We start from the raw sequence: 71,376 nt of genomic DNA on the forward strand, positions 1-71,376 counted from the left end.
ATATGGATATGGACGGACGCACGGTGGTCTAGTGGTTAGCACGTTGGCCAACACAGTAACAGCTTGGAGATCGGGAAGATTCTCCCCTGGGCATTTCTGTGTGGAGTTTGCATGTTCTCCCCGTCTGCGCGTGGGTTTTCTCCGGGTACTCCGGCTTCCTCCCACATACCAAAAACATGCAGGTGAGGTTAATTGGCGACTCTAAATTGCCCATAGGTATGAATGTGAGTGTGAATGGTTGTTTGTCTATATGTGCCCTGCCATTGGCTGGCGACCAGTCCAGGGTGTACCCCGCCTGTCGCCCGAAGTCAGCTGGGATAGGCTCCAGCATGCCCCCACGACCCTAATGAGGAAGAAGCGGTATAGAAAATGGATGGATGGATACGGATATGAGTTAATAGATATGAGTTAATACATGGATATGAGGCAGGAGAGAATCAATATCAACAAAACACAAACACAGAATATCCACCTAATCCATCGATCAATATCAATAGTTGATCAACACTCTGAATGAAGCAGGTGACAACATAAAGCAATACCACCATCAATATGTATCGTCGTTTACTTCAAATCTTCTGTACATAAATAAAGCGTCTGTCGTGGGGAAAAAAAGTCTTTTTCTTTGGTGGGGGGTAGACAAGAGCAGAGAGGTATGTAATTACAGTGGCACAAGCTCTTTAAAGCAAGTGTTCCACTTGAGTGTGTGTAGTGTACCTTAAGGCCAGTGTTGCTTCCTCTTAGCGTATGACGTGAAGCCTTGTATTTAATGTGAAACAACATGACAACAGTCAAGGTCTCTGTGGAGGGAAAGACAAAGCTGGCAGCGCGGGCTCCTAAGTGGAGGTGACATGCCATGATCACAGACTCTGGACTTCCAAGCTCACACAGGAGCGCACACACACAAAAAAGCCCCAAACAGTGCCACCAGGCATGATGTTCAGCTGCCGCTCTGATCTGTGAACTTTCCAATGCTTCAACTGAGAAAGACAAGCAAAAATAAAGACTTGTCAACAATAACATAATGTCATTTGCAATTGAAATGCAAATCTGCAGATCTGACATCCAAACATTAGCAACAGATTTTGTGTGGGAAATAACAGGCGGCAAAAATGCGACGTGCCAAAATATTTTCCCTCTTCCATTCTTCCACTCCCTTCCACTTGCCCCCGCTACCCCACAGCATATCACTGAATGAAATGCAGCGTGCAATTAGCCATTATCCAATCAACTACAAGCCACACTTAAGCATTTAGAAGGCTGTGTGCTCAGCCAATTATCTGTGCGGCTTCTCAGTGGACTCTCATGAGACAAAGCGCATTGTGTTGTGTTCATGCACTGACTTGAGCCATAGAGGAGGGCTGAAGGACAGTGGTGGGGCTGTGTGGGGTCTCTGTGGGATGTGGTTTGGTCTGAGAGAGCAGAGACTCCGCCTCCGGCACCCCGACCCCCCCGTGATGAGCTCGTCATTTGGAAGGGCTCCAGATCGTGCTCTTCAAAACGTTTTTTTGATCATTTGCTACATTGCATCTTCTTTCCTTTTCACCCTCCCACAACCTAATTCTGTCACCCATTTGCCTCCTTAAATCCTGCCTTGACCTCACAGCACTTGGTCCTTATCGTGCTCCCTCGCCAAAGCAGCACCCTGCCGCCCAGCCCCTATCAGTCCAGACTGGTCCAGTCAGTCATGGCCAGAGGCTAGTTGACCCGAAGGGGCCTGCAGCATTGGGGCCCCAGCTGAGGAGCTGGGGCAGCTGCCAAGCACCAGCCACTTCAACCCGGGCTGTCCGGATGATTGCATTTGTCAAGCCGCCACTACGCGTCAGCCCGTCACAAGCCTGATCACCGCCAATTAGCGGTTAAAGCAAGAGAAGGGGGCATTCTGCTTCTGGACTGATGAGGTACAACATGATAGGAGTCGAGTGCTTATTAATCGAATTTGGCAGTAAAGAAACACTTAGCATGTTTTTTGCATCTGGTGGCAAATTGGCAGGATGTTCTTCTCATTTCACCCCCGTCACTGACCCGGCACAAGCACTGGCATACACATGCACCGTGTCATAATCGGGTTCTTCAGTGCCCAACTTCCATATTCTTCCTTACAAATACTGCTTATTTCCAATTATTTATCTTTTTATAAACTGAAAAACATTTGTGGTCTTACCTTTTTATTTGTATATGAAGTACATTTACCCTCTCCAGGAAAAGTTCATTGTTGTAAAAGTCTGATCAGTCTGATCAGCGTCTGATGCGCTTGGATATGCTGTATAATCCTCCATCTTGACAGTCAAATTAATTCATTTATGCAGCAGAAATGTACTTAATGCATGCGACTTGCTGCTCTCCAGCTGGTGCTGCTGACTTTCTCACTCTATGGAAGGGCGGCAGTGACAAGCACTCATCAGCTCAGGGACACCCCCGCTCCTTCAGGATGAGGCGAGTACTGCAACGCCTCCACGTACGACATTTCTTCTTATTATGTTCAGAGGCCATTCTAGAGTCGTTTGGGGCCCTAGGCACAAATTCACAGAACAGAACCCGCGTTCATCAGCATTATGGTAATCATGTCAGCCCTCACAGGGCAGTTGCCTGCCTTGCCCGGTGGTAAGCAGCGCCCATGGAGGCAGGTGAGGCAGGGCCTCATAAAGATTTTTTTTTTTAAACAATAATAACATAAAATAAATATAAATATTTGTCAATTTGCCCAACTGTGTTAGAAATGTATTTTCTGGATGGTTCCAATTGTTTTAACATTTTCTTAAGTAAAAATCACAGAATTTGCACTTTTCCTAATCAAACACAGAGCAGAAAGCTGAGATCTCTCTTTTTATATTTAAGTGTGCGAGCTTGAGGCTACCATCTGAGTGCACTGGATGGCGGATGGCGCGTTGCTAATCATCATGCCACCAATAATATAATGTTGCAGAAACATTGATTATACAGCATGACCGTTTAATGTCTTCAATGAGGATAATCAGACAGTCAAATACAGAAAAATGACAAATGCTGCAATAACAACTGAAGACAAATGAAGGGGTGGTGGCGTGGCTTCTGTCCTTCCATAGAGAGGCTGGAGGCAACACCAGCTAGAGCTAGATTTGGGAACAAGTCAAATGCATTACAGATATTTTTAGGAATGAATGAATATGATTGCTAAGATGGAAAATTCCATGAAAATGGAAAAAATAAATGACAACTATTTGAAAAAACTTTTTTTTTACAAATTGAATTATTGTCTTGTTTTTCTGCTTTTCTTGTTTTCCTCTTAATGAGAACCCTGTATTATTTTGAAAAATTCCAGAGGCACCAGTGTCTCACCAGCCATGAACCTCACCGCACGTCACGGGTCAACCAATGGCTACTGACATTGACATTGTATTGACATGCAAAATGGTAGCAATACAAAAAATATACTGAATAATATGCTGTAGTAAGATGATGAAGTAAAACATTAATACTGTACAACGAGACAAAAGCCATGACAGTAATACAGTAAACTAAGATAAGCATGACCAGGTTATAGGATTTTTTTTATTTCACAACCAAGTGCTTCAGTGTCAATGCAGCACTTGTTAATGTAAATAAGTAATAATCTCAGATAGTAAGACAATTCTGTCTTGTAGTCATACGTTTCCTGTCTTTTGACTTCATTTTTGAGTTACTGTCTCCCTCTAGTGGTTTAATACACCCCTACATATGTAGCAGCACTGTTAGGGGGACAATGTCAGAGATCATATTTCCTCTATAAAATACATCACATCATAATTATTATTATTATTGTTATTATTATTGATTTTACAGATCATTGGGGTCAGGACCAGCTGGTCTCTGGCACAAACCAGTGGTCATTGCCACTAGGGGCGCTCAAGACACTGTGGTGTTTCCTGTCATGTTCAAGCACGCACAAGCTACTAGTGTGTGCTCACACGACTTTATTCTTACTGTGTGGTTCCAATCATCTCAAAGAGCCAGACTGTTATGGATTTGAGAAACAAAAAATGATGATCGTTGATATTATCCAGCTAACAGTGCTGTCGAAATGTCTATTGTTACATCCGGGCTGGGGGAAAACACCCGACTCTTGAGTCCCAAACGCCACGAGAGATCAATGAAAACCAGCAGGATTTAACCTAAAGAGTCCATCAGTCCAAAAATCCAGCATGTCCAATAAATACGAAGTGTGGCCCTGTGGGAGGGAAGAGTGATGGGAGCTGCTCTTCAACCTACTTGTGACGTTCACGAACGAACCGATTCTTTTGAACGGCTCGTTAGGGTGAACGATAGAAACTGAGTCGCAGCTGGGAATCGTTATTTTTTTTCTTTTTTTCCCCCCACTGCCTTCACGTGAGTGCGCCAATTTAAATAAAACAACAACATATGAAGACGTGAATGGCGCGTGCCTCGGAGAGCGGCAGCAGCAGCGAGCAGTAAATGAAGAGGAGAGTCAGTCCGTCGACGATAAAATGAGCCAATTAAGGAAATGAAGCAGCATTTAGATGCACTTTTCTCTCGTGGCAGACATTAAAAGGCTAAAACGTTCTGTATTACAAATAAATGTTCTTGTTCTTGTCCTGGCACCGTTAGATTGTAGCGTTCTTGTATCCTTGTTAAAACATATTCCTCCTTGTCACCCTCCATGAACCAAAGATGAATAAATTTACGGTATTCCAGGAGTCCTACAGCCGCGTAACTTCATTCAGCATGTATGATCACAGGAAACAGGCAGTCCTGCATGAAGGAGATTGATTGACAATGGTTTACAGTCAATCAGAACGCAGAACACAATGGGCGGGTTGTCCCTTAGCCAATCAGGACTGTTGTGGCTCTAAATTTACTGAGACAACTGGACACATCTGGACACGTCTTCAACTCTGACATGAGTATACAGCACCCTCTTCTGGTAGCAGTAGTAAATACAATAACAGACACTAATACACAAGGACACAAAACACAATGCACGTTCATACGCTGTTAAAAAAAAATCTGCAAAATTGTACTTTAAAAAATCCGCAAAAGAGCGACTCCGCGAAAGCTGAACCGCAATGTAGCGAGGAAACACTGTATACGAGTTCAAGTCATGGTTTACACACATACACGGAATTTGTACAAAGGGTAATTCAAAATAGTGACGTCACTGTCAAAGCAGAGTGATATGGCGCCACCTTGTGGTATACTTACAATGAATCCATATCAGACTTTAAAATGTAATCCACAGATGTCAAACAAGGTTATAATGAATATTTCAGATTAATTCAAATACATGTTGGTGGGTGTTAGAAAGACAATAATTTACCATGTTTTGTGTTGTTTATGCTTCACTGGTAATGTTTAGATTTGGGCGTTTTTATGTCCCACTGTGTTCGGCCGTCAGTGAACGCACCGCAGTAGTGTGACGTTGCGTCAGTAGAAACGTCTTTTTTATTACTTCTCCGACGCTGTACAGGCACCACATCCTAGTTTTCCTAAGTTAATGCTGTGCGTGAATGCATAAAGGTGAGGTTTTAATTCTGTTGTTAGATCTGTGTGAGCTCTATTGTACACTTTTGTTCAGTGTAACTCTTGTGTTCATTAATGCTAACATTAGCATTCAAGCTAACTGTATAGTGATTTATTATATTAATAAGCATCATATTGTCTTAATTTTCTTATTGAATTCTGTATTTGATGTGCCTTTGGCTAATCATTATGTTTATGTGTAATATTGGTTACATTAATTTACTGTTTATTTATTCAGTCACATTTTTGTATTCTTTGTATATTGTTACAGTACCACAGCACAATAGCCTTATAAAGACCACAGTTTACCAGTGCTTGCTGCCGCTTATTGACCAAAGCCACCAAACAGAGGACAACCTGCCGTGTTCTTTGACTTGAACACACATCTATACCTTTGACCGCTCCAAACCAGTGCATCCTTGGAGACATCTCAACTCCCTAAGAACCCTCTCCGTTTCAGTGGGATATCTAAATTCATTCCTCCCAGTGATTAGTTAGGCTGGGTTGGCTTATTAAAACTTAACAAATATAAAAATGAGCCAAATGAGACGGCTCACCAAGATCCGACTCCCCTCAAAGAGCCATAAATCCCATCTCTACTTCAATTTCCAGGTGTCTCCAGCCAAGCCAGGAAGTCAGAGTCCTCCAAAACAGGAAAAAAAACACACAACATTTGCACTCAAGAAAAAAACAAACAAAACATTACGACAACAGTTGAAACTCCGGAAAAGGAAGAAAATACTAAAACCGCTTCGCCCACAAGCTGGTCATGACCACCGTGCCACCGGTCAGTTTTTAGCGCCCCTAGCGGTAGAAACCACTGGTTAGTGCCTTGGATAGACCACTGTATCGGCTACAACCCCATTCACGACGGTTCATGGATTGTGGCCATGACAATGTCATTTTTCTACCCATTTGTTAAAGTGTTGGGGATGCATTCATTTCCTACCTTTTGTCATAGTCAGGCTGACAAGAGGACAAGACAAACACAAGCCAAACATGTAGTGCAGTATTAGAAATTCATTTACAGACCCTTCAAAAAACCCAGTGTTCCTGAAAGCACCAATGACGTAACAAAATTAGACTGCAGAGACGTGAGCGTGGCCACGCTAACAGAAGCCCGCCCTCGTCCACTCAAAATGACTGCTGCTGCTGCTGCTGATGATGATGGTGATGATGGCGGTTGATTCGCTGTCTTCCCGGGCGCTTCGATGAAAGAGCTTGTTATCGTTGGAGAAATACTCGCATTGAAACGACTGGCTTTCGACTTTATTTGACTTTTTGTCTATGTTTTACTTGGAGGACAATACACTGAAGGGACGTTTACGTTCATTCATTAGTTACAACAACAATGGCAGCTCACGACTTTAATTTCTTGCTAGCAACGGATTCCTACAAGGTAAGTGTAAAGGAGTTACTTTGCTATCCTTCTGGATTATGTTACGTTGCAGTACAAGTTTAATAAGTGGATGGGTGTGTTTTGCGCTACAGCAGTGTTAATGATTCAATGGAAAAGTGTACTTGTAACAACAACGTATGTTTTGACTTTGATCAAACCGGGACAATTGTGTGTGGTTTTCAAAGGATTAAATCGATTTGTTTAGTTACCTGATTCAACCCCTTAGTATTAGCAAGCTAAAAGGCCTAAATAGCCAAAATAAATGTATATTTCGCACAAGACCTTTAATTTCATACCTTTTAGTGTGATCTTATGCTGTTGTTCCCTATCTTACAATTGACTCAAGAGTGCACATGCCATCAAGGAATGTTGAAAAAGCAATACAAAAATAAAGGTATTCACTTAATGAAAGTTTTTTGTCATACCGCTTTCATTTGCTTGTAAACAATAATAAAATACAAGTGAAACGAAGTTGTGATTGTCAAACACCCCCTAGCGAGTTTCAGAACCGCCGCCATCTTGCCTGTGACGTCACGCTGAGAACACTTTTTGGCAACCAGACTCATCAAAACACTGCCATGGACGCACAGCGAAAAAGAGAAGTATTCACAACAATAACACAATACACTGTTCCCTCGTTCTATCGCGGTTCACGTTGCGCGGATTTGCTGTTTCGTAGATTTTTTAGTACTTTTTAAAAAAAAATATAGCAATGAACGCAGTTACAAGCCGAACCTAATGCGCAGGCTACGGGATCGCTGCAGGGACACAAGGGATGGCCACGGACTTAAGTATAGCATGCTAGTGAGCTAACTAGTTAGCCTCCATTTTGTGTATTCTAAACTTAAGAAAGGGTTTCAAATAGAGTGGGGAAGATGAACACAAAGAAGCCAAAAACCTTACCACTTCCACACAGAATGGGAGGAGAACTTCTTCATGCAATGTTAAGGTAATGTAATGGCAGGCCTCATGAATGTTTTGTGTCATTACTGACCCCTAGTGACCAGAATAATACATTTGACTTGTCTTTGAATATTTTTTTACTAATAATTTGCCAAGAAACAGTGAACATTTATTAATTAGTTAATGTTTGAAAAACTGCGATAGAGTTAAGGAGCGATATTCGAACCGTGGTGTAGTGAGGGATGACTATACATACATTTAACACATTCATTTTTCAACATTTTTACCGAAACACTGTTGGCTGGCGCTGTATCAGTTTCAGAAGCCAGAGCTGCTGCCGCTTGTTCTTTGAGCATGTGATACAACACGCAAAAAAAAAAAAAACAACCACAACAAGTATGTTGTTCAACCGGCAGTGATTGACACTGACAGATCCATGCAGAGACTGCAAAATACAAGACGAGTGAGCAGTGGTCCCTGTTTAGCTAGCTTTGAAATTTGGTGTGAAAACCGATGTTATTATTCTAAGATTTGTAGAAAATACAGTATCTGGCAGAAAAATGTAGACTTACTTGCTTACTGACACTGACAGATTGACTGCAAGAGCCAAGACAAGTGACCAGCGATCACTGTTTAGCTAGCTTTGACATTTGGCATGAAAACCCGTATTATTATTTAAGATTCGCATAATATACCGCAGGGCCGCACGAGTGTTTGGCATCTTGGCCACACAGTCAGGAAATCGGGAAGACCTTGGTTGTGTGGAGTTTGCATGTTCTGCCCATGCATGCGTGTGTTTTTTCCGGGTACTCCAGTTTCCTCCCACATTCCAAAAACATGCATGTTAGGTTAATTGGCGACCATAGGTATGAATGTGAGCGTGACTGATTGTTTGTCTATATGTGCCCTGCCATTGGCTGGTGACCAGTCCAGGGTGTACCCTGCCTCTGGCCCGAAGTCAGCTGGGATAGGCTCCAGCATATCCCTGTGACCCTAGTGGACATTTTGATTTCGCAGAAGTGTGATTGACTTGTTACATTGTGTTGTTTAAGTGTTCCCTTTATTTTGTTGAGCAGCGTATAGCAAGTAGAAACAAATGTGGATTTACTTAGGCCCTGTTCACACGGAAACGTTCCTGAGATTTTTATTTTTTTCTTGGCGGGTTGAAAAAGACTTTCATTTGCACTGTGTCGATTTTATTAAATAGTCGCATCCAAACGAGAACGGACCGGTGAAAACAATGTAATACATAAGGTACACTTACCCGTGGCGCTGTAAACAAGACACACACACAGAACGTGGCGCCAAAACTATAGAAGAAGAAAGAATGCGTGCGCATAAAGTCCGTCGTCTTCCGCTTGGCCGGCTTGTCTAGACTTGCGACGAGGTGGAAATACTTCTGCGACTCATTTTGCTCACACAAAATACAGTATCAGGAGAACTTTGACAAGTGTGGGTCATGTCAGTGGAAATATCCAGTTATTATGTTTGGTTTGGTGGCAATACTCACTTCTGGTCACGTGACAGCGACAGGGTGGCGAAGGGACAGTGATGTCATCGTTTTCATAAAGTGGTTGTTTGCTCGTCTACACGGAAATGACACGGCAAAATTGACAGATTTTTCCCCTTTGGAAGCTGAAAAAAATACTGTTTCAGGGCATCCAGAAGGCCGTTTCCATGTGGATGATAAAATACTTTGGCGTTTCTACCTGGAAACGTTTCCATGTGGACAGCCCCTTAGTGCACGCTTTCCCCACACTCGGAAACGTTTTCCAGCTTTTTGACGTCTACTTCTATTTGTGTCAGTGGTTGTGTTTCGTCTGGTCTGGGTCAACGAACGGATAAGTCAGGACAGCTGATATTAGAAGCACCCTCTCATAATACACATTCAGCCCCAAACTTACGTTTTATCTGGGGCACATTATCAAAACTGTACTTGAAATGTGCCGAGCATAATATCAAAGAATCTGACTCAGCAAATTCCATCTTTTGGAAATGTGAACAGGCTTACTCTGTCTCCTCAAGTGTTCGAGGAAAATCCTGGCACATAACGAGCGGGCCTAAGATAAGAAAACAAAAAATGCACCACAACAATATGAAAACACTGTACAATCGCCCCTCACTACATTGCGGTTCGAATGTCGCTCCCTCAATCTATCACGATTTTTCAAAAATGTATTAATAAAAAATGAGCACTGTTTTTTGGTTGAATATTAGTAGTCAAAACATATGCACGTATAAGCAAATTGTACGTATTTTTGGCCCAAATTAGGCATTTCTAATGACAAAAATGTGTAAACTAACGAAAATACGGCAATAAGGCATTTAGAAGATGTTATGTGTACTGTAATATCTGTAATGTTGTGTACGTTTTTAAGAGGCGGGGCCTCAGATGGGACGTGTGTGACGGCAGCTAGCTACTGTAGAGTTGTTGAGTCTTAGCTTGGTTAGCAGCGTGGAGAGTGCCAGTAACCGGCGTTGTGGCTGACAGCAGCTCCTGTGTGAATGTTCACTGCGCCATTGGAGTAGTATTCTACTACATTGGCCACTAGGTGTCTGGAACATTACATTGATGAGACAAAAGCCACCAAGTATGCTGTCAATGCTAACACATGAGTCTATGTATTGTATTATGTCAACTATATTGGGTAATACAAGTGCAAAAGTGACTATAGGAGTGTTATTTCATGTATAGAGGGCTCTAATAATGCTAAAAACACATTTAGAGGGTCTTAAACAGGTTTTCTGTGCTCCAAGTATCAAATATTCCATTTATAAATAAGGAATCCTACTTTTTTGTTTGAACAGGATGAATTTTTCCTTTACTTTTTGACCACTCTGCGAGTGCTATGATGCACTGTAGGTCTGCATGTAAATGTGGGGGGGGAGTACTCATAGAATTTCTTCAAGCTTGAGTGGTCTGTAATATGATTACAAAGTGATGAATGAACACTGTGTGCAACTGTATTGCAGCATTTTAAAATGTGTCTTAAGACAATGCTCACCATGGTATGTGTTTGCTTTTTGCTCAGGTCACCCACTACAAACAGTACCCCCCCAACATCAGCAAAATCTACTCCTACTTCGAATGTCGTCATAAGAAAGGCTCCCAGTTTAATGAAGTGGTGTTTTTTGGTCTCCAGTATCTGCTGAAGAAGTATCTCACCGGTATGTTTACATCCAAAAACACGCTGTCTTAAGTTTGTACGATTGACGTGTCAAGCATGTGCAGTGAAGATCGTCCATTGTGGACGTCAACATGTTCTCATCTGACTTGGCTTCCGGTAATTGGTTGCTTTTCTACAGGCCAAGTGATCACAGAGGAGAAGATTCAGGAAGCAAAGCTGTTTTACCAGTTACACTTTAAACAAGCTGTGTTTGATGAAGAAGGTTGGAGAAAAGTTCTTGAGGTATTTACAAAAAGTTATGTTTTTGCGGGACAAAATAAAACATGAAAAGCTTCATGTACTGGATCATATTTATTTTTCTTATCAAATAAGGTCTTTTTCTTACACTCTATTAAAGCGTGCAATTCAAACTTTTTTCTGATTTGGGGAAGGTTCATGTTAAATGAGCTACTATCTCTGTGTCAGAAACACAATGGCCGACTTCCTATCCGGATAAAAGCCGTGCCTGAAGGCAAGATCATACCCAGAGGCAACGTCCTCTTCACTGTGGAAAATACAGACCCAAGCTTCTACTGGCTCACTAACTACATTGAGGTAAATGACGGTTCTGAACAAGGAATGTTGACCACAAACCTGATCCACAGCATCAGAATCATCTAAAAAAAAAAAAAATTAATAAATAAATTAAAAAAGACTTTTTGAAGAACAAAACACTTATGGTCACATTAAACTAGCATCAATTGTATTTGCATCCATTAAGGGGTTTAATTGCCTAGCCTCGTCTGCTTGAAATTGTCCTGCAGCTGTTCTGTTTATGACCACACACTCTTTTTGTTGGCTCTAGACCATGTTGGTTCAGATGTGGTACCCCATCACAGTATCTACAGTATCCAGAGAGTTTAAGAAGATCCTGGCCAAGCACCTAAAGGCGACTTCCGGGAGCCTCGAAGGTCTGGACCTGAAGCTTCATGACTTTGGCTATAGAGGCGTCTCCTCACAGGAGGTCAGAAAGTCTTTCTGTAGTCAACCATTTGTAAGAGAAAGGTGTTTATATATAAAGACTTGCAACACTTAAGTCAAGTTTTTATTGATGGAGGGTACGAACATCTTCTAGCACATCTGTGCTCTTTGTAGCACAGGTGACAGGGTCACATTCCGCCCAATTGTGCACACGCCGAAAGGAATGCTATTTGCTTGTGCATGCATTAACGTTAAGATCACATACGGTATTAGTGGAAGCTATCAATGAATGTAAACTGGTGCTATGTTAGTCATGAAAGATTCTGGTGTAAGTAGAGGCTGCAAGGGAGGATCATGGGAAATGGAGTCCCGTCACTAGGCAGCACAGTTGTCCATTGTTGAACACTGTCGTATCACTGCCAGATGTTTTTGGTTGGTTCTATAACTCTGTTGGGTTTCTGGCTTCCTTTCACTGTGCAAGAACCGGTATGTTAGGGTAAGTGAAGATTTAAGATGGAAGTTGTAGTGGCCTGGTCCTCTTGTTGTCTAGCAGTGGGGCACTCAACTGTGGTCGCACCTTCTCTATTGCAAATGTGCTGGCACCGTAATTACATTAACACAAACACACCACCACACGCATCCACACACCACAAAGGCTGTAAGGGACCGGGGAGACAGTGGGGGGTTGGGCTGCTTCGTATGTTCTCCTTCTGTCCTCCACCCTCCTGGGGTGTGGCCTCTGTGCTCCGCTGCAGGCTTCTGTGTGGGCTGTCTTTGAGGCAGGTAGTACTGTGTCCAATCTGGTTTTAGGGGCTGAATTTAGGTCTATGTCTGGATCTGCTTAATCCATGGGTGCATACAGGTGGTGGTGTTGTGTCGCCTCAATGATAACTACGAACCACGTTCAGCCCACTGTTCATTTGAGACAGGTTCAAAATGTACTGTGCACCACAACCCTGGGACTGTGAACAACAAAAGAGGTATAGGAATGTCAAGAATAGCGCTCAAATATAAGAAACAGCCATTATCCACCACAGCCACCATTATTCCTAAAACCCTATCTTATTTTTGTTCTAAAGTATTACTATTCTAACTTCTTCCTCTGTCCAGTCTGCGGCTCTAGGTGGAGCGGCTCATCTCGTGAATTTCTGCAGCACTGACACAGTAGCAGGCCTTCTCATGGCTCAGCGATACTATGGATGCCCAATGGCCGGTTTTTCCATTCCAGCTGCTGAGCATAGGTACAAAACACAGCCGCTGGATGATTCTACACTCTAATGTTGGTAGCTCATCATAATATGGACACCCGCTGCTAGATGTGTGGTGACAACCCAGTTTGTTTGTTTTATCAGGTTAACATTTTGCTATGTACAGTGCATTAAGTAAATATCCACACCCCCAATATTTTCTCCACGATCATCACAGCTGGAAGAGGTGGGCCTGGGCACGGTGGAGGTGTCATATTAGCAATAGGTTTGTTTCTTCGCTCCAGTTCAAATCATATCGGGCACCTTGCATAATAACTCTTGATCATCTTGGAGTTTGGAGTGTAGGCCTACATACAGTATGTTGAATTCAGTCGGTGTAGAAAAGCGTGCGTCTGTGTTTATAAGGCCTCAGGGCTGACAAAGCATATCACAGCAAAAACAAAGCCATGGGGAAAGGAACTGCCTGACTGGTGAGAGAGAGGCTGCAAAGTTGTTAATGTGAACAAATTGAAAAGGTTCTGAAAACTGTACACATCTATGTTTTTAAATAATTCCACCTTGCTTTCTTCTCATGCCAACTTTAAATGTTGTCACTGAGCTGGGAAAAATGGTTTCATATTGGATAAAATGTGACCTGTTCTTTCTTCTCTGTCTTCAGTACTATCATCTCCTGGGGCAAAAGTAGGGAGAAAGAAGCATTTGAGCGCGTGTTGGATGAGTTCTCTTCTGGGCCAGTCTCTGTGGTCAGCGACAGCTATGACATCTTCAATGCATGCAAACATATCTGGGGACACAAGCTGAAGGAGCGCGTCATGGAGCGTGGACAGGACTCCTGTCTCGTTATCCGCCCTGATTCTGGAGACCCTGCAGAGACTCTTATTGAGGTGAAGTATGGTATCGACATCTACAACCACACTGAATGACGAGTATTTATTCGTTTTTTAAAAAAAAAAATTGGTAACATGTCTGATGCACTGGCAGTGGAATACAGCAGTCCCTCGTTTATTGCGGTTCCAGACCCAACCGCAGTAAGGGAATTTCCGCAACATGAGAGATTCAGTTTAATTTCAGCTGGAGTACGGCCGCAACAGCAGACCATGTTATTATTATGACGATGATGATCATTATTATAATGTCATTGTTGTGCCTATTGTGTGATAAATAATTATAAAATAATAAAAGCCAGTCATTGGCACCCAGTCTGGTGCGTGTTGCTAGTGACACCTAGTGGCCAGTGTAGACTACACTTCATAAATGTCTTGTATTGCCTTGATGGGATAGTTACATTAAGTTGTATGACATCTCCATCAGCAGTGTAGCGTTCTAAATATTGAAAAACTGCTAGCAAGAGGCAGCTAACAATGCAGGTAATGGGATTCACTTATTCCGCCTACAAAGCTCTCTTATTAAAATACCTCCAAAACCTCCCAACAATGTTTCATCCTTTTGTATGCAAGCTGTGACCATGTAGTAACAGACACATTCATGATAACATGTAATACTTACTGTATTTTTGCCGTATTTTGGTCATTGAAGGCATTATCGGAGCTTCCTTCCTGGGCACATTGATTTCACAGCAGCAGCGTAGAGAAAGCATTTGCTATCACTAATCATGGCAGAGGGAGCCGCCAACTACTACTACTTTTTACTTCTGCCCCCCCTCCCAACCCCACTAGTTCCTACTACGCTACTTCTCGATAGTGGTGCTGTGAGCGAGGTGCTGTGTCACTACGCCAGAAAATTACTTCTTCCATGCAAGGTCGCCGTAATATGCAGGTTATGTTTTTAAATGGAACGTTGATGGTGTTTTTTTTTGGGGGGGGGAGCTTTGTAGTGGAAATAGGTGAAATACATGAATCCCATTACATGTATTGTTCGCTGCCTTGTGCCAGCTGTTTTTCTCTCTTTAGAACGCACAGAAAAGGGAAAGATGTGTGTTAAACACTCTCAAAGTTCAAATTTCGTTTGAATTTTAATGATCAACCTACTCAGTTGGACATAAGAAATTATCAAGTGACTCGTGTATTTCACACCTCTGACTGCATCTTTATCCTGGCTACAACTGTTCCACTGTACCGTTTTTGTATCCTTGCTCCACATATTGCTCCTGTTTGTGTATTTTCCTCCTCGTCCTACATGAACCGAAGAGTCATATATCCTGAAATGGCGCCTAAAGCCGCAACTTGTATCTTCCTTCAGCATGTCCAGAAGGCAACTTTTTGTGCAATGGCTGGCTTCCGCGAAAACTTGCAAACAAACCGCAAGCAGCTCACACGGTTAGCTTAGTTTGCTCGTGATGACCACAACAAGAGACTGCTTGTGGAGATTGACAATGTTCTATGCTAACTTTTGGTTCTGATTTTAGAAAACATTCAGAAATCAGCATTGCAGAATGCATATGAATGATATTAAACAGGAAATTGTGTGTCTTCTAGGTCATCAAGATCTTGGAGGAGTGTTTTGGAAGTTCTCTGAACTCTGTGGGATACAAGGTGCTGCCTTCATGTCTACGAATAATCCAGGGGGATGGCATTGACCTCAGTTCAGTGGATCAGGTAGTGATACAGTAATGCAAGAACATTAGGAGTATGACACTCTTCCTCCTGCGTAATCGGTACTTTTTTCAAGTTGTGGAGTGTGGGGTACTCAAAATGTTTCCAAGGTTCACGGATCTGATATTGTACTGACAGCATAAGCATGTAAAGTCACCTCAGTATGTGCCTGGGTGTCTGTTTACTTCAGATTCTTCAGAAGCTGAATGATGAAGGCTGGAGTGCAGAGAACGTTTTCTTTGGTTGTGGCAGTTCTTTGCTTCAGAAGCTCAACAGAGATACGCTCAGTTGTGCCTTCAAGTGCAGCTATGTGGAGGCTAATGGAAAGGGGGTGAGTAGAACCGAGTGCAGTGTTGCAGCTTCGTAAAATGTAATTACACCTATAAGAGACAAATAAAGGTCGGGTTATTTTATTAGTACCCGAAGGCCATATCAGGACATCATTGGCGTACAGGAAAAAACACAATTACACCATAAAAAGACCTGCCATACCACCCATCCATCCAGCTTCTATGCCGCTTAGGGTCACGGGTATTCTGGAGCCTATCCCAGCTGACTTCTGGCTAGAGGCGGGTTACACCCTGGACTGGTCGCCAGTCAATCACAGGGCACATATAGACAAACAACCATTCACACTCACATTCATACCTATGGACAATTTAGAGTCTCCAATTACCCTAACCTGGCATACCACAATTAATTTAAAAAAAAAGACAATTTGATAAGATTATGTATGTACTCAAAGCTCCCCCAAACAAGGAAAAAAATATAATATAGTAGTAATAATAATAATATCAAAATTAGACAATGTTGGAGCGATCCAGAATAAACTACAACAAATGAATAGAAGGATAAATTATACAAATAAATAAATACATTTCTTCAAAATGTGACTGTAGCTTGTTCAGTTCTGTTATTGCAGTTAAGACAAAGCTGCACCTGCAGACCTGCATGTACGCATACACGACACACATTTTGACCGAACAGGCTCGTATAACAATAAATCTTCTCCCATCTACTGCATCCTTCTTGACATGTCTTTGGGTGAGGGTGCCCCACACAGCCTGAAAAGTGATTCCACAGGTTCAGAATCAAAGAGCCTTGACACACCTTTGCAACTGGTCAATCAGGACGAGCAACGTGAGTGTCAGACAATTTCCAATCATCATTAGGACAACTTGTATCTGTTGCTTCACTGAACTCAGGAGGGAAGTACATTGCTTTTAGCTATTTCATGTCTTCATGCAACACACCATGCACACTCACACAATGGAGCAAATCATTTCAACGACATACACCGTTATTCTCTTTAATCTGCCAAACAAAGATACCATGTGTGTATGTGGTCGTACTCACTGTTTGACCCTGATCGGATCACAGGAAGTGACAGACTGCCTCTAGGTCACATGGTTGCAAGCCAACAATATGCCACTCTGCCTATAACAGTTGGGCTAATATTTTACTGCTGTTTTTTTAAGACTCAAAATAATTACTTTGCAAGTGTAAAATTTGGGTAGCACAGTGGCCTAGTGGTTAGCACATCTGCCGCACAGTCTGAAGGTCCAGTTTCAATCTGTTAGAACATCTCTGCGTGGAGTATGCAGGTTCACCCTGTGCTTGCGTGGGTCTTCTCCGGGTTCGCTAACTTCCTCCCACATCCCCAAAACATACGTGTTTGGCAAACTGAAGCATGTCAGGCTCATTGAGAGTCTAAATTGTCCATAGGTATGAATGGTTGTTTGTATGTATGCACCCTGTGATTGACTGGTGACCTGTCCAGGCAGACAAAGGTTTTCTCTCAAGAGTATCTGCTGCATTCTTCCAGATGGATGTATATAAGCAACCGGTGACAGACCCATCTAAGGGCTCAAAGAGGGGTCGTCTTTCACTGAGAAGGAACTCCGATGGACTTCTGGAGACTATTGAGAGAGGAGCTGGCAAACCTGAGGAGGTGGGACCTACTACTATATTTTATTATTATTATTATTATTATTATTATTATTATTATTATTATTACAGTATTTGATTATATGTTGCTAAATTCTTGATACCTGAGCTCACAAAGCTAGATAGGATGCCAATTAAGTGCAGTGTGGGAATAGGGCACCAATCAAGTGTTTTATGGCAAAGGAGGTAAACCGTGGTAAAATGTCCACTCCTCAGATGTTAATCTTTGTGCTGGATTCGTAAAACATCTAAAATCCACTTTATTACACACTCAGACAGCATTTGTGGTTGAAAAGTTGTAATGCTGATGTGTCCTGTTTAACAGACTGCATCTTTTTGTGTGTGTTTCTGATCTCTGCATCCAGGATCTGCTGGTGACCGTGTTTGACAACGGCTACCTTGTGCAAGATTACTCCTTGGAGGAAATCCGCAAAAATGCGCGACTGCGGGATGAGGAGGTGACACCTACCATGCACAACCACCAGGAGGAGCTGCTGCACAACCACATACTCAATGGAATTCATTAGCTCAGCCACTAAACCTCTCCCTTGTGAACCTCAGTGTAGAATTAGGTACCCCGGGAAGAGTATACACTTTGTTAAACAGTTTGTTTTTTTAGGCTGAGAGACACCAAGTACTGCACATTGGAAATGAAGCGCACAATAACAGTACTGTCTCTTGACCATTGAGACTAGTTCACGTGTTGGGAGATTCAACTGAAGACTAAAGCCTTGTGCCCGGGACCGTATTTTACTACACTTGCAGTATCATGACATCTATATGCTTTTTACATTTACTTATTACTCTTAGGAAGTAGAAGCAGCATTTTAAACCAAAAAATATGAAAATATTGAATATCAATTGACTTGTATCAACCAATTACAGGAGTAGTAGTTGTAGTCTTAGCAGTAGTAGTGGTGCTACTTCAATCAGTGGGTGGCATACTGTATATATTTTTTAAAGTGCAACAAGTTTATTTGCAGACCAACTGTCTTCAGCAGGTCACATTTCATCCACATGAATAGAGAGAGCATCAAGTGCCTCCCTGGATCCACCTCTCCACGTTTTATGAAGATTTTAAAATTGGTAGTTTGATATGATTTGAAATGAAAAAAAATCTCTGAACATTGTGATCACATGATGGGTAGATCTTACATCTTGTTATCCTGTTACATTGACATCATGATAGCACATAGAGAGGTACTCACTATATGGAAGCAACCTGTTTAAACGCTCAATGCTGTGAATATAATGGCAAGCTTGCTGTTTATTTGAAGCACATCGCCTGCTTAATAGTCGATATTCTTCCTGAAATCTGTCACCAAGCACAAGATGAGACAGTTGTCCAAATGAAATGTGTTCCTGTGTCAGTTGTTTAACTTCTACTTCCCACGGAACAATTTTATTTATTTTTTCGTCCTTGTATAAGTAGTGAGACATCATAGCTTAACTCCAGATATGCAGTCCTACAAGCACAGCCAGCCCTACCCAATGTGGCGCCCGAGGTGAGATTTAATACCAAATAAATCAGATTAATGGGCCTCATTCACGAAACGTTCTTACGCACAAATGTGTTCTTAAAACCTTCTTACGAAGATTTTTGGCATTCACGAAACGTGTTCTTAACTCACAGTTCTGACATCTAAGAACAAATTCTACGGACGCTCAGGAGGACTCTTACGCACAAGCAAAGCTTGCACTTTCAATACGCAATCGCCCTCATGATGGATTTTGGAACCCGATCCCCAAAAATGTAGTGCAAATAAAATATCCCAACAATTATTTATCACCCAAACAACTAAAATATACTCCATGGATAAATATATATTCAAATCCCAATTCATCAAAAAAGTAGCTGGCTGGACGTGCGCTGCGCAGAGAGAGAATGTAAAGGGACCATTAGATTTATTTGCTGAAAGCCACGAATAATTGATGTCCCGCTTCAGGCTTCAGGCTTCCCTCTCTGTTCTTGCAGGTGTTCAGGATCATCAGAATAACATCGCAATGAAACGTGGTGTGCCTATTGTGCACGGAGCACCCCCAGATAACGACATGCGCCCCCAGCCACGTCTTGAGCCAGAGCACGGGGCTGCTGTATTAATTAGGCAGCGTCTAATCAAATGTAACCACAGAAAAAAATACATTGCCACACACAAACTCTGTATTTTGACTTTATTTTTCCATCATGATTGTGTAAAATATTTTGTAGAGTTTCCAAAATGGTTTAGTTTCTGATTCATGGCCCACCTCCCGTTTCCTCCAGATCCCTCCGGTGCAGTCCAATCTTTTTTTTGAGTCTATTTTAAGTCAAACCACTTCTTTTTAACCTCTGCGGTGGTGCGTTTCTCCGTGCGTTTCTCCGTTATGTTTCCTGCAATGGTGCTCCATGCCGACTCTTTTTGGATGGCCTGTATCCGGTGGATACACTTGAAAATAAGGTGGTCTTATGTTCGGTCACTCCTTGTAAAAGCACCTCTATTTCAGTAGAATTGAAGTTTTTCTTTCGTTTGTTGTCCAGCTGCTCCTCAGTCTTGCCCTTGCACGTTGCCATCTCCGCCTCCAGCTGCCTGTTGCGCACCGCACATTTTTGACCTTATATAGGAAATAATAGGGGGTGACCTATGCAAATGAGGCCTTACATGCAGTTGGCATTCATCAACCTAAGAACACCGGTGCGAGCGATTATCCCTACTTATGAACGTGTCGTGAATGTGGCGCAGTTTCCAACCCGCGCCGTCTTAAGTACACTTCTTAAGAAGACTTAAGAAGATGTTCGTGAATGAGGCCCAATGAAACCCGACTCCTGCACACTAAAAAAAACAAAAACCTTTTAACCTCAAGTAACTTGAAATATTGAACATAATGAATTGGTTAATTAATTTGATAGTAATTCCAGGTCAAAACGAGTATTAGCATGGTGACATTTTGATAAAGTTTCACATGAGCTCTGATAAATGGCTAAGTATTCATCCTACATATATTTTATTCTAGTTTGATGTTTGAGCTTCACTTTTTGTCCACTCAGGATGGCTATGATTTAAGTCTGCATATTAATTTAATACCAAATTGAAGGGGAACGTTTAACAATTACGATAAAGCAGTATTACAATTACGAGAATACACACAACCAACGGTGAAGCCTCAATCACAGTAACAGGTTTTCACTGCTGCGCAGTGTGGGGATTGGAATACTAATATTAATGAACTATTCAAGATTAAACACACTTTATGCACAAAATAATCATCGATCTTATTTGTTACTATGACGCGCACACAGCAATGAACAACTTGACGCTCTGTCTCCTTGCTGCTCCGTTCTCGTTGCGCCATGAGGCGTTCAGGCTAACTCGTAATTGAGAGTGTTTTTCATTTTCACGTACCCCCTTGACAATTTGCATACCCCACTTTGGGAACCTAAGCTATATAAAGTACCAATATACAACTATATGCAGAACTATTTACAAAAATGTGTTATTTGTAGTATAAATTTGGCATTTCTTTACATTTGAATCAGTTGAGTTTTCATTTTAAGCGCTAACTGTAAGAATTAGTTTTCGTAATATTGAAGATGATTTTTTTCCTGATTTAAAAAAAAAAAAAGGTTTGTCCCCTGGAGGCCATGGCACCCTTAGAATTTGCCTGTATTGGCTAATGGGCCAGCTGGCTGTGCCTAATAGCTGGTTCACTTCTTCAGGCCACGTCGCCATGGAAACCTAGACGTAGAATTAACCAGTACTACGGTAAGTATACATTATACTAGAAGTTTGGCATATCCTGGATCTTTTCTTTTGCCAAACATGTACATTCTTTCCAGCACAAGTTAGAAGTGTTACAATATGTTACAATATGCCATTATACGCACGCAGACACAAAAACAATGCTTCATGCTCACTTCAACTCCTTTGAATTCATAAACAAGAATGAATGTGACCCCGCATGCAAAAAGTAAGATTGGTGTATTGACACTCAGTTCACGATTCACCAGCTTGGATCTACGAGACGAGACAAGATTTTAACATCACTGTCAAGAAAAGTACAATGAGAAAATATATGACTGTATCGCAAAACTATACTTGAATTTCTAAACTGCTGCTCTCCGTGTGTATGCTACTGGCCCCGCCTCCACCCATCGAGACAAAGAGACTGTACAACGGACAAAAGCACTCACTCCGTTCACGCTGTTGTTCAATGGAACAAACATGCCAAAGTGCTGAAAGCAATGCACAGAGTGAACCCTCTCCCAGCCTGTTAGTATACACGTGGCAAAATGTTAAGGCCGGCTAAATTATCCAGTTCATGTCTCAGGCCGAGTGCCCACGAGACATTGTTTTTCTGAACGAGAACTCTGGTCACGTTTTAATCTCGCCAGATCTTGTGACACCCCTCGTGTGTTGTAGGCTCATGTATGTTCATGCAGCATTTGTTACATTGGACACTTGTTCTTCATGGAGGCTGACGACGTTTTTGGAAAGTGGACTTCCTGCAAACTTACAAACAAGGGTTTTTATTTTTTTACCCCCCCACATGCCTTGAAGCTGATTGGTTGCCAGTTGTTATGGCGATGACAGGACACGTGCTCGTGTGTTGGGGGTGGGCGGGGTGGTGTTAAAAGGCGTAAGGTTCGGATGATGAGGAGAATAACCTCCATCCTCCACGTGCTGCATGCATTTCTCATGCCGTAGGAATTGGCTTGCAGCGGGAAGAATGTCGCGTGTATGACCTCTTTGAGTTTGTCGTCTTTCGCGTGCCACTCCAGGACGATAATGGAGATGCAGGTGCTCGCATTTATTTGCGCGCTCTTCTTCGTCGTCCTGCGCGCCTCAGCCATCGACACAGGTAAGACATCCATATCCATCCAATTACTATACACTACTTTTATGTACTTTGCTTGTATTCACTTACTCGTTAAAGCAACAGACTGAACACTATCCTTCATATTGTTAAATATATTTCAAGTACAGTATATATGATAAAGCAGTAATTCATGAAATGTCCATAAAACTGCTTAAATTACCTTTATTTGAATGATTCACTTTTGTGTGTGTTTTCATTAGAATCCTAATATGATAAACATGAGATTTACGCTCTTATAGTCGACAAGGTTAATATTTCTTTGGAAGCAAACTGGGCAGGAAAAGAGCCAATTAAAAAAAGGACTTAAATTGAGTAATCTATTTGTTCTATTTCTAATCCCAGGACCCAATGAGAAGAGTGTGAAGTGAAGGAATGACTCATGTTTACATCATCTATGGGAATATTGTTTAAAATGGCGTGAAGTTCAGCTTTGAAAAAGCGTATCCGGGGGCCCTGGGTGGTTTGGTGACTCATGTTTTGAAGAGTGAGCTTTTACTTTTGTGGGAGGGTTGAAAAGCGTTTCCCACCAACACTTTGGGACATTCCTGGAGGTCAGTGCAGGATGAGCTACTTGTCTCCCTTGGAGACAGAGCTAATAAACTCCAGGGGCGATTGTAAATTTTCTCATTATTTGGCCTGCGGCCCGGAGGCAGGGGGTGACGGGGACAGAGCTCTGCCCCCCTCATCCATCCTGGTCCGCTTGCGGATGAGCAATAAGCTGCCTTTGGACTAACAACACTGCTGATTTACACGCACGATTGAGCGTTTAGGCCGAGCGAACCATTTTTAAAACATTTCCACTACTACGTGTGGAATAGCAGCAAATGTTGATTTTAGAAGTGAGTATCCTAACATTTCATTGCAAAACATCCAATTCATGTTTTTAGCAGTAGTGTGATTTTCTCTTTAAAGGAATTATGGGCATTTGATTGCATTCTATTTCAATTCAACCAACAATCACAACATACTTCACTAGTGTTACCATCAGTGTTGGGCAAATTACGAAAGCAATTAGTTATAGTTGCTGGTTACTTTCCCACAAAAGGAATTGAATTAGTAGCGGAATTACTCCGTCACATATGTGCTGTTGAGATTAGCATGGGATCAGGACTGAGGGTTGAGCTCGTGACTTGCAGTTCTTGCAACAACAAAAAAAGCTAGGAGCCGATGTTTCCTGAGAGTGAGCAGCCACATCTCTTGTCGACTACGTTGCAGAGGTCGGAGCAAGTCAGTGCTTTTCAAGTCTCAAAGACGTGTGAGTCCAAGACAAGACAGGTCGAGTCAGGTCTGAAGGCTTAAATGTTTCGAGTCCTTACAAGTCATAAGCACTGTTTAGTGTTTACCAAATAAAATGCCATTTTAACAATGTCAAACGCTATTAAATTTGACAAATACAATGAATGCATTTTGACATTTAAAAAAAAACAATTTTTACGAGAGTAAAATACATTTTTACTCAACACGTTCACTGACAATCTCAACTATTTTCAAGTCATCAGACTACATTCTCGGACTTCACGCCTTTTAACACCGCCCGACCCTGGTTCTTCTGACGAGCGGCTGCCGTCTGGATGGGTCAGCAGCAGGGCTTCATCCCCACACCCAGCAGCCCCCACCGTCACTCTGCTTGAATTTGCTTCTCTGCAGAAAAAGCTCGTTTTCTCTTTTTTTGGACAAAATCAGGTGTTTTTGCTGAAACTACCCTATGTTCTACCGCCAATATCTAAAGACCCAAAAAGGCTAGAAACAAACTTTTTTTCCTGATGAAAGAAGAGAGTCTAAAGTTTCTTTATATAGTTTCAATGTTTATGTAGTCCTAAAACTCAATATTCTGTGGGCCTTGAAAGTTTAGCAAAAATTCCCCAAAACTCAGTATGGAGCTCTCTGCTCTGAACATGGCTGGCAGTCAGTGGGTTAAATACGAAGGGTACAGGGCAAATTCTGTCTTTGTACACTCATCTCGACACATTCATATTAAAAGCAGAACTCCAACAAACACACAAAGAGAGTCTACATGTGACATTACAGTAAGTGCGCCACATAAACCAAAATGAAGTGGTTACATCTTAGAGGTTCTTGTGAGAAATGCACTACTCAGTAAGTTAGGGTCATTCTTACTTACATGAGCGCTTTTCCTATTTGGTCTGAATTTTAATGAAATAAGTTATTATTAATGAATGAGAAGAACCATTTGCACTAGTGCAATGTTTATTACCCCAACCATTTAGACAATAACAAAGATGGCCCCAAATAACCAAAATGAACAAAGTCAGTAGCGAGTGTTTCCACCTTGTGCCGCAATGACAACTTGAGGCACGCTGACTTCCTGAAGTCGAGCTGTGACAATTCTGGCACGATGTGGTGGAGCATAATCATCCGTGAACAGAATGTTGGGGGTGTGCTGGTGGAATTGGGGGCTGATGATGGGTTCTGTGATGTCTCTGAGGTAAGAACGTGCAGTGACTGAGCCATCGACAGTCTGTGTTGCGTTGACTGGTGATGCCTGCCCAGACTGTTGCACCTCCTCCAGCAAAGCGAACCCTGGCGGCCATGTTGACCTCGGCGTATGTCTCACCTTGCCTTCTTCAGTATCGCTGGCGACCATCATTTCTGTGCAAGGCGACCCGACACTCATCAGTGAGCAGGACGGAACAGGACCACTGCTGCATTGTCCTGGTCTCTTGGTCTTGTGTACGGTCACGACGGTGTCTTGGTGTCAGTGGAGGCACTTGCAACGGTCGTTTGGCATTCATGCGAATGGTTTGTCTGGAAACTTCTCACTTCTCACTTCTGGTAAACAGGCCTGCATCTGTGTGGCGGTAGCATAACGTCTGAATGATGCGTCAGTGCACAATGATGCGTCGGAATGCATCATTGTGGTCATCATTGCGGCCCACCACTTGTGGGACTCCACTCCTGGGTCAGTCACGAACACAGCCAGTAGTCCTGTGTCTTCCTGCAAGTCTGCTGATGACACTTTGAGACACACCAAGTTCACAAGCAACATTTGCCTGCCTGCTACCGACCGGAAGGCACGCTATGGCCAGGTGGTGCTGCTTGTCCGTTAAGTGATGTCGTTACTGACAATACCAGCTTCTTATACCCCCAGAATGTTGAAATTGATGCCACATTGAAAAGGATTGACTTTTTGTATTTTTTGGTATTGGCCCCAATATGTGAGCGCACTGTAGACATTGAGACCATTATGTGTGTCTATCACCCTAATCCCTATCCCGAAAATCCCTGACGTGAACCAAACACCTTATGTATGAAACCCACTGAGGACCTCACCACATCCCTCAGTTGTTGTGAGTAGTGCTGTGTGTTGTGAGAGAGTGAATGTAGCTGAAGCAATGCAGAGATGCTTGCTAAAATGACCACCTTGTGTAAATCCTCTCTTTGTGTTCCCGACATTGATCGTATTTATGGCGTACTTTTCTTGTCAGTGAACGTGGTGGACTTCTGCGGCCAGACCATCCAGGGTGACGGCATGATCATCAACTCCCACCAGGAATCTAAAAAGTACTACTTTGTAACCATGGGGACTGACTGCCACCTCACCATGCAGGCCAGCTCCCCAAAGGACAATGTCCAGTTCCACTTTCGCTTCTTCCTTGTCTACAGTTTGCTACGAGTGGCCCCTTTGAGTCCGGCCCCTCTTTTGCCAGAGTCCCCACGAGGCTCTGCTCCGCTCAACCCCAAACCGGAGCCCGCCTCTGAGGAAAGCTCAGGGGATCCCTGTCACGCCGGGTCATACGTTCAGTTTTATGACGGATTGGACAGGAACTCTCCTCCCCTCGGGCCCCCCCTTTGTGGGAAGAGCCCACCGCGCCCAGTGCTGTCCACAGGAAACTACCTGACCCTTCGGCTCGTCACCCGGGGTACACAGCCCAGAGTGGACTTTGTGGGGGACTTCACATCTTTCAGACTTGGTAAACACACAAGCGCATGCAGACACACACATTCCAGCAGTGGACGTGGACGGCAGTGGTTTTGCGTCCCCTCACACAAGCGAACCAGAGATGTGATACTCCAGTAAACTTACTGATTGAGACGTCACTCTTTCTCCTTAGGATTCAACCAATCATTGTGCAGAAGTGAGCCCTACTTCACTTGCAGGAATGGGAAGTGCATCCCACTGAGTCTGGTGTGCGATGATAAGGACATTGACAACTGCGGGGATGGAAGCGATCTGGAACAAAATCTGACGACAGGGTGCAAAGGTCAGTGAGGTAATGTGTTGGCACGATTCTGCAAGGTGCCTCACCTCACAAGGAGTGTCTCTATCCTGCAAGAACAACCTTTTTGGTCGTGTTCTTGAGCAATATCTGTCCTTCATCAGCAGGCCAGCTTCTACCTCCTGAGCCACCACCGCCAATAGCAACCCCACCACCATCTTTCGTAAACCCCCCCACAGCGCCATTTCCTCCACATATGAACTGCGGCAGGGCAGACAGCACTCCTAGCTACGAGTCAGTGACAGGTGAGTCATTTTTGTTCCTTTATTGTATCCGACTCTGTGATCCCATGGATTAATAGTCGTCTGTCGTTGCATCTGCGGAACATTCATTCCTTCATTTTCTACAGCTTCCCCTTGTCAGGATCACAGATGAGCCAGAGCCTATCCTAGCTGACTGGGAGCTGGTCACCAGCCAATCAAAGGGCACACACAAACAACCATTGAAATCATTGAATTTTAATCCTCCAGTTAACCTAACATGTATTATTTTGGACTGTGAGAAGAAACCGCAGTGTGTGACGACCACAATGTGCTAAAATAGCAGACGTTGGCCAGTCTGCACACAGCAGGGGCCACAGCGTGAGGCCACGATTGGCATGCGAACGATAAATCTTGATATCTTTGCATGTTATTGAAAAGACCTCAAGTGTGCACCCCAAGTTAGCTGTCTGGCACAAGCACAACTACGGTCCTTGTCCGCTGTGCTTTGTGTCCATTTGGCTCAATCTCTCAGGTGATCAGTATAAGTGATGTTAAATGTTCATTTTTCCCTTTCATTCGTCATTTGTATGCCTTTCAAATTGTTTTCTGCATGTAAAAACTCAGCAGTGTAGTCCATCATCAGCGACTTACCCCACGTTTGGTCCCGTGAGCCCAGTTCTGCTCGGATTTTAGTGATGAGAGACATCGTTCCACTTAGTTATTGGGATTACGTATGTACAGGGTTTGGCTTCTCAAAACAATGATTTTTTTCAAGGAGGCATTTTTGTCATGCAAATGTATTACTCTTTCGAATCAGAACCCCAATAACTAACCGGAACTATGTTCCTCATCACCGTAATCCGCCCAGATTTGGGCTCACGGGACCAAGTGCGGGCTAAGTCGCTGGATGTCATACAACTTCATGTCAAAACAACCCAACTATCCCTTTAACATTTTTAGGTGTCCAGAGTGGATTCATTGGATTAGCATTATTTCTTCTGGGAAAAATGGATTGGGTTAGAGAACGTTTCAGTTTGGAATGGATTAATGACGCAAACCAAAGTTCCACTGTCTTTTTGGAAGATCACAAGTGTGGACGCACCCTCAATGTTGGTATTGTGTCACTGATTAGTCAATATTAACACAAAGGTTGCTATGACACACTGATTAACTAAGGATTTTAAAAAATATGACCGAAAGGCTACCAATCCCTGGTGTACAGTGAAGACAGACAAACAAGTAGTACATAGCGCGGTCATCTCGTACATAGTAGTAGTACATAGTTTTTATTTACTCTTAAAACAAATGAGGCCCTTTCCCTTGACTCGTTATGTGTTTGTCTAGCAGCTGTCTGCTTTGTAGACAAATGAACAAAGTTCTCATTGTGCCAAAAAGTCATTTGATGACTGGACATAAAACCAATGAAGGTAGCCATTGAGCTGTTAATTTATCTGTCAAGACTCGTAAAGCAATAGAAGGCAAAGAATTCCCGTAACAAAGAGCAGCCTTTCAGCTGATCTGTCTGTATTCCAACATGAGAAGTATTCTCGGTCCTTCTTTGAGCCTGCAAGTGAAGTCAAGGCCAGGTTGCAAATAAGAAAGCATCTATTCCTCTTTACCGGCTACTCAGCCAAGCGGGAAAGCAACTGCGTTATTAGCAGAACAGGCACAGTCTGTTTTAATCCAACAAGTTTCGTCTCTGCCGAGACAATCATGTTTTGGTTATTTTGGTTATTGTTGTCGAGATTCATTTATTCAAGTTGCTGGACAACTCTCGCCCAATTTCAGAACATCTCGCCGCGGTTGTCTCGCCTCGATTGTTTGCAGCCGCAATGCAACAGAATTGTGTCAAGGCTTGGCTCGTACTGACAACCTGATCTAGTTGTCAGTTATGACTTGTGGTTTTCTATGGACTTCTAGTGGGTGCCTAACATCCGTGGGAGTCTGTAAATACACCTTGTTGAATTCTATTGAGTTGCTCGTCCTGGTAAAAACAGCTTTTACTGCCAGTTAAACGTATGAGTGCGTATGAGTGCTACTACTACGTTTCAAAGCTGGTCTAACACAGCAGTCGGATAACATAAACCCTGCATGGGTACCATTTTCCACTGGTAATCCTTCCATTACGCGTGTGCGTGTATCTCTTTTTAGAACCAAGCACTGTATCCTAAAAAATGCAGCCAGAAGTCTGTCAGGCCGTGAGCTGTGGCATTGCCACTGCGAATGATAATACACGTAATATGGAAGTGGCAGTGCACGAGGCAGGATTGGAACCGCACCCCATAAACCTTGCAGCCCTAACTGCACTTGATGCACATGTGGCTGGGTTTTTTCCATCAGAGTTCTACAGCTGCTGCTAGGTTAATGTCCAAGCAGAAGCTGTAGTAATTCTACATTTGATGAAAGTTACTTAAGATTTGTCAGATCAAAATACGACCACTGCATATGACTTCCATCAAAACATGTGGTTCTATTTCGGAAATTCATTACTTCCTGGTGCCGCACGCTAAGCATCATGGAAACTGTAGTTCTCTTAGTGTAAACATGAAACTACGGTGCCCGTAGTTGCGGTGTGGATGAAATGCTGAAACGTTTTGACCTGAAAATGTTCCCGTGTGGACAGACCCTTAGAACAGGAATAGAAAAACAGGAAGTGGCGATCTGAGCCTTGTGTGGCTCCCATGACGTGCATCCCTCATGCTAACCGGGTTTCTCTCTTTAGAACACACAGATGATGGGCAAAATTCCCCAAAAAGTGCCATATTTTCATATTTTTCATATTTTTGAATCAGGGTCACCTAAGTTGTTGTCTGTTGACGAAAAAACAGAGAAATAAAACGCAAATATCTCAAGCTCACATTGTGTGTCAACGCAGATGTCCACTCATTTGCGTTTAGTCTTCCTCCATTCACTTTTGGCTACATTATGTGCGGACTACGCTGTCTACATTTAACGAGGTGTCACGTTTTGTCCCAGCTTGGTGTTTTGAATGCAGCAAAATGCCTTTGCTGCACAACGACGTGTTGGGGAATCACAGCAGCTCAAGCGTAGGTTCCACCGTTTTATGTGATTTATTTAATCGTATTTTTGACACAAGTTTTGCATGTCACTAAATGGCGATTCGCAAACGGGCTGAAATTGAAATCAAACAGACATGAAGAAAGTACTGTTTTTCCTGTTTAGTCCCTGTTTAGTGTTTGCATATTTTCATAAGTCTACAGCTTGGAATGGCTGTCGTCTGTGCGTCACGCCACTTGAAGTGACGGCACCCTCGGTGGTGTGCCTTTCAGGAGAATCACCCATATATAAAGTAAACCATTTTTGTCCCAGTATTGAGCCTTGAGGTATGCCGCAAATACAGTATGCTGTAAATATCCAAACGTGACGGCGTGTGTTGTCATAGCTTCACAAATGTTGTATGAGCATGTTGTTTAAATTCTCTACATTGTGTGTTTTAATGTCTCTGGTATTTTAAATGTCTAGATTATATTGGTTGCTGGAAAAATGACCACCACACTGCATTTTTTCCCCAGACTCCCCTGTGTCTGCTTCCTTGTTGGTTCTCTACATCATCGTGGCTGTGCTGGCAGGGTGTGCAGTGCTCTGCTGGTGCTGCTGGTCCCCCGGGTGGTTTCTGTGGCGCTTAAGTATCTTACGCTTCTTGCCCTGCTGCAACACGGTCTGCACCTCCTGCCAGCTCTGCACTGGCAGCTGCAACCACGGCAAGGAGCACCGCTTGGCAAAAGTCACCCCACAGTCGCCAGTGAGCAGGACACCCGCAGCAACGGCCCCCACCACCAATGCTGACGAAACTGTTTCCGCCGCTGCTCTTTAGACAGAAAGGGCTGCTTGGTCACCAGAGGCGTCTTGTGCGGTGAGGCTTAGCAGTGGTCGCTAGTGCAATGGACACGGACTCCAATCTTTTCAGTGAAAAAGGGTCTGATGTAATGAGATGAATGCATCAGACTTACAAGCCTTTTGTGCTTTAAAGGTGTTCATGCAGGGGATGGGAAGCGGGCTGAACCCCACAAAATTAGACTTTTCTCACTTTTCAAGAGTTCTTTTATGTGTATGATGATGACACACCAGTGTGATATACTTTCATTATGTTTCATGACTATTATTGGCTGGCAGGAAGCACATGGGTCTTCTGCCTTACAGCGAGGATTTCGGTGTTTCTCTCAACTCAATTTACCAAATATGGCTACCCGATAAAAATATTTCATATTTTATGCGAGTAGAAAAGTACCCTTTTTTCTGCTTTCCGGGTTCCTAAGGGTGAATTTTTTGCAGTGTTATACGATTTTGTAAAAAGTGGTACAGTGGTTTTTACCCAAATTACCGAAAACCAAATACATTTTTCCATAGGAAATAATGTAAATCCAATGAATCCGCTACAGACAAAAACTACATTTTAGAGAGAATAATTCTAGTTTTACACGCAGAAAACAATGCAAAATACAAATCAATGACAAATGAACTGGATAAAGGAGCGGAGGGTACAAGAACAGCTTCGATTGCTTGAGATCTCACCTTTACCCCGTTTGCAACATTAGCTTCCTTGAGTCCTTTCTTACTGAACTTATTGTTGACCCGGCAGACGGACTAGTATGTGCCTTACAAGATGCCGTAGTGTTGTCTCAACTAAGTACACTAATCCATTGCGCTTCGACTTTTGCGGCTTCACTCTGCAGTTGTCCTCCGTTCATATCATATATAAATATAATATTTTCGTAGTTAGAGAATAGAAAACCTGTTTACGACTTTCCAAATACATTGTTAGAGCCCTGTAGACATCAAATAACACGCCTTCATTGTTTACTTCACATTGAACAACTCGAGACGGATGCTAGCTAGCAAGCTAACAAGCTAGCGAGCTAACCAGTGAGCTTCGAATTTATGTCTTCTAAACTTAAAAAGCCAAAAACGTACCACTTCCACACGGAATGGGAGGAGAACGTTTTTTTCACTCTATCATTTCGGACATGCCATGGCTGACTTCATGTAATGTTGAGGTAATGTAATGTAAGTTAATGTCTCATCAATGTTTTGTATCATTACTACCGCCGAGTGACCAGAATACTACATATCACGTGTATTTCAATGTGTTCTGACGAATAATAACAGACCATAGTCTACCACGAAACGGCCATCATTTATTAATTCATTAATTTTGGAAAAAAACATCATATAACGAGGGAGTGATAATCGAACTGCGATATGGCGAGGGACGACTATTATGTATTACATCTTTTCAAAAATATATTCATAAATCATTGCTATTTTGTGGTTGACTATGGCCTAGTAGTAGTCAAAAAACTGCATATTTAAGCAAATTTTACTTTTTTTTGTTCTGAATTAAGTATTTTCAAGCATAAAAATGTCTTAATGAACTAAAACATCAGTAAATATAAGGCATTCAGAAGACACATTCAAAGACATTGTGATATTTAGTACTCTACACTGGTCACTAGGTGTGAGGAATGTTACATTGATGAGGAAATTGTCACTGCAGGAAGTACTGCACAAAAACTTTAAACTAAAAGGAACTCTCATGTTTGAGTCTATATTAAGTGTTATTTTCTCTTATTACCTTATGTAAATGTTCACTGCGACATTGCAGTAGTATTCTACTACACTGACCACAAGGTGTCTGGAACGTTACATTGATGAGACTTATTTATGTCGTCTTATTATTCGCCCATCATATCTACTATCTTGGGTAATACGAGTGTAGGGGTGTTATTTCATGTCTAGAGGGCTCTAATATGTGGGAAAAGCATATTTAAAAGGTCCTAAACAGGTTTTCTATGCTCTAGCTACAAAACATTTGATTTGCTACTTTATTTACTACTTCATGGAAATTCATTTATCACAGCTGGGTCTGGGACCAATTAACCGCGATATGCAAGGGATTACTGTATCTCGAAATTGGGTGTTGGGCGTGTGAGCCAAGATGGCTGAGTAAACACGCAATGCTGGGGGTAGTCCGTCCATATATTTATGAATACCACAAGATTCAACGTGGGTAAAAAGGGTAAAATACAATACAGTGTTCCCTCGTTTGTTGCGGGGGATAGGCTCCCAAAATAGCCTGCAATAAGTGAAATCCGTGAAGTAGCCAACTTGATTTGTTTACAATGATTGTATATGTTTTAAGGCTGTAAAAGCCCTCACCGTCCACTTTATACACTTTTCTCACATTTCTCTCTCGTTTAAACACTCTCAAAGTTCAAATTTAGTTTGAATTTTAATGATAAATCTACTAGGTTGGACACAAGAAATTATTAAGTGACTCACGCGTGTTCACTAACCTGACCGTGCCTCGTCCTGGCGCAGTTCGGCTCCAGCATTTTTGTATCCTTGCTAAAACATTGCTCCTGCCATCATCCTCCTCCTCCTCGTCACACTCCTTCAACCGGTTAGCTTCTTCTTCTTCTATTGTTTATTGGCAGTTAGCAAGCAGCTCACACGGTTAGCTAGTTTGCTAGCGACCATTGACCACAAGTGGCAATGGCACAAAGGGGATTGATTGACAACTGTCTACAGCCAATCAGGACACAGAACACAATGGGCAGGTTCTCCCTTAGCCAATTAGGACTGTTGTGGCTCTATATTTAGCCGGCTATTGTCTACTGTGGGTTCCCGATATGCTGTACCGGCACGTAAACACATACTGAGGCAAGTGGAGCTGCACACATCTTCAATGAGTATACAACACCCTCTACTGGTAACAGTAGGAAATACAATAACAGACACATACAACAGAGCACCCATAGATCGCTGTAATACACCACAAGGACGCAGAACACAACGCGTTCATACGCTGTTAAAAAATATCCGTGAAAGGTGAACCACGATGTCGCAAGGGATAACCGAGGCAGTGTTCAAGAACTTCAGGCAAAAGGTCTGTCAAAAACGGAATGATACAAAAACGGGGCGTTTGGAGGCTTGATTGTTGATGCCAGGGGCGTGTGAACTAGTACGCGGTAAAGACAATGGTTTTGTCACTCTCAGTGTTGGTCCATGTGACCAGCAGGCACATTTCTTACTCCAGACGGAGGAGCTCCGTAACCTTTGCTCCAACATACACTCTTGTTTGACAACATTCACAGAGTCCACAGCACAGTCCGTATAGGGATTTGGAATTGTGTCCCTGCTAAGACACACGGCCCTGTGCTTAACACCAAGTACCTCCAGGTTGCCAGGCCACGGCACACCAATGTACCGCATGCACACTTCTTCATCTGCCGTGGGGGTCCGTACGTAAAAACGTGTGTATACGTAGACCCATTAGGCAGCACACACACACACAAAGCATAATATACATCCTCACACAACTCACACACATAAAGTTGTGTGTCAGCCAAGATAAGGTCAACACTCCCGCTGAATGCGTCTGCCAGTAAGTTGCGTTGAAGAGTTTACAGGAACCTTACGTTGATGTGCACATTGTGTGCCCTCAATGAAATTGTTTAACAGTGATGCTGACATAAAGGCTGCTTGACATCACCGCCAGATTGAAGCTGCGCTTTACAGACTGCCCCTACAGGAAGTGAAAATGAAGACAATTGATTCATTTCCTCTTTGCAGCTATAAAGTTACCACTCTTGTGGCAAGACGGTCTGCAGGAATTTACGAGGTCAGTGGTTGACCATCTCTGTTCTGCTTCATCCAAAGGTGTTTGATGGGCTCGTGCGTCCACGCCAAACTCACGGAAGCATTTATCAACCTGGCCGGAGGGACCGTCCCCAAACTTTCCCCAAGATAACGATACACAGGGCATTATGAAATATGTTGTATTTTTTTTACCAAATTCATTTTTTTCCCGTTTTCATTTTTTAGAATTCCGTTTTTTTTAGCAGTTGCTCTTATTTTACCAGCGTAGAGGCTGTGCTTTTTGGGTTAGTGAATGAAATGTCCGTCAATGAAATGAAAAAATACATCCTAGGTTCCCAAAGTGGGGTACGTGTACCCGCAGGGTTACACTAATTGTCATAGGGGGTACGTGAATAAACATGAAAGCAATTAGCCCCCAACGCTCACAATTACGAGTGCCCCTGAACGCCTCACGGTGCAAGGAGAACAGAGCAGGAAGTAGACAGAGCATGAAGTTGTTGGTTGGTCCGTGTGCATCATACGAACACAGACACACGTGAACGTGAAAAGTGGCCTGCAATTCATGTCATGTCATTTCATGTCTACGGGGCTCTAATAATGTTAAAAAAAAACGTATTTAGAAAGTCATAAACAGGGTTTTCTATGCTCTAACTACGGAAGTATTCCATCTTTTAACATTTAATCGGAAATTGATTTAACGCGGTTGGGTGTGGAACCACGGGTGAGGCACCGATACCTGCGTAGTTTGTCAAGATTCAAGAGTGTTTATTGTCAGTTCATTGTGTTTCTTTTTATTTGAGTTGCGCGTGTTGATGGTCAGCATCCTGTGGAGGTGTTGACGTGGCAGAGACGTGAGAAGCAGGATGTGATCTCAGCGCGGTTGTTCTCAGTGACTCGGACGAAGGATCACACAGCGCTCGTTGGACTCAGCCTGGCACGTACGCCACCGTTTCACAATGTGTGTTGCTTTGGTATCCACGGACAACCGGAAAAGTAAATCCTCGGTTCAGTGATTTTCCACAATCCCCGTCGTCTCTTTGATTGGACTTTCTATAGCGGACACTTTTGACCCGTGTTGAAATGCTATAGAGAACAGATGGCGAGCTTTCCTGCCGGAGCGTTAATAACTTTTCTGATCTTTTGAGAAACAGAGAAATAAAAACGCCCGCTTGAGACTACAGTAATATATCTATGTGATAAATGACAAACCTTCGCACAAGCACCTCAGTGTCTGTCAGACTTAATGCTAGTGCTATGTCAAATTAAACGACATGCTTTGACACTGTAGGTGTCATGCTATTTTTAAACACGCACGCACGCACGCACGCACGCACGCACGCACGCACGCACGCACGCACGCACGCACGCACGCACGCACGCACGCACGCACGCTGATGGCTGCAGAGGTTTGTGTGTTTATTGATTTGAACCCTCACACAGAACGTTAGCCAAACTATTCTTAGAGCAAAGTGTCTATCGTGTTGACTCAGGGTTTTACTGACCTTCCCGTCTTGTGTGTTCGTCCTTTTGTCCGCGTGCTATCTCTGCTAGCACGCGGGTCCGCTTTGTTCCAAGCAACCAATGAGACGCCGCTGTTCAACACTTTCACTGTATAAATCAAATAGACGTCACCGATAATCTTCAAATATTCTGACTATGACTGCTCGTGGTGGGTTGCAAATGTAAATGTTAATAATATTGTAGCATCCTGACAGACACACTGACGCCCTTTTTAAACGTCATCGCCAACCTTAACACACCAACAGCAGTGTTCACTTCCAACTCCATCACACACTCACGCTTTCCTTCCCTCTCAACCCCAGCAACAGACACACAAAAAAGACTTAAAAACACGCTTCCTCCTGAAGAAATACATTAAAAAAACATACTTTCTCTAAAAAAATACATTAAAAACACCTCCTCCTAAATCATACATTAAAAACACACTTCCTCCTCAAAAAATACAGAAAATATACACTTCCTTGTAAAAAATAAAATAAAAACACACTTCCTCCTCAAAAAAATATATTAAATATACACTTCCTTGTAAAAAATAAAATAAAAACACACTTCCTCCTCAAAAAAAATATTAAATATACACTTCCTTGTAAAAAAAAAAAATTAAAAACACACTTCCTCCTCAAAAAATACATTAAATAGACATAAATATATAAATATATAATTCATAATGCCGAGTATAGAGAACATACAAACCCTTTATTTTTAAAATCACCGATATTAAAATGTGCTGATTTAGCACATTTTCAAACTGCTAAAATAATGCATAAAGTTAACAATGGCTTGTTACCCAAAGACGTCATGCAGTGTTTCTCTGCAAGAGAGGACAATTCAACTGAAAACACTTGATGTATATGCCAGAGCAAGGCTGAAAACAGCATTTCAGTGTACAGAATGAAATTATGGAACGGATTGAGCAAGGAACTCCAACAAGGTACCGAGATGTTTGCTAAATGCAAGGCAGAAGAGTCTTGATCATCACAATGATTGTTCTGTCATGATTGTTTTGGTTCTTTATCATTTATTTATCATTACACTGATTATTATAGGGAATAATATTCCGTGGAATGCAGGAAGTGAATAATATGTACTGTACAAGCTGGGGAATGGATGGGGGGGGTAGGATTAAAAAGCTTTGCTTCTTCCTACTGCTTTTGGACACGTGAGGCTGTGAAAGGATGATCCATGACATGTATTCCATTGGAGCCTGCGTGCATGTTCACTGAAAATGAAAGCAAACCTGATGCCAGCGTCACGTCATCTACACCGTACAGTTTCTTTCTGTGCATCTTACAGTTTGCATCCTCGCCTTGATACAAACTTCACGAGGGAACGCAAGGGACGAATGTAGCCCGCTAGCTGAGGTCAAACACCTTCAACGTTGTGAGACTCCAGAAAGCTTTCAAGTGTTCTAGTTTATTATTATTTAGGACGAAGGATTTTCATAGTCCAATCTGATTGGTTAGATTTGGTCCATAGTCGGCTAATAGTTGAATATTGTTGGATTTTTTTTTTTTAAAGAGTACAGCTACTGGCGAAATATATCTCATTTGTGACATTTAAAAAAAATGTTTACTCACATACCCCACTTTGGGAGCCTAGGTTATAAGACACCCCATTATTATTATTATTATTATTATTATTATTGTATTGTATGTACTTTATTTATCCCACAGCGGGGAAATTTACTTGTTACAGCAGCAAGACAAGTAAAGAGAACAGTGTAAAGAAAGCATAGTGTCTACAACATGGTTCAGGTGGTGCAGGTGTTGTAGAGCCTGACAGCGGTCGGTATGAAGGACCTGCGGAACCTCTCCTTCTTACACCGTGGGTGTAACAGTCTGCTGCTGAAGGAGCTGCTCAGGGAAACAACAGTGTCATGTAGCGGGTGAGAGGTGTTGTCCATGATGGATGTCAGCTTAGCCAACATCCTTCTCTCCCCCACTTCCTCCACGGAGTCCAGAGGACCGTCCAGGACAGAGCTAGCTCGCCTGATCAGTCTATTTATCCTGCTCCTGTCCCTGTCCGTGCTGCCCCCTCTCCAGCAGCCCACAGCATAGAAGATGACTGAGGCCACCACAGAGTCATAAAAGGTCCGTAAAAGAGTCCTGCACACACCAAAGGACCTCAGTCTCCTCAGCAGGTGAAGGCGACTCTGGCCCTTCTTGTAGAGGGCGTGGGTGTTGACGGACCAGTCCAGCTTGTTGTTAAGGTGAACACCCAGGAATTTGTAGCTGTCTACCAACTCTATGTCCGCTCCCTGGATGTTCACCGGTGTAAAGTGAGATGTTTTCCTCTGGAAGTTAATGATCATCTCCTTTGTCTTGCTGGTGTTGAGTTGCAGCTGGTTAAGCTCACTCCAGCTGACAAAGTCCCTGATGACCGTCCTGTATTCCAGATCATTCCCCTCTGAAACACAACCAACGATGGCTGTGTCGTCGGAGAACTTCTGGATGTTTATTATTATTATTATTATTATTATTATTATTATTATTATTATTATTATTATTATTATTATGTTATTCTTCTTCTTGAACAAAACAAAAAAGTAATCATTTCTGTAATATGAGGAAAGAAAACATACAAAATAAAACACACTTTATTGATGTGTGCAATATAAAAAAAGGCTTGTATTTATAGAAATGAACAGCAGTTTTAATCTTCCCCACTAGAGGTCGCCGTGGTCTCACAGACAGTGGACGCGGACGTGGATGATCAGCTCAGCAATACTTGAACAATCACACGTTGAAGTGAAAAGTGCTTGTGCAAGGAAAAGACACGTGACTTCTCCAATGTCAATGACTATTATAACAAATGAGCTGCAGCCTGGAGTCCAGTGCAAAAAAGAACATTTCCAGTCGCAACTGAAGGCATGGTGGGTTGTCAGCACAGGTGTTTAGTCTTTGGAAGGGGACATTGTACACGTGCCACAGCAGTCTGTAATAAATAACTTGTCCTTACGAAGCATGGAGCCGATTGGACAGATTTCTTTGACCTTGGCTCTTGGAGAATGTCACGCTCTGCGTGGTGTCCTGCGGCGTTGCCTGGATCTCCGCATTGCGGTGGGATTTTTGAGTCCTCCGCTCTTTATCCACCATCTGGACCATCTCCGCGTCCATCGGCTCTCCTGAAGAGAACGGGTGACACACCAGCTCAGCCAGTCCGACGACGGTCCCGAGTACCGCGAACACTGAGCCCACCAGGTAGACCTTCAGCAGACCCCGACGGGGTCTTTGACTGAGCATCTCTTTCGCGTAGAGGAGCACCTCCTGCAGGCTCTGCTCTTCCAACAGCTCTTCGCCTGCTGTGCAAGTGTTCGCTGCTTGATCTGACTGCATCTATAAAAGAATGAAAAACAATATATTAGAGAATTAAAACCTCCAAACCCGGGCAAAATTCGAGGTTCAATCCAAAAACGAGCCTTTGTGTCAGAAGCTGGTTTTAAGGCTGCAGCTGTCTGCAGCGTTTATTGCGTTAGGATCAGGCCGCAGTCGTTGCTATCATCAAATCAGCAGACTGCGTCCATCATTTATTTCACTTGCACTGCGTCCCCTGTGATAAGCTTCAGTTAAATATCTACTCTAAAGTTAAAAAAAAGAATGTTGTGGCCCTTTGACCCAACGTCGTTTGCTTGGAAGATCATGAAATGTTTCAATATTGAACCAGCAGCCTGCGTCAGCCTTTTCCAGCAGTTCAATGTTGGATGGAATAAAACTTACTGTCTGTTGCGCTGAGAGGCTCATCTTGATCAGGACCTGCAGTCTGGCTATCAGGAACTTTCTTTGACTCCACACGGTGGTTATTTATACCCACAAGTCCCTCCACCCACAACGTGCCAGCTCAATATTCATGAGGCAGTCTGGGGAGGGCAGCGCCCTTGGACTGGGCTGACTTCCATCATCTTCTCCTTATCAAATGTCACGTGCGCAGTTGGTGAGTGTGTGAACCCACTCTGGGTTCGAAACGCGGCGTCCCGGTACCGCCTCTCTCGACAGGTGGACCACGTTCTGCGCGTAGGGCCCCGTGGTCCGCGGGGGTCCCGCTTTGCACAAGGGGGCGTGTCGCTGCTGTGAGCCAGGAGAGAGAAAGAAGAGGCGAGCGGTCTGGCACCGTGCTTGCCGACGGCACGCAGCAGAATAACAGAATAAAACGGCAGAATTCACCCGTTACTTCCTGTTGGTGTAATGGTACAGCTGCTGCCTTCAAAGGCAGAGGGCGCTTGTATGGTCGTTTGATAACGGGGGCGGGAGGCTCCAAATAAAATTCTGCTTAGGGCCCCAGTTTGGCAAGTGTCAGCCATAATGCCTTGGCTACAGCAGCTCCTAATCTCAGGCCATGGTGCTCAGTCGGAAAAGGGTGGAGGACTTTAAGTGTCTCGGAGTGATGGAAGGAAGAATCGTGAGTCGTGTGTGCGGTTCAAAGTGTGCTATTTCAGAACAACAGGCTGGTGTTGAGAGGGAGGAAACTGCTTCAGAAATGAAGAGCAGCTCTGCAGAACATCTGAAGGCATGATGATACTTGTCTGGAATTGCATGTGTAGTCTGTGTGTGCGTGTGTGCGTGTGTGTGTGTGTGTGTGTGCCTTGAGTCACAAGGCACACCCTGTGCTTGGTATTAGTAAGCATGTCTGGAAAATAATGTATGCACAATGTGTGCCTGTTGTCAAGTGTCCACTTTTGCACAAAAGCCAGTAAATGTAAAAAACACACAAGCCGCCGTAGTCGTAGTCGTAGTCGTAGTCGTAGTCGTAGTCGTAGTCGTAGTTGTAGTCGTAGTCTGGTCAAGCACAGATACGTACTCATTCGCTGTGTGTTTCGATATACACAATGAATTGCTGTAGCAACACATTCAGTGAGGTGGGTGTGAAGGCCCCAAATGAGACAGTTTATCAGTGGAAACGTGATGTTAATGTTGGGCTTCTGTGCTGCTGAAGGACGAGGCAAACGGTCAAACACATGATGAATGTCACACTTCAACAAGAGCAGTCATGATTAAAAACCACATGCCTTTTCTTTTTGTCGCTATTCTTAGAATACAAGACTTTGACTGAACATGTTTTGTTTTAAATAAGCGGCATTTCAGGAATTTTAGTGTTCAGTCTTTCAGTCTGTTGTGTTGCACCACCATCGACTGTGTCCACTCACACTACAGGCTGTATATGCACTACAGGTGTATACACTACATGCTAATTATTAGGGGTGTCACGGGACCATACATGAGATTTTAATATTACTTTTAAGAAAAATACAATGAAACAATATATCGCAGTCTACTAATTGAATTTCTACTAAGTTACTTTGCATTGTTCCTCACGAGGCTACACTCTTCTGCACGCTGTGTGTATGCTAGCGGCCCCGCCTCCGCCCACCAGGACGAAGGGAGTGTATGACTGACAAAAGGGCCGTTCTTCTATGGAACAAACGCGCCAAGGTGCTGAAACCAATGCACAGAGTGAACCCTCTTCGACGAGGGAAACACACATGCCTGCACATGGCGATGTACATAATGAAATGTTCTAGTTGGTTTTCAGTGATTGTGTGATTCATTCATTTATTTAGCGTCCCAGACACGCCCACAAGATAGTTTTTTTTCTGAACAAGAAATCTTATCCCGTTTCGATCTTGCGAGATCTTGTGACACCCCTACTAATTCTACACTAATGCTATGGATATGTAACTCCACCTGGTCCAGCTGTCCTCGTGTTCCGCCCGTGCTCAAGCCAGAGTACGCTGAATGACAGTCGATTGAGCTAAAAGCCCGAGCTGTCAACTCGATGTCCGGTGCGACTCTGAAGGGGTCAGTGAGCGAGCTTTACAAACGTACATCCGTACGGCAACACTGGCTGGCACCCCATACACGTGCAGTATACTATATGCAATATAGTACAGGTGGCTTGGGCATCTGGTCAGGATGCCTCCTGGACGCCTCCCTGGGGGGGTGTTCAGGGCACGTCTAACCGCTAGAAGGCCTCGGGGAAGACCCAGGACACGTTGGAGAGACTATGTCTCCCAACTGGGCTGGGAACGCTTTGGGATCCGCTGGGAGGAGCTGGATGAAGTGGCCGAGGAGAAAGGAGTCTGGGCCTCCCTGTTTAGGCTGCTGCCCCCGCGACCCGATCTCGGATAAGTGGCAGAAGATGGATGGATGGATGGATGGATGGATGGATGGTCTTTCTTATGGTGGAGTCATGAACACTGACCTTAACTGAGGCCTGCAGTTCTTTGGATGTTGATTTGGATGTTGTTGTGGGGTCTTTTGTGACCTCTTGGATGAGTCGTCGCTGCGCTCTTGGGGTCATTTTGGTTGGCCGGCCCCTCCTGGGAAGGTTCACCACTGTTCCATGTCTTCAGCATTTGTGAATAATGGCTCTCACTGTGGTTTACTGGAGTCCCAAAGCTTTAGAAATGGCTTTATAACCTTTTCTACACTGATAGATCTCAATTAACCTCAAATCTCAGCTAAGTTATGTTTTAACAAGGGGGGGGGAGGGGCAATCACTTTTTCACACAGGACCATGTAGGTTTGGATTTTTTTCTCCTAAATAATAAAAAGTTTCATTTAAAAACTGCATTTTGTCTCCAGTTGTGTTGTCATTGACTAATATTACATTTTTTTGATGATGTGCAACATTTAAGTGTGACAAACATGCAAAAAAAGAAGAAATCAGGAAGGGGCCAACACCACCGTACACAACAAGTAGTTGTGTTGCTTTGTAGCTTCTGTCTCTTGTCTGTCTTTGCGTTTGCATGCGTGAGTGTGAGTGTGTGCTGATTCATGGAGTGAAGGGAGTGGTGATGAAGGGTGTGACGCTGACACACACACACACACACACACACACACACACACACATAGTATCAAATTGTCCAGGTGAGTCGACGGTGTGTATAATTGCAGCCAGGATCACGGCAGGTTACACACCTGGGCATCCGACACGAGGTGAAAAACTTCACTGAAGTACTTTTTGAATGTGTTTGCTGACAAAACCTAACATCTTTCTGTTTTATTTGCAGTCTCATACATGACTGGATTGTAAGATGCTGCTGCTTTTGCTTCTAACCGGTAAGACGTATTCTTTTACACACGCGAGCTTTGCGTGGACTTTAGTCTGATGTGTTTGTCCGTAAATGACACAGCACAGCAGCACCTAATGTAACACACACGCACACACACACACACATACACACACTTGAGTACAAGAAAGAACAAACCTGCATGCTTTCTGTCATGACGGCACACGTTTAAAGAGCAATCATCCCTCACAGGGCTTAGTTTAGACCTGCGTTACCTTCTTTTAAGACTGACTACTTTTACACGACAACAACATCGTCCCAATACTAGTTCGTTTACTTCATCTAAGAGTACTACTGCAAAGATATTCCACTACGAGAAGTCCAAAGGGTTACGTAGAGAGACGGACAGACAACGGACAACTCTCTAAGCTGACAAGTTATTTCATTGTAATGTCCTCCCCCAGCTGTGGCTGCAGTATCAGAGGCCCAGACTGATTGCTCTGAAGGGGCTTGTTACCCGCGTAGTAGTGACCTGCTTGTGGGTCGTACCGATCAGCTCCATGCCTCATCCACCTGCGGTCTGACGGGCTCCGAGGTGTACTGCACGCCATACCAACAGGTACGAGCCACGGCAAAATGTTTTTATGTGTTCTACCGCCACCTTTTACCTGTTGGCATTTCCAGATGTACCAAGTATTTTATTCTGTTGATTTTTTCCCAATTGACGTAACATCTTACTACGGGGCCCCTGAGGGGCCACGGAGAAAAAAAAATTGATGAGGAAAAAAAAACAAAAACCAACGCCCGATAAATCACACATCATAGGGAAATTTGCGCACTCGTGCACATGCACACGCATACTTCAGTTCCAACTCACATAGTTCAGTTCCCAATGTGATAACTGTAAATAGTTTGTGGTGTTATGTTTGTAAATAAATTGCTATTTTGATGTAAAACAACCCTTTCATGTTGTGGTGTAGTTGTTTGTTGTTGTGTAGCATAAGCCACGGACCGGCTTATGCTTGTGGTGGTGATGGTACCAAATGACCAACCCCCGGTACCGGGCCACAGCCCGGGGGTTGGGGACCACTGATTTAGATATTTGAGCTGTCTCAAAAGCGGAAAATATTTGTGTCAAAGTGAAAGTTATGCTTGGAATGTATGTTTTCACAAAAAAAATGGTTTTCTCCCATTTTTAGTCAGGAACTGATATTTTCCTGAAACTCACCCATGTTCTGTTGATGATTACTAAAGAACGGAAAAAGGTAGAAACAAACTTTTTTTTCTGATGAAAGAGGGCAGTCTAATGTTTCTTTGGTAAGTTCCATGTTTATCTGGCCGTAGAACACAACGTTCTGTGTGCCTTGAAAGATCAGTCAGAATTGTCTAAAATGGCCGCTACTGGAGGGGTTGTCTTTTGAAAAATGGCTGGGATTGAATAAGTTAAGAGCATTGTACTTCCGCTACTTCCGTGTTAAACGGATGTTTGTGTTGAAACTTCAAATTAAGAGCAGCACATTGACTGAGGTTCTGTTATTATTGTTTACTTAAAGGACAAGCAGTGCACACACATGAGAGAATCCGATGTCTGGCTAATCCGTGTATTTCCTTTCGAGTACCAGTACTCAAAGAGATGTCTTTCCAGCAACACCAGCTCAGACCGGATGTTAGCATTTTATTTTCAAAAGACGAGCTGAATAACCACCACGGAATTGAAAACTTGTTCCTGTAATTACAGCATCGCTTTCTAACCGCTACATTTGTGCAGTAAGGGAAAAGTTAGGATTATTATTTTGGTGTGAATCACAACATGGGGGGGAACTACGGCGCTTGGCGAAGGTCTGCGCTCTCAGAGTGCTTTTCTAGTTTTTATCTTTTTACCAAAATCATTTGTACTAAATTCTCAAAATTATTAATTAAATTATAAAATTATTTAATTTAAGAGCGTCTTTCTAGTTTTTTATATTTTTACTACAACACTTACATTTTACAAAATTATTTAAATTATTAATTAAATTAGAACATTATTTAATCTATCATAATTGTAAAATGTATTCCATTTAATTCATGTAATAAGTCAATGAGTAAAAGTTACTTTTGAAGACTTCTCTGGAGGTGAAAATATCGCGTCCAGTGCGAACACCCCCACGTGTTTCTGGATGGCGTTTATAGCACCGGGGAGCAAAGTAGAGCAAAGGTCACGGTGAAGTGACAGACGCGCAGTGAAGACTGTGATACTTTGGGCCAGACTGCAATCTGTCAAACAGTCTGATTTCAGCGCCAGAACCTCATGTCGTGTTGCAACTGTACTCTTTCACCAGCATCTGTGCCACGTGAACAGTCCAGACTGTTTGCTAACTCAGCTCAAATCTAACACTGATTTTGAAATAATCACCTGCTGGCAAGCACAGGTCCCCCCCAACCCCCCTGCAATGTTAATGATTGACTTCTTTTTCAGGTAGAATATATTGCATTATTGCATTAGAACTCATTTTGCAATTTTACACCCATCATGGATGACATTGTTTTCTCTAAGAATTCATCACACAATCCCACATAATGACAATGAAATACAAAATAAAACAATGCCAAGTACGTAAGAGTGTAGTAGAGTGGTAAATTAAATGCATCGATGTGATCTGGTATCACCAGAGCATACAGTATATACAGTATACATATTATGGCTGTCAATCGATTAAAATATTTAATCGCGATTAATCGCATTTTGTCCATAGTTAACTCATAATTAATGGCATTTAATCGTAGATGAAAAAGGTGTTTTCTATAATAAGAAGGGATGTCTCTTTGTGGTGAACTACAACTGCAACAATAACTACGTCAAATTTTATGTAAAGGGATATACATTTTGGAAATATGGGCCATTATTTTATTCACTATTCATATACAGTTAGAAATCCTCCAGTTTCTGAATGTTAAATGTTAGCAGCGATTTGTCCCACTTTGTTTGATGGTCCTTGAACGCACCTTCTCCCGTTCTCTGCACAGACAGACAGACGAATAGACAGATACTTTACTTTATAATATTGCCAAGAGAAATTCACACAAATAGACTACTATACTGTGTTTTTATCCTTTTCCTTTCACCTCATATTTGCTCCCAAATGCTGATACTATGTGGGAATGCATAAAGGTAAGATCTGACGACCTTATTGAGTGCTAATGTGCGTATCTGTGGTACACAACCTCTCTGAACAGCAAGTCCAGGCTCGTACTGGTGGATTGTGGCTCTGTATTCATTTCGTGCTTTGTATTCGATGTTGTTCCTGTCATAGTTTTACACGATACATAATTAACAGGCTAAATGACATCGCTATAATGTACGAATGTTTTACTGATGTGTTGATGACTATCTAGGGTGCTGCTAATGCTAGCACTACTAGCTTTCATCAATGGTCACATTGACAGCAGCCCCCACATTGCTGTCCTCATCTATGCCTGCCGTTAACTTGCAGCTCGTACCCAAAAATTACCTCACAGTACCAAGCAAAAAAATCCTCCGAGAGATCTAAAAATAACACTCGTTTTGTTGGGACACTCGTATGCCCAGGTACCAGTGTATAAATGACAATTTAAAAAAAAACGGCAGTCCTTCAGTACCTTCTTGCTTCTCTCTGGCAAGTTGAAGACGATGTTGTCCATGACAATTCCGGTCACAGCTTTGAAGCTAAATTCACCAATGAAAATATCCTTTTATTTCTCCACTTCTGCTCAGTATTGCTTCCTCAAACTACGGCGTCGGCCGAGGGTCAAACAGAACATGTGCACGTTAATCGCACGTCAAAAAAAATGGGCCTTTAGTGGGCGTCTTAATCCACTTCTTAACACCACCGCTATCCCGTCACAGTTATACAAGCCACCAATAATGTACTGCACCAAAATGCAATAAACAATGCGTGGCATTACAGAATTGGGGATGAATGCCATTAATACTAAAGCAAGGAACCAGTTCACTCTTAATCTTGCAAGACATCGTCTCTAAACTCCAAACCTCTACACTACGACATCATCTGGAACAGTTCAGAGTCAATATTTATCTAATAACATGACAAAAACATACAAAATTTAATAAAATGCACCCTTTCCCAGGCTGACAAACATGACACATACAGAACGATGAACAACACCGTGTCTGCCTCCTTTCTTTGTTTCAGAACAGGTTCAAGTCAGTGCTGTGTTGTTCAGGTGATGATGCGTTCAAGCACACTGGTAACTTTGAGTGTTAGGAATAGGCTTTCCCTATGATTACCGTAATGACCCGTATAGAACTACAAAGTGCAGTCTCTCGCGTTTCAGAAACCACTGGAATCATTTTGAATTTTGATTGACAGGTCGTGATGTTTTCAAGCCTGTCGCTTGGTAACTTGACGTTTCAGCTCCCTCCACACATTTGCAACGGGATCAGGGTCCTGGCTCTTTCAATAATCAAGACAATTCATTAAAAGTCCAGTGAACTAGCAGGTCACTGATAATGTATCGAGCACTCGGCTGACTTCCGTGCAGTTAGCGTTGGTTTGGTTCCCACTCAGTGAAAGTGTAAATGCTTGTTTGTATATGTGTACATGCGTGTCCTGGTTTGACTGCCACCCTGTCCAGGGTTCACACCACCTTTCACCCAAATGTAGTTGTTTTGATCCCGAACAGGGCAAGTGGCCTAGAAAATGAACAGGTGGATGCATTTAGTATCAGGACTGCACTTAACTGAACTTACACATTAAGTTCATGCAATAACACTGTTTTTTTAGATATAAAAGAATTATTCACAATGAATTGTTTGGGGAAGGGATTTTTTGCAGACACCTGCCTTAAAAGTCTCTTAAAAGCAGCGCCCGGAATCCACTAAGACACATCGACAAGGAGTTTGTGTCTGAGCTGAGGCCAGAGACTTATGCTCCAACAATGAACAACCAGGCGGGAACTTTTCCCTACCGGGAAACTTGCCATGCTGCCGCTGAGCATGCCAGAGCGTCAGTCACGTCCAGCACAGAGGACGAGTTGCTAAATATTGACTTGACTTGACTGACAACATCAGCAACTGAGATGTTTGCTTATTTGTTCATTATTTATTCATTTGATAGCTGCAGGTCAAGTGCATGCATTGCAGCATACATATTTGTTTAAAATGACAACATCATGGAATCAACAGCAATGCAAATTTGATTGATATTAATAAAAATGGAAATATGTCAGAAATACACAGAAGTGATGGCAAACTCGATTCCTTTAACAGACTTGAGCTCCTGTCGGTCACAATGTGCATGCATAGAAACTTGCACATATGCAACAAGTTTGGCAGCCGAGCTGTAAAAGCTCGTCGAGTACCTGTGAGTCAGTGCAACTCAAGTTTTCGTAGAGCACCTGTGGGTCAGTGAAGCTCAGGTCTTCGTGGAATACTCGTGAGTCAGTGAAACTCGAATCTTCATAGATCACCTATGAGTTAGTGAAACCCCAGTCTTTGTGGAGTACTCATGAGTCAGTGAAACTCAAGTCTTCGTAGAGCACCCATGAGTCAGCAAAACTCGAGTCTTCGTAGAGCACCAGTGAGTCAGTGAAACTCGAGTCTTTGTAGAGCACCTGTGAGTCAGGAAAGCGTGAGTCTTTGTGGAATACTCATGAATCAGTAAAAGTCAAGTCTTTGTAAAGCACCCATGAGTCTGTGAAACGCGAGTCTTTGTGGAGTACTCATGAGTCAGTGAAACTCCAGTCTTCGTAGAGCACCCATGAGTCAGTGAAACTCGAATCTTTGCATAGTACTCATGAGTCAGTGAAACTCGAGTCTTCATAGAGCACCTATGCGTCAGTGAAACTGGAGTCTTCTTTGAGTACTTGTGAGTCAGTGAATCACCAGACTTTGTCAAGTACCCATGAGTCAGTAAAACTTGAGTCTTCACCGAGCAGCCGTGACTCAGTGAAATTCCAGTCTTTGTTGAGTACCATTAATCAGTGAAACTCGAGTCTATGTCAAACCATTGTGAGTCAGTGAAACTCGAGTTTTTGTCAAGTACCTGTGAGCCAGTGAATCACCAGTCTTTCTCAAATACCCATGAGTCGGTAAACTTGAGTCTTTATCGAGCACCTGTGACTCAGTGAAACTCCTGTCTTAGTTGAGTACCCGTGAATCAGTGAAACTTGAGTCTTTGTCGAGTACCGTGAATCTGTGAAACTCGAGTCTATGTCAAAGTGAGTTAGTGAATCACCAATCTTTGTCGAGTACACATGAGTCAGTGAAACTTGAGTCTTCTTCGGGTACCTGTGAGTCAAGTGAAACACCAGTCTTTGTCAAGTACCCCATGAGTCAGTGAAACTTGAGTCTTTGTCGAGTACCTGTGAGTCAGTGAAACTCGAGTTGTCGTTGAGCACAGTGATTCGAGGAAAGGGCCAGGTTAACCTAATACATTTATACTAAAAGGACACGAAGTAATGATATGTCACGGCTGGCCTGGGAACGCCTTGGTGTCCTCCCGGTGGATCTGGAGGAGGTGGCCGGGCTGCTGCCCCCGTGACCCGGACCTGAATAAGCGGAGGAAAACCATTAACACTGTTAGAGTAACAGTTGCACAATTAATGACATGTTACCTTGTGTCCTTTTTAAATGTAGCTGGCACTAGCAGGGGTGAGTAAGTGAACGGAGCAAGTACCCGTGAGTCCCGACTGAGTAAAAAAATGTGAGATTTTTGAACGACACATTCATGACTTGCACATCTCTAAAACACAGATATCCTGTGCAAGACAGGCGTATACTCCACACAGCTTCAGCTAAAAATGGTAACAAAAACATTAGACAGAAAATCACCACAAGTAGACAATATTAGCCAAACATTAGAGATGTAAAAAAAACCCACTTTAATCTAATTCATGATGTATTGATCCTGTGCTGCTGGTCAACGACTGGGCTTATCTTATCTGGAGACACATTTGGGTGCACGGTTCACCTGAGGCAAACGCTTCATGTTCTTACAGCTCCAATGAATTCCATGCGGAAATAAATGCACGGTTGTTTTCCTTTCTTCTTTTCAGAGGAAGATGAAGTGTTGTCCATGTGACTCCACAAATCCAAACGGCCCGCTGGCCCACACAATAAAGGAAGTCCTCTCCACCGCTGGACCGGAGAGATGGTGGCAGTCTCGGAAAGGTTGGCAAAGACAAAAAAACATCAGTGGTCACCAACGTGGTGCCTGTGGGCACCAGGTAGCCCCCACGACCACATGAGGTGCCCGCGAGCCTGCTTTTCATTCAGGTTTCCAGTTAATAATGAAAGAACAGTAGAAAGAAATGCATTCTGAAATACAAAATGTGAGTTGTGGACACCAGCATTTTGTTCATGTTCTGGTAAAACAAGCATTTTCGCTTTGTTTGGGTTTAAAATAAGCTCTGAAAATAAATGTTACAAAAATGAGTAGCTCTTGGCCATTTTCATTTTGTAAAAATAGCTCTCACAAGGAAAAACGTTGGTGACCCCTGCTGTAGAGGATTGCGATTTATGCATAAAAAGGAACCATACAATGTTGAAAGTGTTTAAAAACCATCTTGAAAAATGGGCCTCAAAAGTCACGCAAACAACTTTGGGCCCCACTAATAATGTCAGAATGTTCTGCATTGTTTGATTTTTGAAAGCCAACGGTAAATTTGCAAAAATTACTTTTATAGTTCATGGCGCCAGGGTCATGTCTGGAAGTGGCGTCAGTTTTGCTCAGGTAAACAAACATGGCGGTGTACAAGACAGAGGATGTTTACAGTGATTATAGCAAAGATTTGAGCCATGTGTCAGTAGTTTTTGTGAACAAAGAAACATTTGGCGTTAAAATAGACAACTTGCAGAACATGGACTTAAGCCTTAAGACATGGAGACGGAGATTGGTCGCATTCAAAACACAGAACGGTAAGTGTAAATTACTCTGGAGTTGCTCATCCTTCAATTATTGTTTTAAATTGGCTTCTTAATGTGTGTAAATGGGGTTTTTATAGCCTGTTTTAATGGCTGTACATGTGGCCTCACGTCAATGATGAATGTTCGCCGCTGCTGCCACCCCCCACAGTAAACATATCGCTGTCAAAGACGTTTATATAACATGTATAATGCTTTGCAGCCTTGTCGCTATCATGGAAGAGTGACTTACTCTCTTGTGCCAACTTTGACGTAGTGGTCGTTCTTTGTTGTCTTGTTTTTTTCCTGTGTACCGGCAGAACAGCATCCTTTTTCCAAATGCATTCATACCGTACTTTCAAGTCAAATGCTTCTTGTGAAGGTGTTCCTTCGAAGCAGTCATCTTTAATCATATCATTACTACTAAGGGCAGAATTCGAGGTGGGCGTCCATCTTGCTCTCGTTCTCTGCACTTGCTTTGTCCATTGTTGTCTTAAACCTTCCTCTTTTGGAAAAGAACACAAACTTACAGTATCGCTCCAATATTATGAACATCCAGCAGCAACACGTTTTGCCATGAGTACTACTATTTTCATGAAAAATATGCTGAACCAAGTTGACGATTTACTCCCCCGAGAAGCGTTTGTTTACTCTGCTTTAGCTGAGCGGCGTCGCCCCGATGACGTCACTTCCGGAAATGAGGCTGAGCTGCGAGCTCGTTGTCATAGCTGGTGCCATGAACTAGAAATGTGATTTTTGTGAATTTACCGTTGGCTTTCAAAAATCAAACAACGTAGAACATGATTACAAACAATGTATAACATATTTACGCAAAGTTGATGAATCATTTCAGGGACCCTTTAAACAACTAAAAGAAAAGAAAGCATGTAGATGAGTGCACGTGATGTTTCTTCTATTCTTTGTCCTGCAGAGGTCAGTCCAGTGACGCTTCAGTTGGACTTCAACAATCTCTACAAACTGGACAACTTGGTCCTGAGCTTCAAGGTGTGTGAAAACATGCAGAGTGTCTCATATCAGCGCCAGCGTGAACCATACCTGTCAACATTTGCGTTTCCATTCATCCATCCATCCATTTTCTATACCGCTTCATCATCATTAGGGTCGCGGGGGCATGCTGGAGCCTATCTCAGCTGACTTCGGGCGACAGGCGGGGTACACCCTGGACTGGTCGCCAGCCAATCGCAGGGCACATATAGACAAACAACCATTCACACTCACATTCATACCTATGGACAATTTAGAGTCGCCAATTAACCTCACCTGCATGTTTTTGGGAATGTGGGAGGAAACCGGAGTGCCCGGAGAAAACCAAAATAATAATATGTCTTCTATTTTTGAAGGCCTGGCTTTACAGCGGTTGTGCACTGTCTCACGTGCCTCTTTACTGGTGATACTTCCGATACCAGCTCTTCGCGCTCTAAAAGTGATACTCAAATCAAAATATCAATACCGATTGTAAACGGAGCCAAGTGTGAATTGGGAAAAGTTGTCATTCAATTTCAATTGTAATTCTTATTCATTAATCGTTTATTTTAATGGTTTTGTTATTTTACTTATAATCACAATTTATATGATTTTAATTAAATAAATAAGTTATTTACATTAATGATTAATTTATTTAAATCAATTATGTATTTAATGAATTAAATGTCTTGTATTCTTTATGTTATGATATGAAATACACTTTTTAAAGTATTGGTATCGGATTTATATCGCCGAAAGCAGCCTTACTTTTACTCAGTATCGGATATGAAACGAAATCAGTGGTATCGCACGATCACTACACCTTACAGCCAGGTGGAGGTGCTGTTCTGCCACTGGCAGTTTATTTTCCCCGCATTGCTTTTAGTTTAAGGATAAAACGGCATTATAAACTATGCTATACACAGGCTGTCGTAGTGTTTTACTGTAGTAGAAGGTCCTGGGCGACGTTAAACCGGGTATGGTGATACATTTCCTCAAAATATGTTCATTTAAAGCTTCAGGTATGATAATATTTTGGCAACGCTAAACGCCGATGTTGCCCGAGTGTTCCCGAGCGGACCGGTAGCCGTGCTGCTCGGGCAGCCCCGTACATGACAATTAAAATACGACAAAAAAGGCCAAAATATTTTACTTTCCCGCTGAAAGCGGTAGGTTTGACGGGTATGGCATAAACATTTTGCTTCTGTTGTTGTTGTTGCTTAATATATTGGTATTTATGTTTCTTATGATGGTATTTATGTTTCTTATGTTGGTATTTATGTTTCTTATGTTCTTATTTTTTTTCTTGTGTTTTCTTTCTTTTCTTGGGAGAATGAACAGAATAAGAATTTCATTGCATAGTATAACTGCCTGTTTTACTATGCATATGACAATAAAACTCTTGAATCTTGAATCTTGAATCTTGAAATCCAATTTTCAATGATGTATTTACAATTTGTGAATCTGTTTTTTATACGCAGGGGCCACGTCCCAATGCCATGGTCTTCGAGAAGACGAATGATAACGGCAGGACGTGGCAGCCTGTCCTCTACTTGGCCACAGACTGTCAGTCATCTTTTCCAGGAGTTTCTACTGCCACTCCTGTCACTTTGGACCAGACATATTGTCACAGTCTGCCCCCTACTGGAGCAAACCCATATCAAGAGCATACAGTAACAACTTTTTCTTGTATCGCATTTTAATCACATGTACTGTACCACCATACAAGTCAAGTTAGACTAAAGTCAGCTAAAAATGTTTGGCAGTCATGATGTTATATGACCAAAGTGTATGCACTTATCTAATCTATGTACTGTATGTCTGTACAGTATGTATGTGGATAACGGCACTATGAATTGAGAATATAGATATGAATGTCTTCCAGATCGAGTTCAGTCCATTGCGTCAATATGCCTACGTTCCAATTCCCACCACCCAAAAAATCAATGGTAAGATTTGGTGTTTCTCTGCTTGTGACTCGAAAGTTGTCTTTCTCATATACGGTTGAATTCCCAGATGTGGCTGGCTTAACGGGTCTGAGGGTACGGCTGGCAGAGCTGGGCGATGTGCCGCGTCAACCAGGCAGAGCCCTCAGTAGGTTTTTCGCCCTGAAGGAGATGAAGGTGATGGGCAGCTGCCTGTGTCACGGACATGCCAGCCACTGTCTGCTGGAGGCCAACAATAAGGTTTGACAACCACGCCCAGCAGTTGTTTCACTTTGCTGTGGTTCAGGCTTCCTTGTAACGTTGCTGTGAACATCTTCAGGTCAGCCCTCAGTGTGACTGCCAACACAACACTGCTGGAGTAAACTGTGAGCGCTGTGATGACCTCCACAATGATCTACCCTGGAGACCTGCGGAGGAAGGGGACACACACACCTGCCAGCGTGAGAACACGACATAAGCTGCAACTAGAGAAACCTTCACCAGCCAAAAGCACAGATTTTTCATTTGTTGCACTCTCCCCAGGCTGCGAGTGTAACAACCACGCCCAGCGCTGTCGTTTTGACCCGGCGGTGTATGAAGCGAGCGGGCGGAGGAGTGGGGGTGTGTGTGAGGGATGTTTGCACCACACTACAGGCCCAAAATGTGACCAGTGTGCTCCTGGATACCAGCAGAACCCTCGTAGCCAGATGGATCGTCCTGATGCCTGTTTACGTAAGCGTGTGACACTGGACAACTGAATTGTAGATTGGATTGAATTGTACAAGTTTTCGATTCGGAACCACCCGGGTTCTTTCATTCTTTCAACTGTGAAATAACAATCAGAGTCAAAAGTCAGCTCAAACTATTTATTCTATTTGGAGTGAATACGAGCAATTGCAATCACAGTTCTGGAGAGAACAGTCGGACACCCGGCCAAAGTCCGGCATCCAAGCGGTCTCGTAAGTGAAACTGAGTTCCTCTTCCTCACAAGCCCTGTTGGAGGAAGTCTCATTGGTCAGGAACTATTTTAAACTTGTGTGTCCTAACTAGAGGTGCTCGATATCAGCGATATGGGCCAGCACTCCTTTACTGATGCCGATATCGGCAGCAGCTCTTCCCTTAAACTAATGTCAGATCACATGTAATGAATGAACACATGATGCTTATATAATATAATACAATATAATATAATATAATATAATGTAATGTAATGTAATATAATACAATATAATGTAATGTAATATAATATAATATAATATAATATAATATAATATAATATAATGTAATGTAATGTAATGTAATGTAATGTAATGTAATGTAATATAATACAATATAATGTAATGTAATATAATATAATATAATATAATATAATGTAATGTAATGTAATGTAATACAATATAATGTATTGTAATATAATATAATATAATGTAATGTAATGTAATGTAATGTAATATAATATAATATAATATAATATAATATAATATAATATAATATAATATAATGTAATGTAATGTAATGTAATGTAATGTAATGTAATATAATATAATATAATATAATATAATATACTGTACTGTAATGTAATGTAATGTAATGTAATATAATATAATATAATATAATATAATATAATATAATATAATATAATATAATATAATATAATGTAATGTAATGTAATATAACATAAGTACAGAATGTGTTCGGCTTGCCAAATTTACATGTTCGATCGCCAGCAGTGTGACACTGAAGTGCTGTATGTTTGCAAGTTTCATCCCCGACAGCACCCACAATGTCCGCGAAACGTTCTGCGCTGTCAAAGGCACCCGCGGTCGCACCCAGAAGGCAGAGGAGGATGCTAACCATCGCACAAAAAGCTGGACTTCTGGACATGCTGAAGGAAAGCAGAAGTGGCGACTGTAGGGTGTCATTACGCAATAAATGAATCTTCGGTTCCGGGAGGAGTAGGACGACGACGACGACAGGAGCAATGTGTTTTAACAAGGATACAAAAACGCTGCAGTACAGCCGACCGGTCAGGCATTGTAAACAGCCTCAGTCCTCAGTACCCCCCACAAATAACCAGTGCTTTCATTGCAAACTGCATATTTACAATCCAAAGGCAAAATTTCCGACCGCAGACTTACTGAGCGAGCAAGCTTGTTGCTGTCTGGAGCACGTTATCACTCACCCGCCGATATCATTATCGGCAGATATATGCCTATATTGTCCGATAATATTGGACATCCCTGATAAGAACACTTTAAATGTGTCCTATACAGCTTTGTGCTTGTCTTGAACCCATCAAGTCCTTAAGTGACGTTGAGGTTTATCAGACCTTTCTTCTTCCCGGGATAGAAGATAATGATGTTGTGGTGTTGAAAAGGCTGATACAAGCCTGTTGACAAAGAGAAGCCAGACCAGGTCAAGGCCAAGTCAATCCATAGCTCTCTCTTATTTCGCCATGTGTGATGTCAGCCCTTTGGTCCAAAAGTTGGTCCCTGTGCGTCCATGTACATACTGTCCATGTTATTTCATGTCTCTGGAAACGTATTACATAAAACAGCTTGGAAAATGCTGCATGTACTGTGTGTATTGTGAACGTGTATTTGTGGTGTTCTTACCGCCAGGTTGTGTGTGCAATGCTGAAGGGTCGCTGAACGGAGGCCAGTGTGATGACGATACAGGTTTATGCCAGTGTAAGGTCCATGTTGAAGGCCCACGCTGTGATCAGTGCAGGATTGGATATTACGGCCTTTCTGCTTCCAACCCTCTGGGTTGCTCCAGTGAGTTTATTTCCTTACAGTGGCAGATGTGTTTAAAAACACCAATACTCGTATTTCTATGAATTCGTTCGTACCAGCAAAGTTTATAATATAATAATAATCTTTGTGTGGAATTTGACGGAAGCTCTTCTTCTGCACTCTCCAGAGTGTTCCTGTTCTCCAGAGGGATCGCTGTCAGATATTTGCGATGCAGTGACGGGTCAGTGTCCTTGTCAGCCACACTTCCATGGCCTGAGCTGTCAGTCGTGTGCGCGAGGATACTGGAAGCCTCCAGTGTCAGAGTACTGCCAACTCTGCAGCTGTGACCCCACCAGGTCCCTCAGCGATACCTGTGACCAGGTGGGACATCTTTTCTAGACTTAATATGGGATATTGTGCATTATTGCTACCAAGACGTATGTTGCTGAAACTGAGTATGTACCCCTAACCCAGTGCTTCTCAAAAAGTGGGGCGGGCTCCCCGAGTGGGGCACAGTAAGGTGTCAGGTTGGCCGTGAGTAAACTTAACTTAGAAATGGTTTTAAGTTGTTGTTTATTAATTTGTTTTGATAATCAGGTGATTTTATGCAGAATGCTGGTGCCAGCAGATCATGCAGTGGTTTGTACACATTATTGAAATGGTCGCATAACTCATTCAGTACCATTTGTGTTTTTTTGCACGAGAGGCAAAAAGAGGTGATGACGCAAGTGCACGCAACAAGATGTCACTGTTAGAACAGTTTGAAGCCATAAAAACGGCCACAAGGTGGCAGAAGTGCGTTTGATAAGAGCTCGGCAGAGATCAAGCGAAGGGAAAAACACACATGACAGGAAGGAGGAAGTGAGAGAGCGTGGAGGAGTGTAGCGTGCAGAAGGTTACGCATTGGAGGGAAATTTTTACCCGTGCGCATGCACACACACGTGCACACACGCAGTTCAGTGCCAAATGTGAAAATTGTGAATAGTTCATGGTGTTATATTTGTAAATAAACTGTTATTTTGATGTAAAACAACCCCTTTTTTGTGTTGTTTATGTTGAAATATATAGTATAGTTGTCTAGATATTTTAGCTGTCACAAAAGCAAAAAATATTTCTGTCAAAGTGAAAGTTATGCTTGAAATTCTCAAAAAGCTGTTTTTTCTCCCTTTTTTTGTTGGGAACTGATATTTTCCTGAAACTTACTTATGTTCTCCTGCTGATTACTAAAGAGCGGAAAAGGGTAGACGCAAACTTTTTTTTCTGATGAAAGACGAGAGTCTAATCTTTCTTTTGTTAGGTTCCATGTTCATATAGCCAGAGAACACAATATTCTGTGTGCCTTGGAAGATCAGTCAAAACTGGCCGCTACTGAAGGGGTTGAATTTCGAAAAATGGCTGGGATTGAATGAGTTCAGTAACAAAGAATGTCTTTGTGTATTATTGGATACTGTGGTATTTATCAAGTGAAAATTCCTGTCAATATGATTTTTTTATTGTCCACATAGTGCAGCAAGAATGATGTTTTTGTTTCCAGTCGACAGGACAGTGTCAGTGTCGGGCCGGCTTTGGGGGTCGAACTTGTAACGGATGCCCCGCCAACACGTATGGGGACCCTCTCATCGGCTGCAAGCGTGAGTCCTTCCTTCTTCTTTTGTCTTCTTCATCACGCTTGAACAATTAAACCTTTTAATGACATTTACCATCAAAGCTTAATGTATGTCTGGTTTACGTTCTTCGACTGTTAAATTCATGTTAAATTAACTCCAAAGTCACTCAAACTGTCCACAGAACACATGAAAAGCATAAAATACAGCAAGAACACACTAAATACAAGAAATGAATTAATTCCCCAATCACAGCAAAAAGTCTGTAAAGTTAAATGCACGTAATAAATCATGCAATTGTGACTTTTGCAGGGTTTGACTGCATTTGGGAAGTCAGCACTAATGTAAATTGCACAAAAAGTCTATTGACTGCGACTTGGCAGCTGACATAATAACACTTCTATGACTTTTCCTGACATTCCAATTGTTTAACATTCCTACGTTGTCTGTGGGGCCGCACAGTGGCACGTACCCTGCGATTGGCTGGGGGCCCATGCTGGCTGAGTGGGGTCGGGGGTTTGCTGGGTGGTAGGAAGCAGCCCCTCACCTTTTATACGTTCTCGGTGACAATTACACGTTTTTGTTTTTATTCTAATGATGGCGATGCTGGCAGTAAGATTACAAAAAGTTATTGTTCATCTACTTATTATTTGGATTATTATTTATGTCTCCATACAGTATTAGTACTGTGCCTGTTATTACTATTGGCTGTCATAGACATTTGCTGATGTAGTCCTGTTGTTATTGTTGTTGTTATTGTTGTCTCTCTATGTATTACCAATTGTAAATACCTTGGAAAGTGCAAAGGCAATATAACAATGTGGTGCAATGACAGTCAAGGGTTGGCATGTAAAGGCATCTACATCAACAATACTACAGTATAAGCCCCATTGGCTGGACAGGACAGGATTGAAAATGTTGTCAAAAGCATGATTTGGTATATTTCCTGTCTTTCTCTGTCCTTCCACAGCTTGTCTCTGTGATGCTGAAGGCACTGAAGTATGCGACAAGCAGACGGGAACTTGCGTGTGTCATCCAGGCGTCACAGGGCCTCGCTGTGACTCGTGTAGTCGAGGACGATGTGATTCGTTCCCTGATTGTGAGGCGTGTCCTTCCTGCTTCTTCACCTTGGATGCACAGCGACAATCCCTCAGCTCAGCTCTGAAGGGGATAACCCCGACACTCCCGTCTCCTCCGGGAGGCACGGGCGACCTTGGAAATTTTGAGCCCCAAATTCGAGACCTGGAAGCTCGTCTTAATTTGATTCAGGGCTCCGTCTCCCTTCCGCCCGCTTATTCCAAACCGATTGATGATGCTCGGTCCCGGCTGAACAAAATAAGGTGCGGGAGGTGTCTACATTGATGTTTCGTATTTAATACGTCTCATGATATGAATGTACGATGATCTGTTACATGTGTCTCAAAGGGACCAGGTGGACAAGATCAGCAATGACCTCTCACCTTTGGAAAAAAGACCTGATGTGAGCAATGAGCTTGACAAACTGCAGGACTTGCTGGACACCCTGGATGTGGAGTACAATGCCAAGAAAAATGCCGTGGAAAACTCCATCAATCCCGGCGATGCGGGTCAGTGCTGAAGATGTGAACGCTGCGGCCGTTACAGCAAAGGAAGCTCCTTGAAACTTCCGCAGGTTACGCCCAGACGAATAAAAACCTTGACACCGCCTACAGTTGGAGTGAAGATCAGAAGTTTGGTCACTGGGCCGGCGCCTGACATAAACACTCAGTCACACAAGGGGCCAAAACTTAAAGCCGACTTTAGATCGCTGGCTGACCGTCTTCTGCCTCTTTTAGGTGTACAGACGGGGTGGGATAGTTCCAGTGGTGTCGTTTCTAGTCGTGTACAGTTCAATTATTCTTACTTTTGGTCTGAATCTGGCACCTTTAGTAAGAATGGTTGTGCAATATATAATACAGTGGCCACGTGTGCCTTTGTAACGTGGTCTACTATGGCCTATTATTAGCAAAAAGTTATACTACGATGGCGTGTTAGGTCCACATTTAAATCAAAAATCAGATATTTTGAGATTGAAGTCGTAAATTTATGAGGATAAAGCCGTAAAAGTGTTCAACTATCGTGACCATTGTTACATCATACAGTCATACATTGTTGTTATATCTAGCAAGACAACAGGTTTTCCCACAGAATCTGCCGCATTGAATGCATCTATTGACGTCCGATCAGGTTTAAGAACAAACGAGGGTGTGGCTTATATTTTTGTGAGTGGCAGACTGCTGGATAGTGGAAAAGAGGTACACTTAATTTGTCTTCTGTCTCTCATGAAGGAGCTTTCTCTGCCATCAAAAACGCCTACGATGAGTCTACAGATGCTGAAAAGAAAGTAAATGCCACTAAAGACACGGTCAAGGAGTCGGCTAACACCAGAGAAGACACTCTAGATCTTCAGAAAAAAGAGTATCCAAACAACACTCAAGATCTGAACAAACTCAACGAGAACATGGCGTCCCGCCCGGACCTCACCCCGGTTGCTAAGAAGGTACCAAACAGGATGCAAGTCATCAGCTTAGCCACATGGCTGCTAACCTTTTCTACACACAACAGGGACATTCATATATACTCTATACTGCACATGGACATGGCATATACAGTATGCACAGTACATTCTGTATAAACATACACATACAGTACATTTACAGTATATAAGTGTACCGTCATTTCCGGTGTATAAGCCACTACTTTTTTCCTAAATGTTGAACCCTGCGGCTTGTACGGCGGTGCGGCTAATTTATGGCTATGTTCTGACATCTTGACATTTGTCATTTGACAGAGGGAGGCTGACATTACTGCAGCGCCAGGCAGCAATAAGCAATGAAATGCTTTGCTGGGACGAACTGCATTATGGGATGAAGTTAAAATAGCTGTTGGGGTTTTTTATTTGATTTTAAACTCGTATTGGTACTTGCCTTGTATATTTCTTACCTAGCTTTTGAGTGTTAAGTTGCTGTGTGATGATTTTAGCGTAAGAAGGCTGTTATACTGCGTAATAACCTCCTGCCATTTCCAATTAATTGACAAGCTTGTTGTGAGTTTCCTCATAGCTCACGATTGGCTATCACGTGGACATGTGCGGCTTATACATGTACAAATCAGTTTTTCTTTCTAAATTCTGTGGGTGCGGCTTAAACACCGGTGCGTCTTATACGCGGGAAATTACGGTAACTCATGTGTATGTGTGTATACATGTTTTCGTACCTCGGTTTTCGTAGGATCACAGTCAACCAGTGTGCTTATCAAACTAGTCCATTTGCCCACGTGTCATTCTGCCAAAACGAGTGCCCAAACAACGCATCTACTGTATGTGTTGGTGACTCGGTCTTTGTGAAGAATGGAGAGTTAGGATACTATGGACAGATGCCAGCCAGTGCATCCTTGTTCATAGAACACACAGATTGACGAACAACTCCACGTCCGTCTCCTTTCTTCCTGCTACACGCTGATGAGGCATTCAAGCGCACTGCGTATTTGTGAGTGTTCGACAAACAGGCTTTCATACAGTTTACGTACATTTTTCGTCGGACATTTTGGAACAAATAAATGATGAAAATCGAGGTTCCAGTGTATGTTTTACGAGAAATGGGTATGAGAGGAAAGCGTTTAGTGTTAGGTTTTATTTCATTAAAATTCGATGTCTCGAGTCGCCCGGGAATGGCATCAACTGATTTCCCCAGGAACTTTTGTAGGACGGAAGACAGAACTTCTCATATTCGCCCTTCAGGTTCATCAAAAGTCTTTGGTTTGGTACAGTAGACTTGCGCCTCACACAAAAACTCATACATGAAAAAATAAACACTAAAATGTATATATATTTCAAAATAGGGAGTATATGCAGTATTTCTAGTATCCAAAATATGCTGACTGTGTTAAGTTGCTGACTTAGGAGTATTTCCCAGGTGTGTGGCAGTGTTCGGAGCGAGCCCTGCACCCCACTCCAGTGTGAAGGTGAGGACCTGTGTCCACCAGAGGGGATGTTGCCCTGTGAGAAGAACTCAACATGCGTTGGTGCCCTTCCTCTGGCGAAGACGGCTGATGCAGATGTGAAAGAAGTCAAAGATCGACTGGAAAAACTCAGCAACAAAATCACAGAAGCTGCAGAGCAGGTAGCAGTCTTGTCACTCATATTGTAATTTTATTATTATTGTATCCCGCCAGAGAAAGCCCTCATCTTGCTCTCCTCTTCTGTTCTTCTCAACTGCCCTGGTGTCAGACCTGGCTTTAATGTGGAGCCCAGTCACTATCAATGATGCAGTTTCTTGTAGTGTTTTAATTTAAACTGAGGGTAGTGGGATATACTGCGGCCATTGACAATGATGGGTTTAAGGGGTTCCATACAAACCATCTCATCCGTCCATCCAGTTCAGGGTTGTGAGCTGGAGCCTATCCCAGTTGACAGTGGACGAAAGGCAGACTACAGCCTGGATTGGTCAATTGAAGGGCACATTGTGTATATTTTACCACATAAAACGAACTACATTCAACTTCCTCACAGCTCCTAGACACACAAGACACCACCAACGAGGTGAGACAGTCAGCGGAGGATCTGTCCAACAAGATGAAGCAGGCCAAAAATGAACTGGAAGAGGACTTAAAAGAGGCACGGGATGTTGTGAAAGAGCTGAAAGACTTCCTGTCAGGTAAACAGAGTATGAGTTTATGACCTTTTACAGCATAGCAAACAATGACCGTGATAACAACGCTGAATCAAAACTTCATTTTATTCTGCCTCCAGACCCATCATCCAACCTGAGCCAGATTCAGGATGTGAGCGACTGGATCCTGAAAAGCAAACTGCCTCTGAGCCCATCTGCTCTAAAGAAGAAGTTGGAGGATCTGAAAAATCTGGCCGCTAATCTTCCAGACAGCACATCCATATTTAACCAAGCACGCCCACAGCTGGATGCTGCCAAAAAAACGTTGAAAAAGGCTCGGGATGCCAGGTAGAACGTATTCCTCTGATACAGTACAGTAAGCCCTCATTTATGGCGGTCAATTGGTTCCAAACCTGACCACGAAAAGTAGGATTCCTTCTTTATGAAAGCATATATTTTGTAGTCATGGAAAACCTGTTTACAATCTTCTAAATACGTTATTTGACTTTATTAGAGTTATCTAGACATAAAATAACACCCATATAGGTAGTCACCTTTCCATTCGTATTCGCCAATATAGTAGATAGAATCAGAGGAAATAGGACATGAGACAATAAGACAGTTGACCTTGTAGGGGAGCAGAATCAGTGGCAGACAGGAAGTGACGGGAGCTCAGAGTTGAGTTTTTCACTTGTGGTCGCAAGAGTAACCCATGTTATTATTATGATGATTATTATGTTATTATCAGGGGTGTCACAAGATCCCGCGTGGTTAAAACATGACAAGGACGATAATAAATAAATAAATAATGAACTCAATCATTTTGCCGTCCTTAATATATTGCCACACAGTTCACTCTGTGCGCGTTTGTTCCATAGATCAACGGCATGAACGGAGTGAGGCCTTTTGTCAGTCATACATTCTCTTTGTCTCAATGGGTGGAGGCGGGGCCGCTAGCATACACACAGAGTGCAGGACAGCGTAACATAGTAGAAATTAAATTAGTTGATTGCAATATGTTGTCATATTTTTAGCTTTTCTTCATTGCACTTTTCTTAAAAATAATGTTAAAATCTCGTCTCGTTCTCGTAGACCCAATCTCGCCCATCCTTCATCTCGCGACACCCCTAGATATTATTATGGTGCCTGTTGTGAGATCATTTAAGCCTGTGATAAGAGACAGCTGTTCAAGTCTAGTGCGTCGGTGGCGGTCTCACCGAGCACTTACTGACACCTAGTGACCAATGTAGAATACTACGTCCACAACTTGGTGGGTGGAATGATATCAACTGCAGGGTTTTCTATTTTTTATTTTGCCCATCATCCACAATCCTTATGTGGGACATGAACATACTTCTTTCTCTATTATCTGTGCGTTGTAAAGATATAAAAACAGATAAATAGAGGCAGGTAATTAATGCATGTTATGGGACACACCTATTCTGCCTAGAAAGCCCGCTATTAAAAACACTTCCTATAACCTCCAACAAGGTTTTATGGTTTTCTATCCATGCTGTGACCATGCGGTAACTGGCACATTCGTGGTAACATGAAATACTTACAGCATTTTGCCCTACTTTGGTTGTTTTAAGCATTACTGGAACGTCCTTCCTGGGCGCGTTGGTTTCACGTAGCAACATAGAAAGGAACGCTACACCCAGCGTTAACTTTTCCAAACTCAAAAACAAAAAAAAAGCGGCAGTGGCGGCAGCTCCGAGATGTAGCGTTACCTTTCGCTCGTGGCCTGAAGCGCTGTGAGCGAGTGTGTGGTGAAGCTAGTTGCTAGCTGGCGATAGCTAGCCTGTGTGTTGTGGCGAGGTGTCACTACGCCAGCAACATAGTTCTTGGGCGTAACAATGTTAATAATAATAATGATAATAACAATGTCGCTGTAGCTTGGTTAATATGCAGAAGGTTTTATAGGCGGAGTAGGTGCGTCCCATTACATGCATTCTTAGCTGCCTCTTTTGACAAAAAATACATACACTTTGTTTAAATATGCATATTTTCTGACTATCAACTAGTCAACCATGAAACAGAAATCATTTATGAATGAACCGCGATAGAGTGAGGGACCAAGGCAGCGAGGGACGACTGTACATCCCATTTATGACATTAAAGGGCACGTTACCATTTTGTATAAATGTCTTTGCATAGGAATGTGTATTTTTTTCTGAGAGTGCATCCATTTATGGCACATTGACAGAGATACAGCCAACGGGGTGAAGGATAATGTGGATGACCTTGTGGAGGGCTTGGACTCGGTGGAGGGCTCGCTTTCTGACATGGAAGACAAGCTGGAGGACATCATGGATCTCAGAGACAACTTACTTGATAACTTGACTAAGGTGCCAAACAGGGAAAAGCATTCATGTCCTACACAACTTACCATCTTCAGGTCACAGAGACATTTGATATCATTTGATATCATTCCACAATAACTGTTTTCATTTAGGCCAAAAACCAACTGAACCCAGCAGAGAAGATTATCGATGATGTATCGTCAATGATCGCTCCCGCCAAATCTCAAGTGGATGCGCTCAAACAACTTGTGCCGAACGGACGCAAGCTTGCTGAGAGCGCACAGGGAAATGCTGACAACGCTGAGAATGACGCAGCAGCTGCCAACCAGGTCAGAGGTGGATCCGGGACTTAAATTCATATACTCTGGGCGTACATTACGGTAGCATTTGACATCATCAAAGTTAATCATGTGAGCATGTAGAATAAATGACGTGTGTATTGTTTAGGACCTGTTGTCGGCTCAGAAGCAGCTGGATCGTCTTAAAGATGAGGCTGCTGCCAGAGGGCCTGGTGGAGAAGCAGGGGCGGAGGCCGATCGGCTGGCGAAGCTGAAGAAGGATGCCGTAGCGCTGGGCAACACCACTGACAGCATGTTGGATGCTCTGGAAGGTAATACACAGACACGTTTGCAGGGTGGGGGAGCGCGTTGCATTGTGTCACTCAAAGAGGAAAGAAATCAAATGGGTGATTTGTACTGAGGGTTGCCACGAGACACTCACTTCGTGGGACGAGACGATACACGAGATTGGGTCTACTTTTGGGTTACTTTTAAGAAAAGCACAATGAAAAAAATATATGACAATATACTGCAATCTACTCATTTCATTTCTGCTATGTTACACTGTGCTGCACTCTGTGTGTATGCCAGCGGCCCCGCCTCCACCCTGACTGACAAAAGAGCTCACACTGTTCATGCAACGGGCCAAGGTGCTGAAACCAATGCACAGAGTGAACCGTTTGGAGGCGGGAGACATGCATGCACATGGAAATATGTTGAGGCCGGCAACATTTTTCATTGATTGTGTGATTAATGAAGTTATTTACTATCGTCACAATTCTAGTGACAGTGACACAGTTTTTTTCCAAACGAGAAATATTGTCACGTTTTAAACTTGCGACATCTTGTGACACCCCGATGAGACAGTTTTCTCCGTGAGCGTGGTAACGAATGAGGCGGCTGCGCACGTCTGTCGCGGCGCCCATGCGTCTTACATGACTGCGAAGTCCTGATCCAGCGTTGTCTGGTCCACGCTATAAAAGTCAAAGAGAGTCCACATTTGTATTTGAGTTCATTTGGAACATTGTTATGCTTGAAAATACAGTACTTAATTTAGAGCAAGAATACGCAACATTTAGGCCATAGTCAAACACGAAAGAGCAATCGTTTATTAATTAATTAATTTTTTAGAAAATGCAATAGAGTCAGGGATGACTGTATTGAAGGAAGACGCCTTACTATCCTCTTGGTTTTCTTTAGTATCCTGTTTTTTTGCTCTTATTTTGTTTTTCTGTTTCCTGCTCAGAGCATTTGCGGTCGCTGGAAAACGCAAGCAGCGGTACCTGTTTCTCTTTCGTAGTCAGCACTACTATTTAGGTGGAGCCGCCTTACACGAAAAGAGTCAAAACGTAACACTTTACGCTCATTGCAAATTGCATATTTTCAATCTGAAGGTGAAACGTACTGAGCTTGTTTCTCTGCGGAGCACGGTATCACGCGTGTGCAGATTTTCCGTTTCGATACCAATATGAGTATTTATTTTAAGCCAGTGTCAGACATCCCGACTTGTGTCCTTGGGCAAGACACACCCAGCTTGCCCCCGGCCCGCCCACTGGCCTATAAAAGTCAATGAATGACATTTCTGTCATACATGGCTCCAGTTCTTGCTAAGTTTACACGATACACAATTCGAATCCTTTTTGGACACTGCTTGTGTATTGGATCTCATTGTGCTTTTTGCGTTATCGTTCTTTTTAGGAAAAGCAGATTCCCTGAGGCAGTTGCAGGATGAGATCATTCAGAAGTCCTCAAAGCTGGAGGGCCTCGAAGAGAAGCTTAAAGACATTCTGGAAAAACTCAGAAAGAAAGCCTACGACCTGAGTACCTGCCAGGGCTGACGACACGGCGCTGCTTTGACTATGCCTCGTTTTCCTCTTAGTGATGTGCCATTATCAACATATTCAATTCACAGCTTCCATTTCAGTAATCCACAGGTGTGTGGGCTTTTTTAAAAAATATATTTTTTATGACACGCGTCTTGTGAAAGGTCAAACCCAAATGTATCAGTTTCACCGCACTCATCTGTGAACATGAACACTGCGTTATTTATTTTGTGTTGTTTCAGCAGAATATTTAAATAAAGCTTTACTATGTTACAAATACGAACGGGAGTGCCGCACCTTTGCAATCACAAAATCATCATATATTTCAGCAAACAATACAAAAATGCACTTTTTTACTGTTGACTGCATCTTTATTCGGTTTGTGGCACTTGACAAAATCACTTATTCAACAAGAGCAGGTCACATGTACGTATACACATTGTTACAAAACAGCAAAGCCACATGTTTTTACCAGGTAACTGTACACTAGTCTATCTCCCATTACTCCCATTCCCCCCAATTGTTTCAATGTTAGCTTTAATTGTTTAATTGATGACATCATTTACAGTACAGGGAATCCCCGCAATTTGTGGGGTTATGTTGCAAGACCACCGGTGAGTAATTGAGACGCCCATAATAATGTCTGCTTTTGACACACGGCTCGCTCCTGCCCCTCCAAAACCCTCCTGCTAGCTTGACGACGTTGACGTTCTCCTCCCATTTCTGATCAACATTTGCGGTAAAAGTGACTGTTGGAATTATTACATTCAGATGCAGAAACCTTCCAGTCTCTCTTTAATTGCCACCTTTCACTGGTAACAAAATTAAGCTAACAAGCTAACAGGTGAAATGAGTCACGGTCTAGCCTTCAGCCTGATCGTCAGGCTGGAGCTCTTTTGTTGAGCCGCCTCCATCTCCCTCCAAAGCAGCTGTCGCTGGCGGAGAAGGCGTTTCTCGAAGCCGCGTCTGCATGATCCACACCCAAAGTTGACAGTAGAAGCTGGTGCTTCTGTAGCCGCGCAGGGCGCCACCATCTTGCACCTATGTCACGTCAGTAATGCGTTATGCTGTAGGTATCCTATACAACTGTGACAAAAATGACCAGTTTTCCAAGAAAAACCTTTTCTAAAGAATTTTTTTGACCAAAAATCTGTGAATTTGAGGATGCTGCAATGGCAAATATGCGGGGATCCACTGTATGTAGTACAAGTCCTACAGATTTAGTCAGCAGGATCCTTTAGAATACAAAAATATGTTGTTGACATTTAAACGGGTGACGCTCATCAGCTTTATTAAACTAACCAGCGACATTTACACACCATCGAAATCAAAGGGGTTCCACCTTTTCCAGAGGGCCTCATTTGGCACACTTAAGTGCGTTCAAGTATCTTAAAATGCAGAAAACCCATAGCGATGGAAAGTAGTGAACGCAAGAAAACGGTAAGTGTGCAACGTCAATAATGGATTTGGGACAGCACTCATTATTAGGTTTGGGCATCGAGTCTCGAGCATCGATGGGAACCGGGACTAACATTGCGATTCTCCCGCTATCGTCCACAATTTTTTAAAATTCGATTCCTAGACTCTGTGGTCACGTCACAAATAGCCGCAGACACCAACGAAGAAGAAGCAGCCAAAAGGTTTGGCTTGACATCATAAAAAAGAGCGGTCGGCTCAGTGCAACATTTTCAAATGGAGTGGGGAAGAAGGAAAAAGTAAGAAGCCAAAAATGTACCACTTCCACACAAAAGTGGAGAACTATTTTTCACTCACGTCAGGCATGCCATGGCTGACTCCATGCAGTGTGAAGGTGATGTAATATAACGTCATGTCTAATCAATGTAACATTACTGACACCTAGTGACCAGAATACTACATATAACTTGTCTTTCAGCGATCATTTTATGAATTGATACATTTTTGAAAAACCACAATACAGTGAGGGACTGATGTTGGAGCCGCGATGCAGCGAGGGACGACTGCACAGACTTTACTTAAGCACGGGAAAGAGAGTTGACTGCTGTTTGGATCCATTCCGGTGAAACTCTCTCTTGAGGAAATGTTTGCTGAGCAGACGTGCTGACCTCTTCAAAGCGAGGATGCCACTGCAAGAGAGGTTTGGGTTTTTCAGCACTAAGCAGCAATCTGTCAAATGTGTGCGTTTCAAAGAGCGTGGCGAGCCTTTTACTTACGTGGGATGATCCTCGGGTTATCTGACCGCATCACATGACGGAGCAGACACCAGACTGCAGAGACCCGTCCTTCCTCTGAGCCACAGCATCCATGCTGCAACACCACACACAACCAGGATTCATCTTTAGCGAGGAACATGCTAACAGAGTCAAGAAGCACGCCATGATGTACCACCTTTTGGAGGACATGAAAGAGACGCCATTGTCAGAGTCCAGGGAGTGGACTTCTCCGGGTTCCTCAAGTGCATAGTCACGCTCGCTTTGATGGCCTCTGAGCGGTGGGCAGATGCTCCTGCTGGGCTCAGAACCACAAGTAACAAGCCTGGAAGCATGGAAGGGATTTCCATTGGGGTCCAGGGACTGATCCACATCATGGCAAGGTCCCAGTGCTTCCAGGTCAGCCTGAGAGGAGGTGTGTAAAATGATGTGGGGCAGTGAGAGAGTGGCAGAAGAGGGCTCCCTCTGGGACACCTGCCCTTTCTTCATGAGGTTGATGGCTGTACTTGCATTGAAGGCTTGCTGTTGGAAATGCACACAGAAATGTGGTAAGTGTTGCGAGATGTACAAAGATGCTAGCGCTGACTTAATGGATTCATCCAACAACACAGACGGCCATCGTTGGCTGGCAGGGGCCCCACTCCGTTGTACCTTAATGACTGTCGTTTTGCACCACATAAGAGAAACTGTGCTTGTCTGGGCATGCCTGTACCTTTTAGAAGCTAAATACTTTGGATCCTGCACCAACCTTCAGACTTAAGCTGTCCTACCTAGTCCTTTAGCAATCAATGACATGAAGCCATCATCTAGATCTTTCTCGATCAGGAAACTTTCAGTTGCAATGATAACAAAAATAAACACATTTTTGTTTTAAAATAAACTTGGCCACACGGTGGGTTCGAACCTCCGTTTGGGAATCTCTGTGTCTAACTTTGTCCCACGCTGCATGGATAGACTACTATACTGGATTTTTCATGCTTTTCTTTCACCTCATATTTGGTCCCAAATGCTGATACTCTGTGGGAATGCATAAAAATAAGGTTTGATGACGTTACAGGGTGCTAATGTAAATATTTGTCCGGTCCACACCTCAAGTTAATTCATGCTAGCACATGCTAGCCTGTTATGACACACAAACTCTAGGCTCGTACTGGTGGATGGTGGCTCTGTAGTCATTTTGTGCTTTTAATTTGATGTTGCTCCTGTCTTAGTTTTACGCAATACATAATAATTAAATAGCATTTGATCACTATAACGTACGAGGCCCCCCACTTCTGGGTCCGCCGGAGGTTTGTGGCAAAGAGAGCCGGTCCATGAGTCCCAAAAGGTTGGGGACCACTGATGGAGATTCATGCAAATATTGTATAATAGTATGCTTTTGGCATTGAATCGGTTGCAAATGGCTTGTTCAGGTCGCCTCTCATCCGTGCAGGCTTCATCAGTACTTGCTCAAAGACTAGATAGGATCGCTCTGTCTGACGATCGATTCAATGCCCTGAGAATACAACGACCTGGATGAATATTACAATATTACAATAAATATGACAATATTCAAGACTGAGTTGTATGGTACTTCCAACTTCTTTACCGTTAGGAATGGAATATTTTCCACTCTATTTTAGACAAGTATGGCAGCACGTTTGTGCTCATCTACCACAGAGACATAACACACTCAGAAGACCTTTCACTTGGAACAAATGCACCCTGTTATATCTGCGCACACAGTCTCTAGCTAAGCCACCCGTTTTATCTCTGTCGGACGAGCGATTGGCTGTCCAACCTCTCTGACAGAAGTCATTAAAGAGTTCCTCTTCAGAGATCGATTGGACTTCGCTCAGCCTTCATTGCCAGCCCGATTGCTCTCTCCAGCGCTGGCATTGCAATTGTTTATATCTACTCCTGTTTGAATTTAATTGTAAACCATCCTTGAGACTCATTTGGATTCTTACAGATCAAAAGCCTCCATTAAATAAAGTTGCCCTTTTTCTAA

At 42.8% G+C, this 71,376-nt stretch overlaps 5 protein-coding genes across 7 annotated transcripts in view; 3 read left to right on the top strand and 2 right to left on the bottom strand.

Annotated features, from left to right (window-relative positions):
- The first annotated feature begins 5,370 nt into the window (after window positions 1–5,370).
- nampt2 (nicotinamide phosphoribosyltransferase 2) lies at window positions 5,371–20,922 on the top strand. The gene is made up of 12 exons (XM_054785889.1): window positions 5,371–5,493; window positions 5,768–6,895; window positions 10,831–10,966; window positions 11,105–11,208; window positions 11,392–11,520; window positions 11,771–11,929; window positions 12,997–13,127; window positions 13,753–13,978; window positions 15,530–15,649; window positions 15,837–15,977; window positions 17,472–17,597; window positions 17,959–20,922. Exons 2-12 carry the CDS (start codon window positions 6,848–6,850, stop codon window positions 18,118–18,120), a joined length of 1,482 nt encoding a protein of 493 aa, XP_054641864.1. The 5' UTR covers window positions 5,371–5,493; window positions 5,768–6,847; the 3' UTR covers window positions 18,121–20,922.
- Window positions 20,923–22,002: 1,080 nt separating this feature from the next.
- ldlrad2 (low density lipoprotein receptor class A domain containing 2) lies at window positions 22,003–31,139 on the top strand. Its single transcript, XM_054785895.1, has 5 exons — window positions 22,003–22,429; window positions 25,894–26,379; window positions 26,521–26,670; window positions 26,790–26,930; window positions 30,422–31,139. Exons 1-5 carry the CDS (start codon window positions 22,309–22,311, stop codon window positions 30,721–30,723), a joined length of 1,200 nt encoding a protein of 399 aa, XP_054641870.1. The 5' UTR covers window positions 22,003–22,308; the 3' UTR covers window positions 30,724–31,139.
- A 6,808-nt stretch (window positions 31,140–37,947) lies between these two features.
- g0s2 (G0/G1 switch 2) lies at window positions 37,948–39,960 on the bottom strand. Its single transcript, XM_054785896.1, has 2 exons — window positions 39,746–39,960; window positions 37,948–39,364 (listed from the first exon to the last, which is right to left on the bottom strand). The coding sequence occupies exons 1-2, from the start codon at window positions 39,767–39,769 to the stop codon at window positions 38,984–38,986; spliced, it is 405 nt and encodes a 134-aa protein (XP_054641871.1). The 5' UTR covers window positions 39,770–39,960; the 3' UTR covers window positions 37,948–38,983.
- Window positions 39,961–42,791: 2,831 nt separating this feature from the next.
- LOC129187025 (laminin subunit beta-3-like) lies at window positions 42,792–67,476 on the top strand. Its single transcript, XM_054785878.1, has 23 exons — window positions 42,792–42,961; window positions 43,036–43,084; window positions 43,500–43,654; window positions 50,071–50,185; window positions 51,849–51,922; window positions 53,383–53,574; window positions 53,787–53,850; window positions 53,918–54,087; window positions 54,167–54,287; window positions 54,370–54,558; window positions 56,448–56,603; window positions 56,749–56,942; window positions 58,096–58,192; window positions 59,136–59,505; window positions 59,591–59,751; window positions 60,472–60,683; window positions 62,098–62,304; window positions 62,694–62,838; window positions 62,934–63,141; window positions 65,000–65,141; window positions 65,249–65,425; window positions 65,544–65,706; window positions 67,073–67,476. The coding sequence occupies exons 2-23, from the start codon at window positions 43,060–43,062 to the stop codon at window positions 67,210–67,212; spliced, it is 3,477 nt and encodes a 1,158-aa protein (XP_054641853.1). The 5' UTR covers window positions 42,792–42,961; window positions 43,036–43,059; the 3' UTR covers window positions 67,213–67,476.
- Window positions 67,477–67,546: 70 nt separating this feature from the next.
- LOC129187030 (calcium/calmodulin-dependent protein kinase type 1D-like) overlaps window positions 67,547–71,376 on the bottom strand; it is a 12,182-nt gene continuing 8,352 nt past the window's right edge. For all 3 annotated transcript variants that reach the window (XM_054785891.1, XM_054785890.1, XM_054785892.1), the window contains exons 11-13: window positions 69,565–69,908; window positions 69,390–69,483; window positions 67,547–69,302 (exon numbers count right to left, since the gene is read on the bottom strand). In XM_054785891.1, the coding sequence (XP_054641866.1) occupies window positions 69,420–69,483; window positions 69,565–69,908 (408 nt within the window). In that variant the 3' untranslated portion in view covers window positions 67,547–69,302; window positions 69,390–69,419. The remainder of the gene's footprint in view (window positions 69,303–69,389; window positions 69,484–69,564; window positions 69,909–71,376) is intronic.

The sequence above is a fragment of the Dunckerocampus dactyliophorus genome, chromosome 8, assembly GCF_027744805.1.
Source record: "Dunckerocampus dactyliophorus isolate RoL2022-P2 chromosome 8, RoL_Ddac_1.1, whole genome shotgun sequence".
In the NCBI taxonomy this organism is placed as follows: domain Eukaryota; kingdom Metazoa; phylum Chordata; class Actinopteri; order Syngnathiformes; family Syngnathidae; genus Dunckerocampus; species Dunckerocampus dactyliophorus.

Bases quoted from the DNA above. Each gene is read 5' to 3' on its own strand.
- ldlrad2 (XM_054785895.1), top strand. From the start codon at position 22,309: ATGACCTCTTTGAGTTTGTCGTCTTTCGCGTGCCACTCCAGGACGATA. The intron at 26,380-26,520 runs GTAAACACACAA...CTTTCTCCTTAG, and splicing joins CTTCACATCTTTCAGACTTG to GATTCAACCAATCATTGTGC. The intron at 26,671-26,789 runs GTCAGTGAGGTA...GTCCTTCATCAG, and splicing joins TCTGACGACAGGGTGCAAAG to CAGGCCAGCTTCTACCTCCT.
- g0s2 (XM_054785896.1), bottom strand. From the start codon at position 39,769: ATGAGCCTCTCAGCGCAACAGACA. The intron at 39,365-39,745 runs GTAAGTTTTATT...ATTCTTTTATAG, and splicing joins GCCTCTCAGCGCAACAGACA to ATGCAGTCAGATCAAGCAGC.
- nampt2 (XM_054785889.1), top strand. From the start codon at position 6,848: ATGGCAGCTCACGACTTTAATTTCTTGCTAGCAACGGATTCCTACAAG. The intron at 10,967-11,104 runs GTATGTTTACAT...GCTTTTCTACAG, and splicing joins GCTGAAGAAGTATCTCACCG to GCCAAGTGATCACAGAGGAG. The intron at 13,128-13,752 runs GTACAAAACACA...CTCTGTCTTCAG, and splicing joins ATTCCAGCTGCTGAGCATAG to TACTATCATCTCCTGGGGCA.
- LOC129187025 (XM_054785878.1), top strand. From the start codon at position 43,060: ATGCTGCTGCTTTTGCTTCTAACCG. The intron at 58,193-59,135 runs GTGAGTCCTTCC...GTCCTTCCACAG, and splicing joins CCCTCTCATCGGCTGCAAGC to CTTGTCTCTGTGATGCTGAA. The intron at 62,839-62,933 runs GTAAACAGAGTA...TTCTGCCTCCAG, and splicing joins GCTGAAAGACTTCCTGTCAG to ACCCATCATCCAACCTGAGC.